At 45.3% G+C, this 72,089-nt stretch overlaps 1 protein-coding gene and 1 long non-coding RNA gene across 3 annotated transcripts; one reads left to right on the forward strand and one right to left on the reverse strand.

Moving 5' to 3' along the window:
• Positions 1 to 3,471: 3,471 nt before the first annotated feature.
• Positions 3,472 to 36,336, reverse strand: TEKT3 (tektin 3). 2 transcript variants are annotated; one of them, XM_027047483.2, is made up of 8 exons: positions 36,215 to 36,336; positions 26,175 to 26,780; positions 22,990 to 23,073; positions 19,533 to 19,603; positions 14,849 to 14,992; positions 13,104 to 13,326; positions 10,413 to 10,567; positions 3,472 to 3,804 (listed from the first exon to the last, which is right to left on the reverse strand). In XM_027047483.2, the coding sequence occupies exons 2-8, from the start codon at positions 26,751 to 26,753 to the stop codon at positions 3,588 to 3,590; spliced, it is 1,473 nt and encodes a 490-aa protein (XP_026903284.1). In that variant the 5' UTR covers positions 26,754 to 26,780; positions 36,215 to 36,336; the 3' UTR covers positions 3,472 to 3,587. The 2 variants fall into 2 exon arrangements, with proteins under 2 accessions (XP_026903284.1, XP_014936647.1); XM_015081161.3 differs by lacking the exon at positions 36,215 to 36,336 and adding an exon at positions 35,634 to 35,844.
• Positions 36,337 to 36,388: 52 nt separating this feature from the next.
• Positions 36,389 to 43,766, forward strand: LOC113595974 (uncharacterized). Its single transcript, XR_003416673.2, has 3 exons — positions 36,389 to 36,503; positions 37,608 to 37,748; positions 43,477 to 43,766. It is a non-coding gene; the product is annotated as an uncharacterized LOC113595974 (long non-coding RNA).
• Positions 43,767 to 72,089: the final 28,323 nt, after the last annotated feature.

A 72,089-nucleotide genomic window follows, 5' to 3' on the forward strand; every position in this document is an offset into this window, starting at 1 on the left:
AGATAAATAAATAAAGCATCAATGCTTCAGTCTCTCATACTGTGGTGTGGGTGGTGCTCTTAATTCTTGGCTGTGGCTCTGGCTTATTTTTTTCCTCTCAGGTTGCCTGGCCTCATCTCTCTCAAAGAGATGTTACCTACATCAAAGGGCCTGGGGTTGAAAGGTGAAACCGACCAGCTTGTTGCAAATAAATGGATACTCCCTCACCCCCTCCCAATATATAAAATGAGTTTCGCTATCAGTAAACACATGGGTGTCCAGAAACAGCAGGATCTCAGGCAAGCAGAGCACCATTGGGTGGGGGGCTGGGGGATAGGAAAAGCGTCCTTATGTCTGAGTGACTGCGAGGCTGACATACCCAAGACTAGAGTCTTGGAACTTCGTCCAAAGATATCAACTCACCTTACAGGGAGGGGACAAAAACATAGTAATGGAGAAATACCCGTAATTTGTGCGGTTTCCAAGGCCCTATCCTTCTGTACACAATGAGGCACCATTTAGAGCCGTAGTCGAAGCCTCCGGGTCCCCAACAAGCTCCCTCTTCCCTGTGCCATGAGGCCACCGGAGTTCATTTTCAATCTCGGCCAGCTCTTTTAGAAGGTCCTTTGGCTAGAGGGAAGAAGTTGGCCACAGAAAGGGTCTCCTATGAGCCCCCAGCAAAATTAGCAAACAGCAGGTTGCAGAGGAAATGAGCCAGAGATCACGAGACGGAACCTTTGTGATGCCGACAGAGAAAGATTTGAGCTGAGAATTCAGATCGTTGAGAGCAGGGCTGACAGTGTTTGTGCAGATAACTCTTGCCGATGACACTGGCCTATGGCACCTCTAGACGCTTACCTGTCCAGGCTCCCACGGGGCCTCAGAAGCCTCCTTAACACTCCATAAGTGCACACTACTCTGATCTAGAGCTGGTCTGCAAGGTGAAACAGATTGTCCATCTCTGGTGAGGAGATTAAGTATTGTCTCTCTTCCCCACGGATGCATGAATATACAGGGTTCCAGAAAGACCATCAGCGCACTCTGCGTAGAAGGCGGGTCTTGGCAATGATGCCAACCGTGAACCCAGTGCTGCTGGGAACAGTGGAGGAGTCAGGGCCAGCAGAGTGGAGACTGAGGGGGAGCCTGGGGACGCAACCTTAAGCGGCCACTCTGCCTCCGTCCGGGTGCCTTGGGTCAGCCCTGCCTAAGAAGGGAAGGGCTCCGTCCTTGCTTTTGGAGCGAAACAAAAATTATAACCCCCAACTAGACCCCACCTCGGCTATTTACAGCCTGAACTCAGGACTCCAAGAAGTGCCAGGTGAGGCGTTTATGACAACACTTCCCCGAGGGCAAGAATGGAAATTGCTAAAATTACAGTGGACTTGGCTATTTAGGGGCAGTTACACGCATTTCTAAATCTGAACGATGCCTGGGGAGGTGGAAGCCTGTGGCATTCCAGAAGCCCTTCTTAAAGCCACATACTATGAAAGACACTTCGGGGCCCAAATATATCAAGCCGCATCACGTGTCGATATTTGCAGGCTGGTGATTCTTCAACAGGATCACACTTGGCGATTCTTGGCTGTTCGTGGATTTCAGCGTTTGAATATTTACCCTCGTGAAGTGGCCGTGACATTTAAGACAAGAAACCGAATGTTTATTTGTAGAATTTAGCCTTGCCCACGGTTTACCAAAATTAACAAGAAAACCAGCCTTTTTCTGTGTCGGAACTACGTCGTCTTCCCATCACATTCTTGCAATTCCGGGAACATTATGTTTAAGTTAGAAAAAAGAAAAAAACTCCGCAAGCATATATTCCTTAAAAAAGGGAGCAATTCATGGAAAATGTCAGCAAGATTTTCCCCGAAGCATGTAACAAATAAAAGACATGCGGAATTTATGGTCACTATCGTCTAAAACTGATGACCATCCACACCTCATCGCTCGAATTGCCTAAGTGTTCGAGTGGCACTTAGACATCTTTGTTTCCATTAGAGGCAAAGGGAGAGGTGCAAAGCCTACAGTCTGATTTCTAAAATGATATACTAAGACCACAAAAAGAACCCTGGTCCGAGCTTATCGTGCTTACGTCAACTCTACTAGCCTTTTGAGACGTTTCGTGAAGTTGACTGATCCAGGTCTGAGAAAGTTTTAGGAAACAGAGAGAGATGGGGTTTGGGGTTAATAGCTGTTGGATGAGAGCAGAGAGAACACACGGAGATGCTAGCTAGCTAATGGGAGACACGGGGCTACCCTAAGCGAGAAGCAGGAGACCCAGAGAGAAAACCGTTCCCTCCGGTAACCCCACCTTCCGTGTCGGGGCTTCTGCATCAAAGGATTCAAACGCTGTCGACATCCTGTGAGGTTGAATTCCAGATGGTTAAATGCAAGTTCAGGAGGCAGTAAGGGGTGCCTGGGTGGCTCAGTCAGTTGAGCGTCCGACTTGGGCTCAGGTCACGGTCTCGTACTCTGTGAGTTCGAGCCCCGTGTCGGGCTCTGTGCTGACAGCTCGGAGCCCAGAGCCTGCTTTGGATTCTGTGTCTCCCTCTCTCTGTGCCCCTCTCCCACTCATGCTCTCTCTCTCTCTCTCTCTCTGTCAAAAATAAATAAACATTAAAAAAAATTAAAAAAAAAAAAAAGCACAGGCAGTAAGATGTTGACAAACCTCCGTGATCACTGCTGGGTGTTATGATAAGGGGTGTGTTTTAGGAGTCTGTGTGTGCCTGTGTTCTCTAGTTTCCAAAACACGGCATGCAAATGTTTTTCATTTACAGTAAAGAAAAAGTTACTTAAGCAAAACAACTCCTGAAATACCACAGGACCTCCTGGAATGCAAGCAATGCCCCATTTTGCAGCTCATCCAGGGTCAACGCCTCTGTCATTCCACACCCCTTGATGCTCAGTTCCCTTGGAAAGAGTTCCCCAAGTCCCGTCGATGGGTTAGAATATGCTTTGCATTTCTCCCGTCTTTGCCTCTACGGCCACCTCTCTGAGTTCATTGCTCAGTCGTGATTTCATCGGGCCATTTCCACCGCTCGGACCTCCCCCAACTCCTTGACCTGCAGTTGAAGGCCTCCCCACCTCACGTGCCCCGCCATCATGAATCACAGCCTGGTCTCCTTAACTATGGCTCCCAACGCACTGTGTATTTTTCCACCCGTGTTTTGGCTCAGACTACCCCCAAGGTACCCTGCGTACCCAAGGGTCTTTCTCCTTTTCTGTTTCCTTCGAGGCAGAGCTGAAAATCCACCCTATCTGTGATTCCGGCCCCCACCACCCTCAGAGGAGATACATTTCTACTTCCCAACCCATTCGTGTTACACAGAGAATAACGAGGATAATACAAATAATCCTTTCTCTCTCTCTCTCTGTTTTTTTTAAATTTCTCCTTTAGATTGGGTGTCTTTATTTCCTTCCCATAGCTCAGAAGCCTAGTAAATAGAAAATTAAGGTTTGGAAGGAAACATAAGACTTTCCAGGACAGGACGCTCGTACCTTTCTATCAACGCAATCCTTTAATAAGTGAATAGAGGAGCAGCTGATTTCAATGCTGCCACCAAAGCCCTGTGGCTTTGGTTCTCTTTGCCCTCCTCCTGGGGAGGGGGTCCCTAACAGAAGCCCACCAACCGGAGGGTGTTGGGGAAAGTCTTCCGCATGCTCATGCACTTTTCCTGGTCGATGTACAGGGAATTGGCTTTGACGGCCAGGTCGTGCTCCAGGGTGGCTTTGGTGTGGACCAGCGACTGCAAGGTGTCCTCTGCCTCCCTCAGACGCTGCTGCAAGGTCTGGATGGTGTCGTCCACCTCATATACTTCATTGACAAGGCTGCGGAGGCAGAGAAGCGCCCGGTTAGGTTGGCGGAAGGCACTCCCCCGAGACCGGCTATGTGCTGAATTAAGGGCCTGCGTGGTTACTGGATTCCCACTGGACGGTGGCTGCTGGGCTGAGGCCCCCAGCAGCCCCAAGGGCACCCCGACGTCAGAAAAAACGGAACCAGTGCTTGGGCTCCCTTCTGGTTCCGGTACCAGGCCGGGGCCACTCCCCTTAACTACACCCAGAATCCAAAAAGCAAGGATTTTAAGGACACCGTCAAATTTTCATACCCACGTATATTAAATTGCTATATTTTAAGGGCGCCTGGGTAGCTCAGTCGGTTAAGCCCCTGACTCTTGATCTCAGTTCAAGGCCTTGATCTCAAGGTTGGGAGTTCAAGCCCCACGCTGGGCTCCGCGCTGGGAGTGGATTCTACTTTTAAAAAAATATTATATTTTATTTTTTGTTCTTAATTTTTTTTTTTACACTTATTTATTTTTGATAGACAGAGAGAGACAGAGCACAAGTGGGGGAGGGTCAGAGAGAGAAGGAGACACAGAATCCGAAGCAGGCTCCAGGCCCGGAGCTGTCGGCACAGAGCCCGAGGCGGGGCCCGAACTCAGGGACCGTGAGGTCATGAACCAGCTGAAGTCAAGACGCTTAACCGACTGAGCCACTCAGGCGCCCCCAAAATGTCATATTTTAAAACAGAGGCAAAACTTGTAAACCTGTGACAGTGTGATATTTTTTTATATAGTAAAAATGGGGGGAAAAAATCAAAGTTCAGCTGGACTTTCTTATATTTATTTCATCATGGAAATTATTTTCATTGTTAGGGACTTTACTCAGTGGCTAAAATGCAGCACAAACCGTCAACATAGCCTGGGTGGGGAGGGAGGGGGACAGTGAGAGGGGTTAGTTAATGGGACATTCCTCAGATCATAATGCCCCTGCCCCCCAGCAGCGTCCCCAGGTAAGGCCTCAAGTTCCCAGGGTCAACGTACTTGTAAAGGCGGAAAACATAATAAACCGGAAACTGATCGTGCTTGAAATCAGCTACATAAAACTGTGGAACAGGCTGTAGTTCCAATTACCTTGTGGCGGTAAAAAGAAACATGACATGTTTTTCATTAAGATAAAAGAGAAAAAAAAAATTCATTCCATGGAAAAACCTATAGCATCTCCTCAAGTTACATGGGTCAATATTGTTTTAATTGTTGTTTCCGTGAGTATCAGTGAAACTTCGCCAAAAGTCTGTTGACCTTGTCAACGGTGAACTGCCTGGTCTGCTCTGAGCCGCTTCTCTTGTTCTCTTTTCTACTGGGGTATTACTTGTATCTTATTCATTTGCAAAGAGCTCTTCCAGTATTAGGCATGCTGATTTTTTTTTTTTTTTTTTTTTTTTTGCTGGTTTTTTTTGTTTGTTTTGTTTTGTTTTTGGTCTGCCTTCCTTCTGGCAAATGTTTTCCCTAAGTTGTTTTTTGCCTTTTTGATTTTGGTTATGATGTTTTTATTATTCGTATGATTTCAATTTTTTACAGTAAGCCAAATCTTTCCCTCTCTCTCTCTCTCTCTCTTTTGGTGATTCCTTCCACCGTGTTTGTATTTAGGAAGTCTTTCTCTTCCTGAGCAGTTAAGCAGGTGCTCCTTTACCCACGGATTTGGCCAATTACACTGAGGAGAGAGGACTACGTGGTCACTTAAGAGAAAGAATAGGAAACAGTTTATAAAAAGACAATAATAGGGGCGCCTGGGTGGCTCAGGCGGTTAAGCATCTGACTCTTGATTTCACTTCAGGTCATGATCTCGCGGTTCATGAGTTCAAGCCCCATATCAGGCTCTGTGCTGGCAGAGCAGAGCCTGCTTGGGATTCTCTCTCTTTTTCCTCCTCTCTCTGCCCGCCCCCCCCCCCCCGGCCCCACTCATGCTGTCTCTGTCTCTCTGAAAATAAATAAATAAACTTAATACAATTTAAAAACCAGGGACGCCTGGGGGCTCAGTGTGTTAAGCATCTGATTTCAGCTCAGGTCATGATCTCACAGTTCATGAGTTCGAGCCCCGCTTTGGGCTCTGTGCTGACAGCTCGGAGCCTGGAGCCAGTTTCGGATTCTGTGTCTCCCTTTCTCTCTGCCCTTTCCCCTACTCATGCTCTGTCTCTCTCTGTCTCTCAAAAATAAATAACTGTTAAAACGATTTTTTTTAATTAAAAAAACAGACAATAATAATGATAGCAACACACTTCTTAACTACTTTATTATATATAAATATAGTATATAACATGTATATGTGTATTATATACATTCTATACATGTAGTATATATATAAATATATATGCATATGTATATACAGTCCTAAGTACTTTCCATGATCAGACAATTTAATCCCCATAACAACACCACAAAGTAGATACTACGATTATCCCCATTTTACAGATGACAAAACCAAGGCATAGGAATTTAGGTAACTTTCCTTATAGTTTTGCATGGAACTAGCCATCAGCTGCTTTTATTTTTTTTTAATTTTTTTAATGTTTTTATTTATTTTTGAGACAGAGAGAGACAGAGCATGAGCGGGGAAGGGGCAGAGAGAGAGGGAGACACAGAATCCGAAGCAGGCTCCAGGCTCTGAGCTGTCGGCACAGAACCCGACGCGGGGCTCGAACTCACAAACTGCGAGATCGTGACCTGAGCCGAAGTCGGATGCTTAACCAACTGAGCCACCCGGGCGCCCCTAAAAACATAAAATAAAATAGACAGTAATAATATAAAGAGAACAGTGACAATGAACAGAATAAAGATACGGTGTCCCTAGAGATAGAAAGGGATTTCTCCATCATAGAAACACACCCAGGCCATGAGAAAATCATTATACCCAGGCAACCGTATAGCTTCACAGAACCCTGCAGCTGGAAAATAAATGTGAGAGGTCATCAAGCCCAGCTTCCTTGTTTTGCAGACAAGGAAATTGAGCTGGGGGACTGATCAACTGCCCTCTCCACAGGCAGGCGGCCCACATGAATTTATAAGCTTCATGCGGTTATCCAGGAAACCAAGAAGGAAATAAGGAGCCTCACTGGCCATAATAAGGAACTGGGTCCTATTTCTTGCCCCTACCCTCTCCGGTCCCTGCAAGCAAAGCACAGAAGCAGAGACCCGGGAAGCTGGCTTCAGGATACAGGACCCCGTTGGGTAAGACCGTCTCATTCCTATTTGTAATCCCCACAATGTAGGGTTGCCAGGTAATATACAGGATGCCCAGTTAAATTTGAATTCCAGATAAATGTGCAATTTTTTCAGGATACTAGCTTTTTAATTGCAACAGACGACACGCAACATAGAATTTACCACCTTAACCATTTTAAAAAAAATTTGCAGTTTGTTTATTTGAGATAGAAAGCATGAGTGAGAGAGGGAGGGGCAGAGAGACAGGGGGAGAGAGAGAATCCCAAGCAGGCTCCACACTGTCAGCACAGAGCCCGACGCGAGGCTCGAACCCACGAACCGTGAGATCATGACCTGAGCCGAAGTCGGACGCTCAACCGACTGAGCCCCCCAGACGCCCCTTCTCACTCATCTTTCAAGGCCACATCTCACCGCTGGCTTCCTTGTTCTCCGCAGATCACAGAGAGCTGTTCTGCTGAAACCACTCATTTTGGGAGGGGAATTACAGAACTGAAAAAACATTTTGCGTTCAAATACAAATAAAGCTACCGTCATTTTTTTTTTTTAACGTACCAAGATTATTTAAGTGGAGCAGAGCCTGGTCTGGCCTCCCACCAAAGATGCCAAAAATGTTTTAGCATTGCTTTTGAAAGAACCCCTTCGGAAAACTTGAAATGAAAACAAAAGTCTGGACACGAAAACTGCAATTTGTCACTCACTCCCCTGAATCCACAGTCTTTCTCATTTCTTCGTCTACACGGCCAAAGGGTTCCTCTCCAAAGGATGAGGGTGAATAAGGAAAATGATCCCCTCCCTCAGTCGTCATCCCAAATTCCACGGCTGTTCCTCTAGGACCGTATCTTTTGGCAACGACACTTTAACGAGAAATCTTGACGGAAACAAAAGTCAGTTTTGTCCTGAGGTCAGGAAAGGGGGCAGGGGCAACAGACATACTGTGGGTTCTACAGGAAGCAAAGGGAGAGTAAATTCTGTGTAGCCCTGAAGGGGGAAGAAAGTAAAAATCACGCAGCCCTGAATGCCTCCTTGTCTGCTTAGACGACTTAGACGGCTGCTCAGAAACCTTTTAAAAAGCAGCCCCTTGTGTGTCGGTCGGATGGCAGTGTGAACAATTTATGGATCCCCGTCTCCCCTTCTGGTGCCGCTGCAGAAACTCTCAGAGAAGGAAACTTCGCTCAGCGTCCCCTGATAATATTTGCGGAGAGCCACAACCTGCAAGCAAATCCTAAAGGGGCCGGATGGGCCTTGCTCTCACTCCCGGCGTCCTGGGAAGCAAACGGGCGCTGCAGACTGGCCGTCGGGGGACCTGCCTGGCCTCCAGGGGCGGAGGTCAGCTCACCCCGAATAATGCCCGGGCTGCATGTGGGGAGGGGCTCCCTGGAACCCACTTGGGGAAGCGTGGTGCCAGCCTGGATGCGCTGCTCTGTGATGGCCCAGAGGGCCGCCCCACCAGGAGAAAGGCAGCCGTTCCCTTGGCCTATCTGCTGAAGCACACTTCTTAGCATCCAACGCACACAATGTCCATACTGCGCGGGGACGGTGCTCTGCAGGAACGATCTCCTCTGTGACCCTCTGTCTCATCCTCTGCGAGGGAGACGGGGGTGCAGTTCCTGCTTTGTCGACTCACTCCACACGGGCGTTGAGGAGGTCGGATGAGATGGGCCCGCCGTAGGGGGATGGTACAATCACCACCCCCGTGAGAGGCGGGGAGAGAGATGGTTGATTGGGTTGAATGGGGCTCTGCGGTGCGGTGGGCAAGGACTCACTCTGCGTCTCTACGCGCCAAGTCGCTCAACCCGCTTGTGCCTCAGTTTCCTTGTTTGTAAAATGCGGGGAGTCAGCGAGGTCCTGGAGGGCTGAGGACGGGCCCCGGCACTGAACGAGAGCCAAGCAGCCACTCTATTCCAGCCATCGCCCTCTTTCTTATCTTCACCATCGTTGGATTGTTGGCCTCACAGCCATCTCCCTTGGCCTCCGAGGAATCCACATTTGTGTCTCCGGCCGGGGCTCAAAGCTGTTTTAGTCCTAGGATAAATCCTTTGTGATGATGAGGGAACCCCATCCGGGAACCAGGCGGGAGACAAGACCAGCGGGCGGCCGTTTCCCCCCCACCACCAACACCGGCACCAGAAAGGAATCTGGAAGTTCAAGCGCAACCCCTTTGCGCCTCCACTTGCTATAAGTTCGATTTGCTTCCGCACGGGGCCTTTCCTGACCTGAGAAGGACAATGATGAAATCCACAAAGAAAAGGCAAACTGGCAGGTGTTGGGAAATTGGACGTGAAGCCAGAATGTGGGGCGGAGCGGAGGGGGTGGGGTGGGATGGGGGGAAGCTTTGGCCAATTCCCCAGGAACCCATCCCAAAAAGGGATGTTTGAAGTTAAAATCATCACCCTAATAAGATGCATCTAGCGTTCAGCGGCCTCCGAATCTTCCTGTTCCTGTGTATGTGCAGGACGTGACGAGGGCCAGCTGCTTTTGATTTCTACTGAGAACAGAATACACTGAAATGAGCCTAACAAAAAGGGTCCTAGGGGACCGCGATGATGGTCTTGATGAGGAGAGGAGATATTAAATGCCAAGAGAGGCCAATGAGAACAAGTGAGTGAGAGCAAATAGACAGGGGTCATTGGAACTGGTACCACACCCCCCTTTTCTGATGAGTCCCAGGCACTGAAATACACACAGGAAACAACACTTACAAGAGAGGTACTTATAAGAGAGGTGTTCTGGAAACCCCAGACCCCAGGAGAGTGCAGAGGAACCCGGACGCCCCACTGGCCCCAATGAATGAGCCTCAATGTTTATTATCATTTTTTTTTTTGCATATAGTATTGGTATCATTTCCTTTTTTGTGTGTGTGGTGGATTGTACACGCAAAAAATTTACCATTTATTTACTATAAAATTTTTTTTAAGTTTATTTTTGACAGAGAGAGAGAGAGAGAGAGAGACATAGCATGAGCAAGGGAGAGGCAGAGACAGAGGGAGACACAGAATCCGAAGCGGGCTCCGGGCTCTGAGACATCAGCACAGAGCCCGATGCAGGGCTCGAACGCACGGACTGGGAGATCATGACCTGAGCCAAAGTCAGATGCTGAACCCACTGAGCCACCCAGGCGCCCCCATCTCAACTGTTTGTAAGCATACAGTTCAGTGGCATTAAATACTTTCAAACCGTGGGGACTCCGTCACCACCACCCACCCCCAGAATTATCATTCATCCTCCTCAATTGCAACGTCGTGCCCATCATGAATAATTACGAACGCTCTTGAAGGAGGCTCCTACAGAATCAGCATCACTGTGCTCCGCGATCTGACCGGTGTGAAAACAGGAAGCGCCTTCATGAAGACCACAGAGCCACCATCGGGCTGGTGGGTTGCCCCCCAGGCGCGTCCCCCCCAGCCTGGCCCTCCTGCCAGGGGCGCTCTCCTGCCTCACCGTAGCTGAGCCATGTCCCGGCAGAGCTCTATGTTGGATCTCCTGGTGCGCTCATCCAGTCTGGTCTGAGCCACCTTCAGGAAGGTGGACTTGTCCTTGATGGCCTTCTTGATGGATTCTATGGTCATCTCAGTCTGGAAGATCTCCTGCAGGGTCTGTAGGGAGAGGAGCAAATGCCTGAGGCTTCTTGCATTTGAGGAGAGGGCCCCTTGCCCTCCCGTGGGGAGGGGGTTTCTCTGAGCTCCTTGATCCCTCCCAGCCCCGTCCCTTGGGAATCTCCGGAGAGCTGACTGTGGGCATCTCTTCCCAGGTCCAGGTGCCACCTGCCAGGTGGGGAGAGTATTTACGCGATAGAGATGAGCAAAGACTGCAAATTGGAGCTTCCTTCCCACCCACAACCGCTAGATCGCCTGTTAAATATTTAGCAGCGTGCGTGTGTGCCTAAGGCGGGAGGTGTGAATGGCCCTTACTTCCCTCCTCAATCAGGACGTCCTGCCTCTTTGTCTTCTTACTAGCCTCATAGAGGCGTTTTCCTGCTGGTGGACGATTTGCCTTGAAGCCAATCAAGTTCAAGTTTCTGGGTGTCTCACTTGCGTGAGAGGAGCACTGGCAGTTTGGGCGTCCTGACTTTCTATTCTCTTTTCGTAAAGAGGGTTCCCCCTGCCCCCAAACTGCATCACCCTGGATCCCTCCCTGGTCTCTTCTCCTAGACCCTGACAATTCCGCCTTCTGCCACGACCTTGACCTCTGCACTCCCGATTCTCCCCATCCGCCCACCACTCTCCCCTTCCTCGGCCACCTTCCTGTGGCCTGGAGACACATCCCAGGGTCACCCAACCTCTGGGTCTCTCTAAGATACAAGATGGCAGGACCAATGTGTTGCCCATGTGTGTTTACCCCCCCAAAGTGCCCAGCATAGTACTTCGAATGCAGCTGGTAGGGCCTGAATGCTACTCTCTTCCCCAGCCCCCCAAAAGTTCCTGTGTCCAAGTCCTAACCCCAGTGTCTCGGAATGTGATTGTATTTGAAGAAAGCGCCTCTCAGAGAGGCAATTATGTTAAAAAGACGTCATTGCGGGGGAGGGGGGTGCCTTGGGGCTCAGTCGGTTACGCATCTGACTTCCGCTCAGGTCACCATCTCACAATTTGTGGGTTCGAGCCTCACGTCGGATCCTCTCTCCACCTCCCCCACCCCTTCCCCGCTCATGTGCCTTTTCTCTTTCTCTCAAAAATAATTTAAAAAAAAATTTTTTTTAATGAGGTCATTAGGGTAGGTCCTAGTCCAGTACGACTGGTGTCCTCATAAGCAGAGGAGATTAGGACACGAGCAGGCACGGAGGGAAGAGCATGGGACACATAGGGAGAAGATGGCCATCTGTAAGCCAAGGAGAGAGACCTCAGAAGAGACCAACCCTACCCTGCTGACTCTTCGATCTTGGGACTTGCAGCTTCCAGAATTGTAAGAAAATCGATTTGTGGTGTGTAAGCCACCCGGTCTGTCATGCTTTGTTACGACAACCTTAGCCAACTGATGCAGAAGTAAATACAGGTTCGTTGAACAAAGGGACTCCGATCACGTGAGCCTTCTAGAGGCCTTTGGAATAGCTTCGGACTGCCCCGTGGACACCTTCCCACTGATGTCTCCTACCCTGTGGCTCCAGCCCGCCTTGGCAAGTTTCTCTTCCCAGGACACACGCCATCCGTTTACAGACCTGACCTCCGCCTCTGACCGGCCACCGCCTGAGGCTGGAGACGTCACTCCGCCTGAATGTTCGCTTCCTTCCCCAGACCCTGGGGTGACACTTTCTGTATTTAGTATCTGGCGACCGCGGTTTACAACTTTCTATCGTTACTAATTGTTCATGAGCTTCCCGTGTGTCGCTGGGAAGCTTCACAAATACAAGCTTCCTGGGGACACAACGGACTATCCTACTTCTCTCTTCTGTAGCGCGCTGCCCGGCTCAACAGATCTCCTGCCCAAAGAAGACACCAGGAGAAGGGGACTTCAACCGCTGCCATCCAGGAGAGCCTGGTGCCCCCAGGGGGATAATATCACCTTCTAGCAACATGGCTGAATGCGTCAGGTTCTTAAAATAAGAAATGAAAACCCATACGCAGCATAATCCACAGAAAACATAACGGCTCCAAGAGAGACGCGAAAGAAAGAGCTCCTTGTTTATCTTGAAACACTCGACTTCTGCTGAAGTCCTTCATTTTATTGTCATCGTAAAACGTTTATGCTTAGAGCACTTTAAGAAGTTCAATATCAGAAACACTTTGAACCACCTAATCGTTTCCTGGTTTGGGTTTCAGAAAAAGAGCCTGAAATAATTGAACAGAAAACATCCCTGCCATATGTTCTAATAATACATTCACTTCCTAGTTACATCCAGCGATCCATTAAACTTTAACCATAATATTTTTGTTTCTATTAACTACTAGGAACCTTTCCATGCACAGTGCATTCTTTGTATTCCAAACACAAGTGGATTCCGATTTCATTTTGACACCTGGCTACCTGGCTAAAATAAATGGCGTGCTTTGTACTGGCTTTAATTTTTCTCAGTCTGGATGGCCAGGAGGTCATGTGTCTTACGGCATCTCGGCGGCAGCGGTGAGAGATTTGTGATCTCAGAGCCCCCTGCCCCATCTATCCGGGTCAGCCAAGGGGTACCACGGGCGCTTGATTTACCTTCGCTAAGTGAATCTGAATCTTATTTTTAGCATCTGCAGTCTCAGCAATACGATTGGTGAAAGACAAGTTCACTTTGTTGAACTGATTCCACATCTCATTGGCAGTCACAACCAACAGGTTGTGAATGTCGTCCCTTAGCTTGGAAGAGGCCGCTCGCGTACTTTGGGAATGGAGAACATTGTCATCCGTAAATTTGGCCCAGGACTCGGGCACTGAGACCCTGGAGGGGAAAAAAAGGAGAATCATACGTGGGTGACAAGGACGAATCAGCCTAGATGGTCTGCAGGAAATCATTCATTTTGTGAAAGACAGAACCCCAGAGCAATGAATCCTGGTTTTATTGCCTAAAATATAAACATCAGAGCAAAGCTTGTCGAAAACTTTTCTTAATTGTTCCTTATTTTCCTGCTAATGTTTCTGTAAATCCAAAGCATACACTAAGTCCAGTCGGGAGGCCTGGGGGGATTGATGAAGGGTATCAGCGTGTTGAGTCATAAGAAATGTGTCTCGCTGGCCCAATAAACATATGAAGAAACATCCAACCTCAGGAGTAATCAAGGAAGTACTAACGAAAACAGTAATATAGTAATAACCCTTTACTGGAATAGCAAAGAGTGAAGAGAATGATAATGTTCTGGTGAACATGTTTTAAACGTGTTTTAATGTTTATTTATTCATGGGGGGAGGGGCAGAGAGAGAGGGACAGACAGAGAATCCCCAGCAAGATTCCCTGATGCGGACTCAAGCTCACGAACTGTGAGATCATGACCTGAATTGAAATCAAGAGTCAGATGCTTACCCAATTGAGCCCGCCAGGTGCCCCAAGGCAAGGAAAATATGCTTCATTTCAACTGTGGTCATGGTGATACAGGCATAGAAATTTGTCAAAACCCACCCAAATGTACACCAAATGTATTTCAGTGTAGGTGAATTTCACCTCAATCAAGTTGGGTTTTTTTTTTTTTAAAGGGAAGGATTGGAAAAAGACCATGAACCCAAGACTGCATCCAGGGGCCTGGCATGGAAACCACTGATGGAACAAGTTTAATGTTCAACATTTAAAGCAACAAGCAGTGATGGGGCGCCTGGGTGGCTCAGTTGGGTAAGCGTCCGACTTCGGCTCCAGTCGTGACCTCACAGTTTGTGGGTTCAAGCCCCAAGTTGGGCTCTGGGCTGACAGCTCGGAGCCTGGAGCCTGTTTCAGATTCTGTGTCTCCCTTTCTCTCTACCCTTCCCCCACTTGCACTCTGTCTCTGTCTCTCAAAATAAATAAACGTTAAAAAACAATTTTTTTTAAGCAACAAGCAGTGATAATAAAACAGGAAGCTGTTTTTTTTTTTTTTATTCCACAGTTTCTGCTTCAAGTAGCTGTTATTTTCACAGGTAGAACTATAAACAAATATTCTTTTTTTGAGCTTTTAAAAATATGTATTCTTGAAGTACAGTGGATTACAACGTCCTAATAGTTTCAGGTGTACAACACAGTGATTTGATGATTCTATACATTACTCAGTGCTCACCACCACAATAAGTGTAAACAACAAATATTCTTTTACAAAATAATACAGGATGCTAGAGTCAAGGCCTGACGGAGGAATATGCACGCTTACTGAAGATCCGTCCAAAGCAGGGAGGATCTCTTCTCTTCCCATGTTTTCCACTTCTAACCTGCATCATTTTGAAGGGAGAGAGAACGAATTAAATGACGTCAAAATCCTAGAAGTGCTTCGTGCCCAACTTACGTCGCATCGACCCTCTCCACTCCGCGAAAGTAGCTGACACCATCCGACGTGTTGCGCAGATGGTGGCATTTATCGTCGATTCGGTAAGCTGCCTGTTTGTCACTCAGGTCCTTCTCCAGCTCGTGCTGGGAAGCTCTGTTAGCTCTGTAACGCCGAGTGGGGGAAACGGAACTTCAGGTTTAGGCAACAATTTGATGTGAGGAAGGGTAAATGCCTTTCTGTGCAGGGACCCACCCACCACTGCGATCTGGGTCTCTCCTCTTGCACACAATGTCCAGCTTCCCAATTAACAGGCGCCCTCGCTGAAGGTGTCCATACATGCGAGTAATTAGAACCCTGCCCACACTGCCCCTTCCATGGTGTGTGGTGGGGCTTGGGAGAGAAGAGGTGTAGACAAACAGAAGGTTTGAAGCCCTGAGGCTGGGGCCCATCTTCCTAACACAAGCCCTGTTCCAGGAAGGATACTGGTTTAAAGTAATCTGTCCACACCTGTGCCTCTCTTTCCTTCTTCTTTTCCCTCTTCTATATCCTAATCCCTCCATTCTTTGAGTCCCACTCTGTGAGAAGTTTTGAGACATTTAAAGCCAGCTTCCCTCCATCTAAAAGTGACTTCAGTTTGTGCTCACGGGAGGCTGAAGAAGCTTGCCAGGAGATAGAAACCAAGCGTCAAAATTAAGCTCTGGGGCAGGGGAGAGAGTGCTTGAAAGCAGATCAGGAATTGGTGGCCCCCAGGCTCATATGCTCCAGCAGCCACCCTTCTGGGAAGGAAGAGACTCTCAGATGCATGGTGCTTCCTGCTCTGCCAGAGAAGAGACCCAGCAGTTCACCACAAGAGAGATAGGCCCATGGGGTGGGCATGGCTGATGGGTGAGCCACATCTTTACTCAGGCAATAGTCGATTCAACAAATTCCTGAGTGTTCAATACATGTCAGGCACTGTTCTCCAAGCCCAAATGCATCCATGGACAAAGCAAACATCTCTTCTCTAAAGAAGCTGACATTCTAGCAGAAGGAGACAGGCAATACCCCTAAGGAATAAGGAAATTGTGTGGTTCATTAGCAGAACAAGGCAGAAAACAAAGCAGGGAAAAGGAAACAAGAGTGTGAGTGATTATTTAAACAAGACGGTCAGAGTAAGACTCCTTAAGGAGGCAGTGTTTGAGCAAAGACTTGCAGGAGGAAGAAATAGATCAGGCAGGACCTTGCTGGATGTTGGAAAGAGTCAAGTTTTGTTCCGAGTGAAGGAAGAGACCGCTGACTTATAATTTTAAAGGATCATTTGGTGCTGGGTTGAGAACAGACAGCAGGGGACAGGTAGACCCATTAGCAGATGGATACAGTTAAGTTACACAGGAGAAGGATAGTAGTGGCTTTGACCAACAGGGTAGTGGTGAAGGAGGTGACAGGCGTTCAGATTCTGAGTGTTTTTAAAGAGAGAGCCAATCTCTCCTAGAAGCTTAAACATCAATGGAGAATAAAGAGGTGACATTGAGCAATTGGAATAGCAGAATTCCATCAACAGAGATGGGTGAGGCTGTGGGTGAGTAGGCTGGGGAGAAAACGGAAGTTCAGCCAATACATTGAGCTCAAGCGTCCATTAAACATCCAAGTGGAGCTACCAAGGAGCTTGTTGGAACTTGGGAGAGAGGTCTGGGATGGAAATAAAAATCGGGGGATCATTAGCATCTAGATAGTATTTGAAAACACAGGACAACTGGATGGTCTTCATCATTTCGGTATTCCTGGCACACAGAACGGTCTTGGCATACAGAAGCCATTTGGTAGAGCCTGTGTTGAACTGACTAGACTAATCCCAGCTGCCTGTACCTTTAGGTAAGTCAACTGACCTATCAGAGCAGATTCTTTTTCCGTAAAATGGAAATGAGGGTAGCAACATGCCAGTAGTCTGCATTTTGTGAATCCTAAAACAATTTGGGGAACTCTAAAACACATGCAAAAGTTGAAAGATGGGAGAGTTACCTCCCCTTGCTATTTCTGCGTTCAGTCTCCTGCTTCAGGTTCTTCTGTTGAAACTCTAAGATTAAGGCCTTTCTGACTTGTTGTCTGGGAGCAAGATGCCCCATAGCCTTCCTCTCTTGGTCTGACATGCCCTGAACTTCCTCTGACCTGACCTCAGAAACTCCCTTAGGAAGGTGTTAGAGGCAGCATCTCATCAACCTATCTTATAACCCAAGATGGGAAAAATCCTGGCTGCCATATTGCTGCCTAATGACATTCCATTTTCAACTGAGATCCAAATTGAGGCTTTCGTAGTGTGTTCCAAAGCAAATAAAGTTACGAAACTCTCCTCCCATCACCTTTCCTGGACCAAGCCCAAAGACCATGTAGGCAACCCCACAAATCCTGGAGAAACCAACCCAGCAAATGAGGTAGACATTCTGCCCACTGCGTATGAAATGAAAGCCACGGTCTTTAAAGCATCGCTAACAAAGATTCCAAACAAGTGCACGTGTGGAGACACAACTTTCTGCAAAGGCCTGAACAGGGCCAGGAATGGCTGGGAATGAGACAATTTATAAACGAGACTGATAGGAAGATGTGGCTGTTCCACAGTAGAACAATCTGGGCAAGAAGCTCGAAGAACATGGAAGATGAGCTGCAAGGTTTTAGGTTATAAAGAAAACAGGATTGGGAACTGGACCTGGAGAAGAGAGAACAGACACGATTCTGTGAACCATGCTAAACTGTGGTTCTGTGATTCCCAGGGAACAGAAGCCAAGAAGTAATATCAAAATTGCACTGCCTTGTGGTTACAGCTCAGGAAAACTGCATATGGTCAACCAAACCATGTACAGTCAGTCATCCTTAACTAATCTTCTACCTCTCCTCAGTATTTCTGTACTAAAGAGCCTTTCCAATCAGAGAGAGAGAGAGAGAGATCTCAGCCATCTAAATCTCGCCAAACTTCAGAGCATCAATCCTGATGGGCACAGTGAGCAAACAATACAGACAGTACGGATACCTCTATGACACTTAGGTATACCCTGTAGGCTATCCCACATTATCCTTGATAACATTAATATAAGCAGAAGCAGCCTCTCCTTTGGATGACATATTCGATGCTGCTTTCCATGACCCATAACCAGATGAACATTAATTTTCCTAGTCATGTTAGGGAAGAGGCTCAACCAATGTGTTTTCTATGCTGACAGCTGTTTATCATTGCTTAAGACCTTCCTTTGATTATTATTCTCCCTTGCCCCAATCCCCACCATAAGTAGTAAATACCTCCTATCTGCTATTGCCAAGAAAAGAGGAATTTGTATTCTGGTAGAGAGTAGGATGGGCGAACAATTGTAATGCAATGGGAAGCAGTCAGTGCTGTAATAACACAACCAGAGCACTGGGGAGCATGTGCCAGGGACCGTGCGAGATCAGGGAAGTGTGAGTCTTTAAGGAGTTATGGAAATCACCATTAAAGTGAGCCACAATTCATTACTTCTCCAACTGTTGGGCTGAATATATACCAGTCGCTCTCTCATCAGAGAATGAAAGCCGGAGTTGAAAGAAATCTTAGCCATGTCTCCAAATTAGGGCAGAAATCCTTTCTTTAGCATCTTAAAATGATTTCTTTAACTATGAACTTAAAGCAAGCACTCCAGGGCACGTGGGTGGCTCAGTCAGTTCCGGCCCAGGTCATGATCTCACAGTTTGAGTTCAAGCCCTGACTAGGGCTCTGCACTGACAACTCCAAGTCTGAAGCCCTTCCCCCACTGGTGTGCACATTCTCTCTCTCTCTCTCTCTCTCTCTCTGTTTCTCTCAGAAATAAATAGAAATTTTAAAAAAACCTCACTTCAACCTCCAAATAAAAATGTATATGGGAATGTAAGCTGGTGCAGCCACTCTGGAAAACAGTATAAAGTTTCCTCAAAAAACTAAAACTAGAACTACCCTACAACCCAGCAATTGCACTGCTAGGTATTTATCCAAGGGATACAGATGTGCTGTTTCGAAGGGACACATGCACCCCCGTGTTTATAGCAGCACTATGAACAATAGCCAAAGTATGGAAAGAGCCCAGATGTCCATCGATGGATGAATGCGTAAAGAATGTGGTTGGTATATATATACAATGGAGTATTACTCGGCAATCAAAAAGAATGAAATCTTGCCATTTGCAACTACATGGATGGAACTGAAGGGTATTACGCTAAGTGAAATTAGTCAGTCAGAGAAAGACAAAACTCACATGACTTCACTCATATGAGGACTTTAAGAGACAAAACAGATGAACATAAGGAAAGGGAAACAAAAAGAATATAAAAACAAGGAGGGGAACAAAACAGAAGAGACTCATAAATATGGAGAACAAACAGAGGGTTACGGGAGGGGGTGTGGGAGGGAGGATGGGCTCAATGGGTAAGAGGCACTAAGGAATCTATTCCTGAAATCATTGTTGCACTAGATGCTAACTAACTTGAATGGAAATTTAAAAAAAATAAATTAAAAAAATTTTCTAAAAATGTAAAAAAAAATAAAAAACTTTAAAAAATAAAATAAAATAAAAATAAAATAAAAATGTATAGGTGCGCATGCACGTGTGTGTATGTGTATCCATCTACAACAAATCCTTACATAAGACGCTAAGAGAAATTTAAACAGGAGGCACAATAGCACAGTTTGGAGACGTGATTTTACGTTGTATATAGAGTTACAACTTACGCAAGTTGAGCGATGGCCTTATCCAAATGAAGCTTCATCCTTTCTTCGCAGCACAGAATAGTGTCAACCTCCTATGTGATTAAAAAACAAAACACATTAACGTTTTTCATCATCAGGTACAACATCCAACAATGTGAGAACACATCAATAAAGGGCAACTTGGTTCCTGGGGAAAAAAAAAAGAAAGCGTCAAATAAAAACAAGAGAACAGTTTTTACATCCACTTAATTACCGACATCCCCTCATGATGCTGCAATCTAAACATGAGAATGAGAGTTTCCCTTTTCTGGGGCTACCGGAAAATTACATGAAGGAACTAGTCGGGACGGGGATAAAACTGTCGCATTTTTCTTTATTTTTATCTCTGGTCCTTAATCAAAACAATCAAACGGTACGTAAATACAGACATTCTGGTGAATTTAACGCAGGCTTCTTTTATAATAACTATTCTTCAGAGACGATAAACTGGGGAGACAGAGGAACAGCCAATAAGGGACTTCCCTCTGGCAGGGCATGTAACCTCCAACAGGCCCAGCTCTTTGGTCCAAATGGAAACTTGACCTCCACACCGGGAGGCCAGCCCTCCCTCGGCCCTGCCTGTGCCCTGCAGTTCAGCTCTCACACTCCTATAAACACCTTTGTAGCTTCTCTCCTTGTCCACGCGCATGGCATTCAGATGCCGCCAGGATACATGCACTATTACATAGCATGTGTTGTATCACACATGTTTTAAATAAACATGTCTCACTTCCCTCTGAAGATCGTGTTCACATAAGAAAACCCAGAAACCCAAGACAGCAGCAAGAAGACATTTCAGGGGCGCCTGGGTGGCTCAGTCTGTTAAGCACCCGACTTCGGCTCAGGTCATGGTATCACGGTTTGTGACTTCAAGCCCCGCGTCGGGCTCTGTGCTGATGGCTCAGAGCCCGGAGCCTGCTTCGGATTCTGAGTCTCTCTCTCTCTTTCTCTCTCTGCCCCTCCCCCACTCAGGCTCTGTCTCTCTCTGTCTCAGAAATAAATTAAAAAAAAACACTAAAAAAAAAAAGAAGAGAGAGAGAAGACATTTCAAAAGCGCCCATGGTCATTGTTGCCACTACTTCAAGCACAGAGTGATCACACTACGCGCACTTGTTTGTGGCCTGCCTTTTCATTTGAACCTTGAACGTTTCCCCATGACATTAAACAATACCGTGATGAACACCCTCAGTCAATATTTGGACACCACCAAAGGGTATGCCTTTTGTCGAGGTTTTGACAAATACAGCCCAACTGCCCTTCACAGAAGCCGTGCCCCTGTATAACCACAAATGAGGGTACACCTCATTACCTCACCTGTTACGCGGTCACCACCAGATCTTCTCCATTGTTCCCGGGGCGACAGGACCCCTCCCCCAAAAAGCAAACGTGATGAAATTAATAGTTTGACTCATGTTTGCTCATCGTTCGGCTTTCTTCTTTTGTGAACCACCTGTGTCTCCACTTTTTCTGGGGCTTTTTTTCTTATTAATTTATATATTTAAAATGCAATCCTTTCCCATCACAGAAGTCATAACTGTATACATAAATACATATAGTATTAAAATATATGTATATTTTTAACCAGTTTGTCCCTTGCCTTTGTATTTTTGCGTAGTGGTTTCGATACATAGACAGTCGTGATTTCTATAATGTCAAATCTATTAAATATCCCCTTTTGGTCTCTGCCTTCATTAATTTGACTATAAAGGCCTTCTTCACTCCAATATCAGTTACTACTCAACCATATAGTCTTCATGGGGCGCCTGGGTGGTGCAGTCGGTTAAGCGTCCGACTTCAGCCAGGTCACGATCTCGCGGTCCGTGAGTTCGAGCCCCACGTCAGGCTCTGGGCTGATGGCTCAGAGCCTGGAGCCTGTTTCCGATTCTGTGTCTCCCTCTCTCTCTGCCCCTCCCCCGTTCATGCTCTGTCTCTCTCTGTCCCAAAAATAAATAAAAACGTTGGAAAAAAAAAAATTTAAAGGAATAGCAGAGATCTTCTGGGGGTAAGTCTGGGAAGTGAAGGCCGAAGAACTCAGAACTAAATCACATTTAATTAGTGGACGGTTTGGAATATATATATATTATATATATATTGAAATATATATATAAGGTTTGGAATATATATATTATATGTATATATGAATACATATATTGAAATATATATATAAGGTTTGGAATATATATATATTATATATATGAATATATATATTGAAATATATATATAAGGTTTGGAATATATATATATCTCTCAGCTTCTAGATGGCAATTTGGCTATATATCAAAACTTCCCAAATGCATATGCCTTTTAACATATCGATTACGTCTCTTGAAATGTGTTCTAAGGAAATAATCAGAAAAAATACAGTTATCAATAATAGTATTTTTGTACACTGCAGTGTTATTAAAATAGCAAAAAAATGGGGGGGAGTGAGAAAGGGTGACAACTTCACTATTCAAAAAGAGAGGATTGATTTTTTTTCTTTTAATGATAGCACCTTGACATTGTGGAACCCAATGCAACCCTTAAAATCACACCTTCATGTATATCTAATGCTATGGGAAAATGACCCCAATAGAATTCTTAATTAAATAAAGCACTTTGGGAAGGGAAGGATAACTAGGCAGAGCACACAGGAGTCTTAGGGAAGTGAAAATACCATATACATCAATGATGGATATGTTATGATACCTTTGTCCAAACCCACGGAATCTACACCACCAAGAGTGAACCCTAAGGGTAAAACTGGACTTTGGATGTTAATGATGGACCAGTGTAGGTTTGTCAATTGTAACAAAGGTACCACTCTGGTGGGGCGGTGTTAGTAATGGGCGGAGGCTGTGCCCGGATGGGGACAGGAGCTAATTGAGATATCTCTATGCCTTGCCCTCAATTTTGCTGTGAACCTCAAACTGCTCTTAAAAAATTAAGTCTTTAAAAAGAACGGTGGTGTCTTCCCTACAACCATATCTAAGAATAAACATCATTGAGCATTTATCCAGAAAAACAACCCACCACAATTCAAATTGTGTACACAGTATCATTCGAATCTTGAAGACCTGTTTGTGTGTCTTTAAGTTGGGTGCTAAGTATGACTAACAAAAAGAAATTCTCTGAAATTCTCTGGATGAACTGAAATTCTCCAAAATTAAAGGTGATTTCTGTCCGGCTGAACTTCAGATGATTTTTTTGTCTTTCTTTATCCTATACTGTATCTTTCAAACTCTCTTACATCTATTGAACATCTAATGAACATCTAATGAACATCTATTACATGTATAACCAAAGAAAAAAAGGTGTCTCTTGTAAATGCTATAAACATTTGGATACTATAACTTCTTATAAATGGCTTCATGTAATATCATTTTTTGTTTGTTTCTATACATTGAGGACATGTTTACAACTACATTTCTCCTCACTGGTGCATTTCCCCCATATTTACCGTCAGTAGTTGGGTTTCCACATCGTCATGAACCAGATCAATTCCCATTCTCTTCTCTCGATGAAATAGACATTCTCGGGCTACCTACAGATACACGAAGAACAGAAAGCACTAATCCAAACTGACTAAAATCAGTGACCAGCAGCTCTAAGGACCTATTTCTAAAACAAGTCAGTGGATACTCCCAATACCAATTTTTCAAGCCATTTTCTTGGAAATCTAGTATGAGACCCACCATGACAACTAAGAAACCCCCTACTGCTAGTTAAGAGATAGAGTTAGCTCTTCACATCAGTGTGAAAAAAACTCTAATTTGGAAAGTTGACAAAATAAAGCACATGACATTTACGTGATTCCCACAAAGTAGCATCTGAGAAAACTACTTAGCATTAAGTCTTCTACAGAAATAGTTTGACAACCTGAAACATAGTTTTCAAGATATTATTTCCACATATTTTTGACTGAGGGTGAGGAAGAAACAAATTATTACCTTTAAAGATGCCAAAATATTTGTGTAGCCAAAAATCTTAATGATTATTTTTCAAGTTCCATTTATTGTTTCCTAATTACGAAAATAACATGCCTTGTCCATTAAAGAGAAAAAATATAGAAAAGTAGAAAATGATCTAGCTATATTCCTATCACTGTTTTGTTTGTTGTTTTTAATTTAAAAAAAGAAAGGCCATGGGGCACCTGGGTGGCTTCGTCAGTTAAGCGTCCGACTTCGGCTCAGGTCACAATCTCATCACTTGTGAGTTCAAGCCCCGCATCGGGCTCTGAGCTGACAGCTCGGAGCCTGGAGCTTGCTTCGGATTCTGTCTCCCTCTCTTTCTGCCCCTCCCCCGTACACAGTCTGTCTCTCTCTGTCTCTGAAAACTGAATAAAAGTTTAAAAACAATTTTTTAAAAAAGGTTACAATGTCCTTACAATTTTAGAGTATGCTTTTTAGGATTGACATTAAATGGTAGGCTCCGGTCATAAAATATTCTTCGAGACAAAGTAGGTTAATGACTCCAGTGGAAAACAGCTTGGATTGCTAACAATAAATTATGTATGAAAGAACATTATGTAAATGTTAAAATACTCTTTTCCAAAGACTATTTCTTGACATGGAACAACTGGATAATCTTAATCTTTTAAGCATAAAATATAATAGCATGTATACTGTAATCTGGACATAGTGTCACTGAACAAAATCTTTCAGTGAATGTATATTTTTTAATAGGAAAAGTCACATTTACTAGAAGATGGATTAAGGGGTTGAGAGGAACGCTGATGACTCTAATGTGTATCACTAACCTGCTTTTCGTAAGTTTCTACTAACCCACAGTCTATTAGGGAGCTGTCAGCACAGAGCCTGACGCGGGGCTCGAACTCACGGACTGTGAGATCATGACCTGAGCCGAAGTCGGACACCCAACCGACTGAGCCACCCAGGCGCCCCAACTTTTTTGCTCATATTAGTTGATCATCTGTGTTTTCCCTTCTGAGATGTACCTGTTCATGTGACTAACTCTAATCTTAAATTTTTCTTAATGTTTTTTATTTTTGAGAGAGGGACCGAGAGCATGAGCAGGGGAGGGGCAGAGAGAGAGGGAGACCCAGAATCTGAGGCAGGCTCCAGGCTCTGAGCTGTCAACACAGAGCCCGACATGGGGCTCGAACCCACGAACTGTGAGATCATGACGTGAGCCCAAGTCGGACACCCAGCAAACACTAATCTTAATCAAGACCTTCTCACACTGTGCTGATAGTAAACGTTCTAGCACACAGGAACATCCGGACAAAAATTGTATTAAAAAAAATATTCAAATTAGGCCCATCTCACTGAAAGGATTACTACTGAAAGGAAGAAACTGAATGTGCTCTGGAAATTCAGAGCATAAGTGGCTGTCACTTCAAGGATACTCTGAAGGTCAGGTGGGATGCAGAACAGACCAGGAATCCTCACAATGAGCCAGAGCATGAAGAAAGTATGGAAGGGCTTCCGATCTTCAAAAAACATTTCATGACAAGTGAATTTAAAAGGACACCGTTCGTGCACCGTCACTCTTTCTTGGGATTTCTGGTGGTGGTGCGTGTTTGTGCGTACTTGTATTTGGTGGGGGTACCGGGGAGGGGGGGGCAAGATAAGAAGTAACTATGTGAAGAGGTCTCCAACAAATTCTTCAACCCACTAGACTTCTGGCTCCTTAATTCTCTAAACCCTTCTGCCACAGATGTCATAACAAAGACCTCCTGCAAATGCTCATCACGTGGGAAATGAGTCATACAAGCATGAAGAAAAATGGTGTTAGCTTCATCAGTATATATACACCTCCAGAAATAATTTCTGTAACTTACGCATCTTCAAATACAGAATGTCTTCTTTCAATGGTTGGGGGGGGGCATAGAATGAGCTTGGAAGGGGCCCCCCCATCACACATTCGGGGGTGAGAGGTAACCAGAGGCCAGCAACAAATTAAAATGCTGCCCCCACGATCACCAGAACTGGCTTGACCTCAGGCCCATTTCTCTATTCAGTCAAACTCATTCTATCTCCTAAGATGGTCTCCTTGAACATTTTCCACTGTACCCTCAAAAGGAATCAGCATACGCACGGGAGGCCTTTCACGAGACAGATTGAAAGAACGGTACTTTTTTCCTCAAATAATGGGACAGCAATGACCAAGCAGCCTATTTAATAGATGGGAAGATGGCATTCTCACCATAAAACGTTGTGTGTCTTAAGAATGTCCCTCAGGGCGCCTGGGTGGCTCAGTCGGTTACGCGCCGACTCTTGATTTCGGCTCAGGTCATGATCTCATGGTTCGTGAGTTTGAGTCTTGAGTAGGGCTCTGCACTGATGGTGTAGAGCCTGCTTGGGATTCTCTGTCTCCCTCTGTCTGCCCCTCCCCTGCTCACGTTCACTCTCTCTCCCTCAAAAATTAAAAAAAAAAAAAAAAGAATATGTCTCTAGTTAGCCTCCTTTGCTTTGCATTCAGAATTCTTTCTATTTAAATGGCTGTTCTGTATGAAACTCATAACGGTTTTACCAATGGTGAAATTAATTACAGATGCATTGATAGGAGGTTGGCTTCTACAGGTGAAGGAAAACATAATAGGTAATAACCTCAGTAATTCAACCAGTGGGTTACAATCATATAAATACATAGTGTTTTTTCATCAAAAGGTCTTATATTTACCTGAAGAGGGGCTTCTGTCTCCATCAAGGCCCTCTCCAATTTTTTCTTAACATCAGTGAGTGCATTTGTCTCTCCAATCATTGCGTCCAACTCATGAGTGATCTCAGATATCCAAAATCCTATGTCATTGACTCGTTCTCCCAAATTTTGCGTGGAGTCTGCCTGAGTTTTTCTTGTGTGTTGATACTTGTCTTGAATCAGGCGAGACGTATCTACCCTTAGCCTCTCGGAATTATGTCGGGAAGTGTCAGATTCGAGATAGTTGGTTAGATTGGACCTATACCAGTCATCAGGAGTATACCTTGTGAAGAGAGTGGTTCGGTTGGAAACAAAGGGAAGCATGGTATTGTCGCACACCTTCTGAGATCTGGTGCAGTACGGGCCCAAGGTTGGTGAGTTGGAGGCTACTTTGTAGTACGTGCTTGGTCTCCAAGGAAGGCTCAAGGGATGGGTCACATTGTTGTGGGGGAAGCGGTCCCTGTAGCTGGATGCCAGAGTACCGACGGCTGGTAGAAAATTGGTTGGTGTTGGTTTAGGGTGGGCGTAAGTTGCTGTTAATGTAGAACCTGGAGGCTCCATGATGCTCAGACAGTTTGTAAGTCTCTCCTGTTTAAAGCGGGGGGGGGGGGGGGGGGGGGGTAACATAAAAATAGACAGTCCCATAAATTCACCTTTGGTGAAAATTTAAAAATTAAAAGCCACATTTGACTTAGTTTTAGTAGCAGTGTTCCCTAACGTATTAGGTGTCTGTTCTAATTCGACAGCCACCTTTCCTGGCGATCATATGCTCCAAAAGGATTTTTTTCCCATCTCTGTTTCTAGACTACACTAAAATCACAGTTTTTAGGTGAGCCACCTGAGCTGCTGAATTTTTGTTTTAATTATGATTTAAATTTGTTATTATCTCGTAACAAATCTACATGAAGAGCCTGAAATACGCATTTTAACAGACAGGGATTCAAATCTTGGCTCTGCTATTTGCTAGCTGTGAGGCACTGGGCAAGTTACTTAAACTCTCTGTGCCTCAATTTCCTCATCTCTAAATTGGGAATAATAATAGCGCTTAATTCTCTGGACTGTTAAGAGAGATGTTAATAAAAAGGGGTTGCCTGGCAGAATCCCCCACACCAAGCGATCCTTGGTTGTTTGGGTAACAACCGTGTGCTTGCTTTGCAAACACAGCTCAAGGCAGGTGCCTAGCTCCCTTTTCCTGGCAACATGCCACCTCAAGGCACCTCCAGTATAGACATTCTAGGGCAATTGTGAAGACCAAGCAAGACAATGGTAAGTATTTGGATTGCTTAGCACAGTTCTGGGCACAAATACAATGTTCGATAAACGTTACCTTTTTCAACTACCAATACAAAAGAGTATATAAAGTAAAAGATAAATATCCATCCATCCCCCCAAGTGGACATTGAATGGTTCATTAATAGTTGTTTCTTTCCAGATTTTTCCTATTCATATGCCAACATATGTATCATTTTTTTTAATGTTTATTTTTGAGAGAGAGAGAGCGCGCGTGAGCAGGGGAGGGGCAGAGAGAGAGAAGGAAACAGCGACTCAGAAGCAGGCTCCAGGCTCTGAGCTGTCAGCACAGAGCCCGACGCGGGGCTCGAACTCACAGACGGCGAGATCATGACCTGAGCCGACGTCGGATGCTTAACTGACCGAGCCACCCAGGCGCCCCACCATCTGCATCGTTTTTAAAGCTACTTTAAACCTGCATCTACTTATATCCCATTTGTACATACGAACAGAGCTTTTTAAATTTTTTTTTAACGTTTATTTATTTTTGAGACAGAGAGAGACAGAGCATGAACGGGGGAGGGGCAGAAAGAGAGGGAGACAAAGAATCGGAAGCAGGTTCCAGGCTCTGAGCCATCAGCCCAGAGCCCGATGCTGAACACAGCTTTTTAAATACAAATATTGAATTACCTTAATCATTTTATGTATCATTTAGAGCACACATGTTTAAAAATATATGTTTCTGACTTCTCTCCCTCTTAGAACATAGAGATCCACTTCCTCCTGCTTACCCCTTGAAAAGTATTCTATTGTTTGGAACTTTTGATCGTTATTAGTCCAGAAAGGCAAGATGCCATAGTCTGTGACATACTTTCCAGCATCTAAATGTCATTCTACTTGGGGGTCAGTGTCTATGGACCCATTTACTAAAAAGGAAAAATAAATCAGATCCAATTCCATACCTGTCTTGGGAAAAAAAAAAATATTTGATGATTATTTCAATAGCTATGTCTTGAGGCCTTTGGCCCCCAAACCACAAAATTATCTATTTGTAGAATTGTGGTCAAATCAAAATGTACTCGTTCCACATGTGGTGAAACAGCTGCCCACTGCCAGTGGTGGTGGCCCACACAACCCTACCTTCCTGACTTTTTCCCAATTCTTCCCTCCCTCAGTGCCCAAACACCTTGTACTGGCCAAACCTAGAAGCATGATGGTGAAAAAGAAACCTTAATAATCAGTCACATCTCTTCACCTCCGTTTGAAAGCTAAACGCTGTTTTTCGGAAGAGCAAATTCAGAGCAACTCGAGCCCTTCGGGTCCCCATGGCTACTTTCAGTTCTAAACTCTTCTCCAGTCAAATCTAGAAATAATCTTGTCATCTTTCCTTCAGCAAGAAGCTTCAAGCAGGCACTGGACCCCTCTTACTTGGATTTTCTTAATTCTTGACAAGAAAAGCTAGCGACTCCCTTGGTCCTTCAACCGAGGAATTCCAAGAGTAGAATTACCACATATGTTTGCCCAGCACCTATTACGTTGAGGTCCTGAGGCATCTAAACCCATGTTTGTCAAACCATGAGTCATCCACTCTGAGTGGTGATTTTTGAAATGCTGCGGTTCATAACCCAGAGGAGACGTACGGATGAAGAAATTCAATAGAGTTTACAAAAGTTTCCAGTGCTATATTTTTAAATTAGGGATGGGACGTAATTTAAAAATCTGGAATCTGATGCATAAAGCTCAGTTGTTTAATGTTCACAGATGTAGAGCTCCTCGTGGGTGGCAGTAAGTTTCACACAGAGACACAATATTCTACATGATACACAATGTTCTATACAGTCACACAACAGAAGTTCTAGCTCCAGTCAGCCATCTCAAAAGTCATTCAGGAGGACCAACCAAAAGACAACAGCATGGCAACATCTTCTATTTCGAGTCATTATTGCTCAAAGAAACTGAGAGTGTCATGGCCTAAGCAATATTTAAAAATTCAAAATAGACTTTCACCTCCAACCATGATAGAGTAATGAAGACTAGACTTAGGCTCTTACATCTAAAAAACTAGAGCAAATATATGAAACACCTGTTTTCAGATACTGGACAATAAGCAGCACGAGACTCTGATTCCTGAGAGAAGAGAAACAAATAAGGCAAGCCTTCTGATTGTCCTGGCATTCTGCCTGGAGGCAGCTTCCAGATTATGGGAAAAACAGATGAAAACGGATCAGAGCCTGTCAACATGTGTGAGTCGAGGAGGAGATCAGAACTTTGAGAAGCTGACACAGCTGGAAGTTGTGAAGCAGGATTCCAGAATAAGTCAAGCTCCCTAAGTCTATGTAGGCATCCGCTTGAGTTTTTGCTGAGCAACAGGCTGTACATACATCAAGGGACGCTCCACAAACTTTGGCAAAGAAGGATGCCAGGGTTGTTACTGAACAATTTCTAGAGATCACAGAGGGTGGAGAGACATTTTGAACTCAGACCAATCAGAGTGGAGAGTTGTTGATGATAATCTGGAGCATTCCATGGAGACCCCGAGGAGTCACACGTTAGAGATGAGGCTGACCCATCTCTGGAATGAAAGTACTGACGAGTCATTCTAGCAAAGCTTAAAAAGAGGCCTCAAAGGGATCGAATTAATCTGCAAGTAATTTGATTGCCTGATGACATCAAGACATTTATGTATGTAACATAACAATGTCCAGCATTGAATCAAAATTACCAAACATGGCAAGTAGCAGAAAAATGTGACATATGATTAGGAAAAAAAAATCAGTCAACAGGAAAGATGTGGTAGAACAAGCAAACAACATGGAAGTAGTTAAAGGAAAACAAGAACATAATGAAGAGAGACTTGGAGGATTTTTAAAAGAACCAAATGTAACTTTAGGAATAAAACATAAAATACGTTCTTATACAGTATATACTTGAAAAATTCCACTAGATGGGATTAACAGCAAATTAGACATAGTCTAGTTAGTGAGTTCAAATCTAATCAAACCAAAGTACAGGCTTTTTTAACTTAAAAGAGAGAGAGAGAGAGAGAATCTTTGGGAACATAGGCATATCATCAAGTGTTAGACTAAATCATGTACTTGGGAATGTCATATAGAAAGGGGAGACAGAAAAAATATTTGAAGAAATAATGGCTGTATATTTTCCAAATTTGATGAAAACTATAAATTCCCAGGTCCAAGAAGCTCTAAACACTCCAAGAGGGTAAACACACCCTATACATATGCACACAGATGCACACACAACACTACCATCATAATCACCATACCCACCATCACCTCAAAGATCATCATAATCAAATTGCTGAAAATCAGCAATAAAGAGAAAAACTCGAATCAGAGCAAAAAGACACACTACAAAGACATGAACAAAGGTAAGCAGTAGTGCAAAATTCTTGTCAAAAACTATGCAAGCCAGAAGACAATCGAACAACATCTTTAAGTGGCTGGGAGAAAGTGTAGGCCTACAACTGTATATCCAGTGAAAGCATCCTTCAAAGATGAAGGTGGAATAAAATTTTTCCATGAAAACAAAAGCCAAGGGCATTGATCATCAGCAGAACTGCACCAAAAGAACTGTTAAAAGAAATTCCTCAGGCAAAAGGAAATGATACCAGATAGAGACTTGGATCTACACAAAGAAATAAAGTATCGGAAATGGTAAGTATGTGTGCTAATATAAAAGATATCCTTTTGTAACTTTTAAATTTCTTTAAAAGATGGTTGTGTAAAGTGAAATAACAAAAAATTACTGTGGGGTTTATAACAAAAATAGAAGTAAATTATATGGTCATAATAGCACAAATGATGGAGAGCTGAAATGGAAATGTCTTATTGCAAGGGTCATAACTAAAATGGAATAATGTTCTTTAAACATGTACTTCAATAAGTTTAAGCTACAGATTGTAAAATTTAGAGCATCAGTTCCCAAGATATGACCCAAGAACCCACAGACTTGCTTGAAACTTTCTCAGGGATGACAAGGTCAAAATTGTTTTCATAGTAAATACTCAGGTGTTATTTTCTTTTTTCACTCTCATTCTCTCACAAGATTTACAATGGAGTTTTCCAGAAGTGATGTGATATGTGATATCACAACAGACTGAATACAGTGAACAGGAGAACACAGCTTCTAAGACAGAGATCAAAGAACTTTGCCAAAAATGTAAAACAATGTTACTCTTCTCACCAGATGATCTTTGTTCCAGAAACATAGCTTTTTAATAAAACATATTATTTACGTTACTCTATAATGAGTTGTATACTTATTTTTTAAAAAATAATATTTTTAACTTTTCAATTTAATTTCTAATATAGTAAATATAAATAGGTGCGATACACATAAACTAAAGCTCTTTGAGGTCCTCACCATGAGGTTATTTGAGTATAAAGGGGTCCTGACCTGGAACACTCTCTAAGAAAGAAATAGAACAGAGTTAAAACTAATCAGCTAATAGGATGGGGGAAATGGAAGACTTAAAAAGATGCATAATTAATCCAAGAGAAAAGAGACAAAAATAAGACAAAGAGAAAACAAATAGCAAGATGGTAAGCAAAAAACCCCACCACACTGATAATTATATTCACAATAAATAGTTTAAACAATCAAATTAAAAGGCACAGATTCTTAAGCTGGTTTTTATCAAGCAATATTGAACTATATGCTTTCTCAAAAAAAAACCACTTTAAATATAAAACACAGATAAGTTAAAAATAAAAGTATAGAAAAAGATGCAATGTAAACACAAATCAAAAGAATTCTGAAGTGGCTATATTAATAACAAACCAAGCAGACTTCAGAACAGTAGATATTATCACAAATAAAGAGAGAAATAAGGAGAAAAGGATTAATCAAAGAGATGTAACGATCTTCAATGTCTATGCAACCATCAATAAAATTGTAAACACATAAAGCAAAAACTGGCAGAACTAAAATGAGAAATAGATCCACAGCTATGGTCAGATATTTCAACACTCAACTGTTAGTAATTGTTAGAAAAAATAGAAAATTGGTTGATAAATAAGTTATTTGGACCGTATAACTAACTGGACATAATTTGCCTCTATAGAACACACCATTCAAAGCAGCAGATTCTTTGTATCTATATGAGATGATAGATATTAACCAAATATTGTGGTAATCATTTCACAACACATGTAAGTTAAGACATTATGCTGTATACCTTAAACTTATATAGTGCTATATTTATTTCAATTTGGCTCAGTAAAACTGAAAGAAAAAATATCTTTAAACAGATTACATACTATATCCAACTGCACAGAATATTCGCCAAGGTAGACCATATACTGACCATTGAACAAGTTCTCAATAAACATAAAATACTGAAATGATACAGAATATGTTCTCTGACCATATCAAACTAAATTAGAAATCCAGAATAGAAAGATATTTGGAAATTTCTCAAATCGTAGGAAATTAACACACTTCTACTTATCCTCTAGGTCAGTGAAGAAATCACATGGGGAACTAGAAAATATTTTGAACTGAATGAGAATAAAAACAGAGCACGTCAAAATTGTGAGATTCAGCTTAAACAGTGTTTGGTGATTTTTCAGTGATTATTCTAGAAAATAAGAATTAGCTAAAATCAGTGCTCTCCACTTTATTCTTAATAGTGGGGTGGGGAGGATGGAAGCAAAGTAAAGCCAAAGTAGAAGGAAAGAAATAATAAGAAGAGAACAATCAATGAACTAGAAAACAGACAAACAGAAAAACAAAAGCAGTGAAATTCTAACAATAAAATGGATAAACCTCTCACCAGACTGATCAGGATAAAAAGAGATGAAAAATTACCAATATCAAGAATGAAAAAGAGGTATTGCCATACACCCTGCCCACATTAGACCATTAATAAAGCAATGTTACTAACAACTTTATGCCAAGGAATTTAGCAACACAGATGAAATGGACAAAATTCTTTAAACATACAAACAACCAAAACTGACTAAAGAGAAAACTGATCACCTGAATAGCCCTCTGGTAGTTAAAGGAACTCCATCTATAGTTTAAAATCTTTCCTCAAAGAAAACCTCATACCTAGATGGATTTGTTGATGGATTCTACCAAACTTTTAAGGAGGGAATAATACCTCAGTTTTTAAAAAGCCTATAGCTTACTTTGATGATGTGCCTTTGACAACATTTAAATCTCTAAATTCTAACTCAGGCACATCTTAACAGGGCTCATGCAGCACATACTAAGATAATCAGCTGATGCTATAAATGTCTCCTATTTGCAAGTAAACCAAGCAAATTCTTTGGAAAAATGACCGAAAATAGCTGTGGAAAAATTCAGACCCTAAATTATGCGATTGTTTTTTTTTTATTATTATACTTTTAGGCATGACCGAAAAACATTTTAAGAAATCAAGTCAAATACAGTGTTTGACTATATTTATTTAATGTGGAGGCAATAGTTATTTACCTACTGGGGAAAAAAATGCTATAATTGTCTTCTATAAATATTAACATGCCAAAAATACAATCAATCACACAAAGATTGTTAAGTACTGGGAGGCTCCGCTGACAATCCAAAAGATGACCTTCGGTTGGATAAACATATTTTATTAGCATATTTAGGGAAGACTTTAAACTCATAAATATTTTAAGGTATAAAAACCTGTAGATCATCTTCTGCAGAAGATATGACAAGTAGAGTGGGTGTACATGACTTGCTTCACACTCTGCCTCAGATCAGTGACCAAGATAGGCTTGAAATAATCACATACAGTCCCCCTTAGCCCCCTTGGTCATAGCCATCTCATGACTGCCAGTTTCAAACTGGAACACAAAGAAAACTCTGCCCCCAATACATTAATGAGCAGCAGAATTTTTAAAAATTGCATCAGATTTCAGCATTAAAGCAGTTTCTTTTTAAGCAGATGTTAAACAAGAAGGCAGGAAAAGCGAAATAATCTCTTTCTTCCAAAAATTAAAAAAAAAAAATGTTGAATAAGGCACTCCCGTCACCGAGAGTGGAAATATACGTGAGCATACACTGGAGAGCTATGGGGCAGTCTCTAGTAAAGTTGAAAAAGCGCTTTCCCCTGGGGCCTGGGTGGCTCAGCCAGTTAAAGGGTCCAACTTTTGATTTCGGCTCAGGTCATGATCTCACAGTTGGTGAGTTCAAGCCCCACATCAGGCTCTGCACTGTCAGCCTGGAGCCTGCTTGGGATTCTGTCTCCCTCTCTCTCTCTGCCCTTCCCCCACTCACTCCCTGTCTCTCTCTCTCTCTCTCTCAACATAAATAAAAACATACTTTAACAAAAAGAAAAAAGAAAAGAAAAGGCACCTTCCCTATTCAGCAATTCAACTTTTTGATATATACCTAGAGAAAGTTGAGTGTGTACGCAATTAGAATGTACCAGAATATGTTTCTAACAATTTTTAAAAGCAAACGGTCGAAAAGTCTATCAACAGGAGTATGCACACATCATCAGTAGGAAGTTCATAAAGCATTATCACAGGGCAGTTAAAATGCATGACCTAGAGCATGTAAAGCATGACACCATTATATAAACTCGAAAAACAACATTATACGTTCATTTTTGGACAAATACATAAGTAGTAAAGGTATAAAAATACACAGAGTAGAAGTAAACACTAAATTCTGGTAGGTAGTCTGCTGGGACGACCCCTCCAGGGTCCCCTTCCCCAGTGAGGCCCCAACCTCTGACCTCAGCATTTGGGAGCCGTGGAAACCAGACAGGAAAGGAAAAGAAGGGACACGATTCCCAAGGGGGTACATAGGAGGGAGGCCTCATGACGGATGCATGGATGCTTGAATGCTCTACTGCGGAAAGTATTTCATTTTAAAAAGAAAAGAGTTGGGGCGCCTGAGTGGTTGGGTCGGTTAAGAGGCCGACTCTTGCTTTCGGCTCAGGTCATGATTTCACTGTTCTTGGGATCGAGTCCCACATCAGGCTCTGCAGTGACAGCACGGAGCCTGCTTGGGATTCTCTCTCTCTCTCCCTCTCTCTCTCTCTCTGCCCCTCCCCTGCTCATGCTCGCTCTCTCTCAAAATAAACATTTAAACATAAATAAATAAAAAGAAAAAAGAAACAGCAGAATATTTTATCAGAAACCCCAAAACACTTTGCCTAGTAGTGAAACAATTTGCTTGCCTTTTTTCACAGTGACCAGACAACTAATTTTAACCCATTTCTAAAATGCTTACCTGCATCATTATAAGCATCCAGGGGGGAAACATAAAGGGACTTGGTCTAAACGGTCAAAATACAAGAGCTTCATGGTCAGAGCAGGAACACAAATGGCCACAGGCCGCGGGAGAACACCTGCCTTGATGGGAACCTCAGGAACCCTCTCTGAGCGGCCAAGTGTTTGTAGGGCCCTCCCCTTGGTGGCACTTAGAAACCCGGCTAATGAAGCAGGACACAGCGCGACAGTGGAACAGCACAGCACTGAGAAATCACACGAGGGAGCACAGGGGCGGGGGGTGGGGGGGGGGGTCGGACGCCCCCTCTGCTGGTTCCGTATTTAGAAATAACTCCTCAATCCTTGCAGAGCATGGGAAATGTAAGTTGCAAAGGCACCGGGTAGGGGTTGGGTAGTGGGTACCAGTGGGTTTGGACGGTTTCTATTTTGAGGGGTGGGAGCAGGGAGGTGCAGGTGGGGGAGAGGAATTCCAGGGTTTCCACTTCACCCCCAATTCTGAGGTCAGACGTTGGGGCCTCACTGGGGAAGGGGACCCTGGAGGGGTCGTCCCAGCGGCACGCAGGAGCCGGTGAGACCACTCACCTGTCGGCGCGCAGTCCCGCCCTTGAGGGCTGGGACCCCTACCGGTCCGGCCCTGGCCCCGCCTTTCCCACCTGTGACGTCAGCGCCCGCGGACCACTCAACGGCCGCCCCTGCCAGCTCTTCGGGAGATGATTGGCCCGTAGGAGGAGGGGCGGGCGGCGGGCGCGGGAGGAACGCTGTGGCTGGCGGTTGCCATGGACGCTCTCGCGCCTAGTAACCACGGCTCCCTGGGAGACCTGCTGGGTCCCGGGGGTGACCGGGTGAAGCGCCACTCAACGGAGAGGCCAAGGTGATTCCCCCGCCTTTCCTGCGGCACCTGAATCGGAACTCTTCAGCTGCAGGGGACTTGGTGGCCCGTTCTACCTGCAGGATACGGGCAGGACTCCACATTCGCACCTGTCCTCTGTCTAGCAGAGCCTTCTCCCTTGGTGGCGTTATCTAGTGATCCTCCCCTCCTCCCTCACTCTAAGGAAAAGATTTGGGCGCGCGCTCTCTCTCTCTCTCTCTCTCTCTCTCTCTCGCAAATATTTCCGTAAACAGTAGCCTGCCCTATTTCACCCAGGCACTGGGTCACCTGTCTTCCATATATCACTATTCACCCGTGCAACTTCCTTACAACCATGCGGTAGGAATTTACGTTTTACACACACACAAAAACTTCAGGCCTGGAGAAGTTATCTGACATAGGCAAGGCCCCCCAAACAGTAAGTGGCAGAAGTCCCACTAAAACTCAGATCTGTCAGACTTCAAGGAGCTCTTTTCTACAAGGCAACCGTCTTAATGGGTGAACAGTGAGGCCAGAGAGTTACTGTTAGCGCTACAGGAAAAAAAAAAAAAAAAAAGCCCCGGTTAAACATTCTTGGTTGGTCTGGGAATCCCCGAGTGACATCCCACCAAAGGGTGACACCAGGGGACTTGCTGCCAGGGTAAGGCATCATCAGGCTGGCCCTTGGCAGACCTTAGTGAGGTGACTAAAGGTTAGGGACCTCAGCTCTGCCCCTTCAGAGACGTGAGTCTGTCTGTTTTCCAGGTTGATTAGAGGCCAACTCACGTGAACTGAACTAGAAAATCTGTTCCTCTGCCAGTGTCTCCACTAAGGCAACACAGCAGGTCTGACCATGGATACAAACCCAGAATATTATCCCCGAGTAGGAAAACCACAGACGGCATCCAATGATCCAAAGCTGCTCATCAGCCCAGCCACAGAACTAAACAGGACGAGTCTGGGCCCCCAGACCCCACCAGGGCACCAGGGCTCCCCCAACCCTCTCCTGTCCTCCTATGTTCCTTACCAGCAACTCTATTTCTTGCCTAACACACATTTTACCCCGAGCTACCTTTTTTTGAAATTACCTTGTCTCACGAATAGTGTGCATTTTGTATTAATTCTCAGAATTCTGGCCTGCAGGCCGTAGAATCGGTAGATGCTACATTGACCTTCAACTCATCAACACACCCCTGTGAGTAAGGTACTGCAGCCCAGCACACATCCATACCTGCTGAAGACCTGGGGAGTCGCTTTCTGTAACAACAGGTAAGGCAGGCACGGGGTCCCCTGTTTGGAGGCTTTAAAGCCATCTTTTATAGGATAACACCTTTAATAAGACAGTCTAAATAATTTTGACACCATCTAGAAGGGAGGGCGAGTGGCCCACAGATCAGGATTCAATGGCTGGTCCAAGAGAGCTTAAACACAACCTCCTCAAGGTTCTGGGATCAGAGTCTTTGTGGAAGATGCTTGCTTGTCAGCACAAAGGCCAACGGAACCACAAGAGAACAGGCTTAGAAAGCTAGTGCCGGGCCACGGCTGCTTTATGAGACCCTTTCAAAGTCGAAGATCACGAGGGGGCCGTGGACAAGCTTCTGTTCATCCTGGAGGGCAGAGCAGGAGTCGGGGTGGGAAGCTTGTCAAATATGAGCGGGAGTGAGAAAGTAAGCAGGGACCCCCATCACAGACCGCCGCTTCCGTCCCCAGAGGGGCAGCCCTTGGAGGCTGGGATGGAATCTGAGGGCTCCTTTCCTCAGCCCTTTAGCACAGAAAAAAGAAAAGTCTTACTGCATGAGATGGGTGTTTCCCAAAGTGTGTTCCCCGGACCATTAAAGAGGCGATTGGTCAACTCAGAACGCTTGTTATCATCTCCAAGAACACTAACTGTTCCACGGAACACAGTTTGGGCAACACTGGCTTAACATTAAATGTGTCCCCAAAATACCCTTCAGTGAGAGAAAGAAAAATCCATGCGCATGTCTAGCTAATTGCAGACCTTCTCCAAAGCAGTTGAAAAATACCTGGTTTATCTGTGTATTCAGTGAAAGGTTCTAAGTCAGTTGAGGCTTGAAGGCAGTTCCCCATCTGAGTATACTGTCTAGGAGTGCAGGGGTGGGGGGGTGGGGGTGGGGAGGAGAAGCCAAAGGGTGGCACATGGAAAAAAAGATGGAAGAAGGACCCACAGAGAGGGAGAGAGAGAGTAAGGAAGTGAAAGAGGTGTATGGGGGTGTGAGTGTGTGGGAGTGAGAATATTTAGGAAAATTAAATAGATAAGTATATGATTCCACTCATTTGTGGAATTTAAGAAACAAAACAGATGAACGCAGGGGAAGGGAAGGAAAAATCAAAACACAGGAGGAGGCAAACCGGAAGAGACTCTTAAGTACAGAGAACAAACTGAGGGCCGCTGGAGGGGTGTTGGGTGGGGGAGGGGCTAAATGGGGGATGGGCATTAGGCGGGCACCTGTTGGGATGAGTACTGGGTGTTACATGTGAGTGATGAATCCCTGGTTCTACTCCTGAAACCCATCCTACACGGTATGTTAACTAACCTGAATTTAAACGTTAAAAACGTAAAAACAACATTTGCACTCAGGAAAATAAAAGAGAATATATATTACCTTTATATCCGGCTGTCTCTTTAACCCGCCCGCTCTTTCTAAATTCTTTTCATTCCATTAGTCCATCTAATGGCTATTTATGTGGGGAAATCGGAAGTATCGCGTTGTAAAAAACGTGAGAGCCGAAGTCCTAGGATAAGGTAAGTCCTGAAGTGCAGTCTAAAATTACAGAGCAGTGTAAATCTTGACCTGCGTCCCCCGCCGTTCGTTCTCAGGAAGGACGGAGACACAGATTTGCAACATTTTTTTCAAACTCGCACCGCCCCTGTCAACGGCTTGCCTTTATTTTCCTTGAGCGCTGGGCTGACTATGGGTACTTGTGGAAGGTGCACCGTCAACCTGTGAACTGGATAGGAGATCCACGTTGACTCGAGGCGCAGAACATAGCACTCACACTTACAGAAAAGGGCTTCACAAGGCACTGGTTGGGCCACGTGAGGGTGGGACGCATTCCTTGAGAATTTCATCCTTTACAACCGCAGGAAGGCGATATCAGCGGCCGCTGTTGTGTTTTGCTTACGTTACTAAGCTATTTGTAGGTAGGGGTGTGTATCACCCTAAGCTTTTTCAACCGAATAGACGTTGTCATAGCGTGAAATTTGCAGGGCGCGCCCTGCGGGGAGTGGAGTACCTGGGGAGTGCCGAAGACACATAGACCCTGCCAAGTTGAAACACCATCTTCTAGTCCCTTGTGTAGCAGGTGACGAGCTGTGATTCTAGAAGCTACGTGCCGCACCGAGTGTCCCATTTTGGGGTGGCCTCCTGATCCAGTGGGACAGGCTCCCACAGGGCTCCCACAGGGCTCTCTTTCCTTGTGTTTCCATCAGAGTCATTGTCGCCTTGTCACATGCTTTTACATATCGTCTCTCCCGTGAGACTGTGAGCCCTTTGGGGACGGGGCTGATGTTCTTCCAGCCGTGGTCCCCAGAACCATTTTTGACGTCACTCTTGTCGTTGAGTGAAGTTCCAACACACATCCCCGTGTTTGTCTTACCTGTTCACATAAATGAAGATGCCGACCAACATTCAGGTTGGAGCTTCCTCGTTCATCAACCGCAGCTGTAGGCTGCCCAGAGACAGAAGAGTTTAGCGAAAAATCAGTGGAAAGCACTCTGTGAAAATCAGTTGGTGCTATGGAACTTACAACACAGAGTATCGTATATCACTATCATTTGTAAATTGTGAGCTATACATCCTTTATATCATTCAAGGATACAATAAAGTTGTGTGTATGTGTGTATAAGAATACACTTTACCCTGAGAGCCAACAGTTGAATATTTGTATCCCCGTGAGTGGGTCCCTGTTCGTATCTCTAAAGAGATTACCATCCGATGGGACACGGGAAAGCCCGGATGGTGCGGGCTCCAGTGTGGGGATAGTCCCCAAAAGAGGGACCGCACAGTCAGCCAGGGAATCCCGAAAGCTTAGCTTCTAGGTGATACAGAATACTGCCGCTCCTCAAACTGAGGAGAGTTTGCGGAAATAAAAATGGAGCCGGCTCTATAGACAGACGTGCTGTGTTTGTATCAGGTATTTGAAGTGGTATTTCTCGGTGATTAATAAGGAAGTTAATTTCTCTTTGTTGACTTGGTTGAAAAGAGTTCCTCCCTTCTTCCTACACTGAAAAGAGCCAGAGTCTGGTGAACGTGACCTTGTCTGCTGTGTGTCGGCCTTTGATGTATGTTGGCCTCGGTTGGCCATTTCTGCAGGTGCCATACTGTAGACACAGGCCCTAGACACACGACTGCACGTTTTACGACCCGAACCTAAGCTCCCGGCTCGTTGGGTCGTCGTCACAGTCAGGCAATGTGGGGAAGACTTTAGTCAGCTTATGGCGTCAGCGACGACCACAGCGCTCTGGTGAAGAGAGCCTCTCTAGCACATTCTTCAGCTGGCTGTAGCAGATGATGTCAGTGCTACAGTCCACAGTCCGTCAGATGCTTTGACCGTTTCGTGAGCACAGCCTGTCAGAGTGCTGTCACTCGCAACACTGGGCTTTACATCTCCCTGAAGAAGGACTGCCTTCTGGCTGCCAGCAGCTACCTTGCCTGCAGAAGAAACGCTAGAAATGTCTAGGAGTTTGTGCCTCAGGCCAACCATTACCCAAGACTAATGAGTTCACGGGGATGAATGTCCCAGTTGCCTTGCCCTGACTGGGACGACTCTGAGGTGGGACCTACCCTATCTCCAGAGCTCCCCCTGAGGCACTGAACCAAACCCCCCTTCCTGGGGACTTGGCTAGATATTGTACCCCTCCTCTCCTGACTTCCCGTCTAGATGTCTAGATCTCACTTCCTCATTTCTCTACTACTTTTTCCAGGGGAACACTTTCTGAATAAGTCACTTACTTTCACACTAATCCTCAGGGTCGGCTTCTACGGAACCCAACCTATGACAGTGGCCATGGTTCCTATGATGGGCTCTCTACTCCCATCCAGCACTCTCCCTGGCCACAGCTGATTAGACCACAAGTGGGCCCCTAGCTCAAAGGTAGCCCATCTGTAGTCTGGCCAGAAGACTGAGGTAGCCTAGCACCAAACCCAATCAAGGCAGAGCCTCTCTCTTGGAAAGTTTGGTTTTGAGTCACGCAGAGAGTATTTGAGTCGGCATGTTTGATGTTGCGAAATTCTGGCTGAGGTTCATACATTTGGACTGCCAGGGAGGAACAACACAGTCCTGTCATTGAGGCCCTACCGTATCCTCAGCGACTCTCCAGTTTGCAAACATTTTCCCATTTCCGTGAGATTTCTTATTTCTACCTGCCTCTCCTTCCTGCCGCCCTCATTATTCAAGGTAGTTAGATATCTCTGTTTCCCAAAGAGCCTACAACCCAAGCTGGGAACCACCTCATCGGTGGCCCCGATGTTCTGGCCACTCATTGCCAAATCCTTCAGGGAGAGTTTCCTGAGAATTATCCAGAAGGCCATGATGATTTTAAATAGGAGCGACTGGAAGACAAATCAGTGTCCAAATAAGTTGAATAATGGAGATGGGAGGCAATCTGTTTGAGATATTGAAAAGCTGAAAAGACTCCGACTAGTGTCCGTGCTTGGGTAGAAAAAGCATCGGAATCGTCTTCCGACTTCCGTAGCCCCTCTGTCACTTGCAGCAACCAAGATGAGACTCCCAAACTAAGGAGGAGACAGAGAGTGGAAAGTCTACCAACCAGGAGGGTGGAGGGAACTATATATAAACCATAAATGTGGAGCCCTTTTGGCTTAGAGGTGACTCTGGGGGCTTTGGATGCCTTTGGATGCCTTCGGTGATGACAGGACCAGACTAGAATGGAAACTGAGGCACGTCGTCTGGGACTTGCTCCATGTTTGCTCTATAACTAGATTAAAAAGGGCCTTCTGGGGGCGCCTGGGTGGCTCAGTCGGTTGAGCGTCTGACTTCAGCTCAAGTCACAATCTCACGGTCCGTGAGTTCGAGCCCCGCGTCGGGCTCTGGGCTGATGGCCCAGAGCCTGGAGCCTGCTTCCGATTCCATGTCTCCCTCTCTGCTCCTCCCCCATTCATGCTCTGTCTCTCTCTGTCTCAAAAATAAATAAATGTTAAAAAAAAATTTTTTTAAATAAATAAATAAAATAAAAAGGGCCTTCTGACCTAGCCTGGCTCACCAGGGCCCCAAAAAAGAGACAGGAGCACAGAGCAGACATCTTTGTTCACAAGTGGACGTTGAGTGATCTTTGAGGGATCAGGCCAGGTAGGGTGTGGAGATGTTGGAATGGAAAGCCAGAATGTTACAGACACGAGCAAATGCAAACAGAATTCAAGCTTGCCAGGAATCAACATCGTCCCCCTCCCCACCCCACACTTCTCTAGAATGCTCATAAAAATACCAAGTGCTCTTCATAGGCCAATAATTAGCTCATCTGAGTCACAATGCACAGCCATCTTTGCTCTGCTAGAACATTCCCAAGTACAGAGCATGACACATCAGAATTGCCCAGAGAGCTTTTAAAATGCAGCCTTCAGGCTCTCATCCCAAGGGGATCGGATTCAGTAAGTCTAGGGTGGGGCCTGGGAATCCCTACAAACTTTATTGCAAAGGAGTCTACTTGGATCTGAGCAGTAATACCTTACTTTAATCTTAGGGATTTTTTTTTTATTGACGTATAATGAACATACAGGGTTATGTTAGTTTCAGGTGTAAAATACAATCGGGGCGTCTACAGGCAAAGGAGATACTCTGCCTCCTGATTTCTTTTGCTTGCGATGGGTATTTCTAAACTGACATAATCGACATTATAAACAAGGTGTCCTTTCTCTTGCCTGTGAGTGAGATTTTTAAAATAGTTACTTATATTTCGAATTTAAATTAACTTGCTGTTGTTGTTGTTGTTTATCGTCGTCGTTGTCGTTGTTTTTAGGACCAGGAGGAATTTTTGTATCTCTCTTGTATCTCCCTCCCCGGGCCTGGGAGACACATTGCCAGCATCCTTCCATGACTCCCCCACACCCCGGAGGCCTGTGAGCATTCACCTCGGAGTTTCATTTCTGCTTCCACACACAGTACTTCTGGGTGAGCCCACCACAGCTCCAAGTTTCCCTGCGGAAGAGTCTTCGAGATTAAAAACAAAAACACAAAAGCAGAGGCGCCTGGCTGGTTCAGTCGGTTAAGCGTCTGACTTCGGCTCGGGTCATGATCTCGCGGGTCCGTGGGCTCCAGCCCCGCGTCGGGCTCGGTGCAGACAGCTCGGAGCCTGGAGCCTGCTTCGGTTCTGTGTCTCCCTCTCTCTCTGCCCCTCCCCCACGTACATGCTGTCTCTCTCTCTCTCTCTTTCTTTCTCAAAAATAAACATTAAAAAAAAAAAAGCAAATTTCACCATGCCCCAAGATATTCTAATGTCTTCTCATTTACATAAATCCCTGGAGCCTGCTTATACGTATCTGCTGGGAATATATGCCTATATGTTCTCCCTTGTCTCTCTATCTCTCTCTGTCTCTGTCTCTGTGTGCATAAGTACACATACGTATGTGTGTATATATATGTACGTATATATACATATACACCTATATGTATATACCTGTATGTATGTATATGTATATGTATACACCTATATACATATATACATATATATACACATACATACACACCTGTATATACGTATATACAGGTGTGTATGTATGTGTATATATATGTATATATATAGGTGTATATATATACACATAAACCTATATAGTCTCTCCTTCCTTAGAAATCATTTGAGTCCAAAGTGAAAACCATAAACTCCACACTGTATTACTTCCTACTTCATTCAGAACAACCTGTGGCTTGTCAATTAAAAGACAAAGAGAAAAGACAATGACCTGTGTTATCACCTGCAGGCAACCTCAGGCCACCTCCCCACCCCCAGGGACAAGAGGTCCGACTCATAGCTGCCCACGAAACAGCGTCCTCTCCCCCTCGTCCCCCCTACCTTTCAAAGTCCCCAGTGTTCCGAGGACACTCCGTCTGTCATCGCTGCAATCCTGCAGACGCCCCACCGCCGCAGTGGCTGTTCCTCCAGGAACAGTGTGATGGGCGCTGTGGGTCCCACCGCCCACTCCCCACGCTCTACCGGGGGCGCAAGCGCGCTGCTGAACTTCAGCGGCTGGGACGGCTTTGGGCCTTTCGCGTCCGGCCTTGGGGAGCGCCGCTCTAGGCTCACATCTGCGAGGCGTTTCTGAAGACTACAGTCATCTGCCAACACAGCTTCCCACACCCCCACCCGGGGTACCCGCCGCAGCTTAGGAGGTGTTTTCTGTCTAAGGTGGCCCCGGGCGCGTGGGTGAGGACACACAGCCTCAGTAACAAGACAGATCGAGCTGGTAGTCTTGGGTTTGCCCTCCACCGGTGCAAGACAATGACCGAGTCATAACCTCTCTGAGACTCGATGTCCTTATCCATGAAGGGGGGATGATGCTACTGCCTTTACAGGTTGTTAGGCAAATTGAGTAGGAGCACAGGGGAAGGGACAGCCCCCGCCTTGCCCCGCAGGAGAGCGCAAGGCCCTTCTTCCAGAACAAGACAGGGGTGACGGTGGAAGGTTTGTGAGCCACACACGGCGGTATTTTCTCCCGGCGTCCTCCTCCCACGGCAGCGTAGCAGGAAGGGAAGCCTCGCATCATCTTGCAGCAGAAACACGGCAAGACAGAACTTAATTATACGTGGCTGCGAGTTAGCCACAACATTGGATGAGGTCATCAGTGCTTACAGAAAACGGCCGAGGCTTCTGGAAAGGTGACAACTATTTTTAAATAACTAGACTTAAGGGGGAAAAATTAGATTCGTTGGTTTCTGAGACACACATCCTGGAGGTTTAAATAATTTATTGGGTGCTGCACTGGTTTTTTTGGGGGGGTGGGGGAGGTGGGGAAGGGGGTGTCTAAGAGAGCCAGCAGGTGATGGCAGGGGACAAGGGCGCTGTGAGTCTACCATGGCTCTGAGAGTGGTTCTCAGGAAACACCGAAGTGTCTGCTGGGTACAGCACAGAAACTCTGTGCAACCCAGTGGAGACTTCTGGACTGTTAGGCAAGCCTACTGGAGGCACTGGAACATTTTCCAAGGGGCGTGTCGGCCTCAGATGGTTTCACAGCATCAGTCTCCTGTCTTTGCTTCAGTACATATTCATTCCTACAAGGGATCTGCCTTGAGGGGAGCAAGTTCAAGGGGTCCTCCTGATCCCCTCACCCTTCCACCAAGACCCTTCCTATTCTCAACAGTGTGTTGGCCTCAAGTGTGAAACATTCTGGGGAGCCAAACAGAGGGACAGCCCAAACACTTGGCGATGGTCCAGAAAGTGAATCACTCCAATAATTAGGCAACGAGTTATTGGGCCAACCTCGCGGTTTTGAGTTCGTTTCCTCCAAAATTAAAGGAAGACCTACACAGGTGTCCATTCATCAAACAGGTTTTGATGATAGATGATCTTGGGTTTGGGGGGGCATATCACTCAGAAGGAGTTACATTTTAAATTGAGTAACACTGAGGGGGGCCTGGGTGGTTCAGTGGGTTAAGCGTCGGACTCCTGATTTCAGCTCAGGTCATGTTCTCATGATTTGGGGGTTTGAGATCGGGCTCTACGCTGACAGCATGAAACCTGCTTGGAATTCTCTCTCCCTTCCTCCCTCTCTGCCCCTCCCCTGCTCTCTCTCAAAATAAATAAACATCAAAAAAAATTAAAAAAAAAAAAAAGAAAAAGAAAAAAGGGGCACCTGGGTGGCTCAGTCGGTTAAGCAGCCGACTTCGGTTCAGGTCACGATCTCGCGGGTCCGTGAGTTCGAGCCCCGCGTCGGGCTCTGTGCGGACCGCTCAGAGCCTGGAGCCTGTTTCGGATTCTGTGTCTCCCTCTCTCTGCCCCTCCCCTGTTCATGCTCTGTCTCTCCTTGTCTCAAAAATAAATTTAAAAAAACGTTAAAAAAATTTTTTTAAAAAAAATAAATAAACATCAAAAAAATTAAAAAATATGGGCGCCTGTGTGGCTCAGTCGATTAAGTGACCAACTCTTGGTTTCTGCTCAAGTCATGATCTCGTGGGTCGTGAGTTCAAGCCCAGCATCAGGCTCCGCGCTGCCAGAGCCTCTCTCTCTCTCTCTCTCTGCCCCTCCCCTGCTCACTCTCTGTCGCTCTTGAAATAAGTAAATAAAACTTTAAAAACTTAAAAAATAAAATAAAATAAGTTGAGTAGCATTGATATAAAGAGTCTCCTTCCAGTCCTATCTAATTTGTGTGAACAAAGTTTCTCAACACGAGCATCAATAAAAAGGAGACATTGGCACAGAAATAACACTGAAACTCAGCTCAGTTTAACAGTGATCTGTGTACTAATAGTAGAATAAGTAAATCATCCCCCATCCATCTCACCAAGAGGTGCATTGCCAATAAAGTGTTGCTTTGGGAGTTTAATACTAAAATAAAATAAAATAAAATAAAATAAAATAAAATAAAATAAAGTAAATTTATGTTTGACATTTTTATGCTCGGAGTCTTACGCGATGGAGTTACAAAGAATTTACAAATTGTTAAATTTCATTTATATACACATTTTTATTTTGCTTATATTTTATTTTTGTTTGATTTCTATACAAATTTTGGCAGAGAAGTACAAGAGGGTCATCAGTGGGAGATTTTCAAGCCTAACTGCACATCACATTAAAATGCATTTCCAGGGGTGCCTGGGTGGCTCAGTAAGTTGAGTGTCTGACTCTTGATCTCGGCTCAGGTCATGGTCTCATGGTTCGTGGGACTGAGCCCCACATCATGCTCTGTACTGATGGCACGGAGCTTGCTTGGGATTCTCTCTCTCTCTCTGTCTCTGTCAGAATAGGTAAATAAACTTGTAAAAAATAAACAAATAAAAGGCATTTCTCTAGGGAGGGAATTGGAATGGGAATGAGCTCAAAGAACTGAGGTATAATTTCTGACCATTAAGATAAGCTTGTTCATTTATTTTTAAATGGGTAATGGTGCAGGGTGCCTGGGTGGCTCAATCAGTTAAGCATCTGACTTCAGCTCAGGTCATGATCTCACAAGTTTGTGAGTTCAAGCCCTGCCCGCATCGGGCTCTGTGCTGATGGCTCAGAGCCTGGAGCCTACTTCAGATTCTGTGTCTCCCTCTCTCTGCCCCTCCCCCCTTGCACTCTGTCTCTGTCTCTCTCGAAAATAAAGAAACATTAAAAAAAAGTTTTTCATGGGTGATGTGGGTATTATTCATTACGGCATGTAACTGGATATGTTACAAAGAATGATATGACAAGTTTACTTTTAAGTATCAATATTGACAGTACATAAAAATTAGTCCTTCAAAACTTCTTAAACATATACTTCTTTTTAAGACATCAACTTTAAGAAGGGTGTGAGAGTACAAAATTTTTCAAAAACAAATTTTAAATTTACCTAAGCCCCATATTGTGAATGTTTTTAGTGTTTCCTTTTGAAAATAAACGTTAAATATCGTTTCATCGTATCTTTCCACAAAAGGTACAAATCATATGAAAGTTTATGGTACTCTTTTCAGGGCATAAAAGAAGTGACAAAAGTGTTATCCAGAGCTAGCTACAGTACGTGCAGTTCCTGGGACACACGAACTACATCTGGGATGGGAGAAAAGATGACCTCGGGAGAGGGGAACAGCAAGGCAGCTCCCACTCGTGATTTGGCAGGAACCAGAGGGGAAAGACCAGAGAAAGGATGTGGGGGGGACATGCCAGGACAGATGCTAACCACAAGGCCAATCAACGTATTCCTCCCCCACACGTGCTCAGGGTCCCCAGCCCCTGCAGACGAACCTGCCCTTTAGCAGCACTGCCATGAGTCAAGCCTGTTATCTCCCACCAAAAAGTGGGTATTGGAGTGAATGCAACTGACCGGTAACAGATTCAATCCCAATGTTGAGCAATGAGCAGGAAGTAGCCGCAGGAGACGCTGAGCCCCATGACGTCGGGGAGGGGCCTTAATTTTCCAAAATAGGCCACCAAAAGCAGAAGCTGGACACGCTGTAGGAAAAGCTCATCAGTTGCACGGTGTTGCCAGGGCCTGGCTCTGTTTGCTTCCAACGGGGTAGAAGAAACAAGTCGAATTGTACACACAGATGGCTTAGATCCCGTGCATGTCACAAGTTGACCATGTTAACAAAGTCTTGGCTCTTCCTGCACGGGCATACACACACATTCGTGTTCCTTGAGCACCTCCGGAAGCATTCTTGTTTGAACGTGGCTGCCTTCACGATCGGAGAGTTTTGTTTCCAAAGTATTGAGTAGTCAAAGCAAGAATGGGCCCAGCCCCACCTAACCCACAGCCGCGAACTTGCTGTGCCAAGTGTGGTCCGTAGACCAGCAGCAACAGTGTCCCCGGGGAGCTTATAAGGAATGCAGAACCTGAGATCCTGCCTTTAGAACAGAACTGCAGAATCCGACGTTTTACGGCACGTCAAGGGGTGTGTACACAGAAGTGTGCAAAGCACTTGACAACATGGCACATAGTTCGTTCAGTAGATGAGGGTTGGCCACTTGGTGTAAGTTGCAGAGACTTGTATCTTTCTCAAGAACCTCCGCCGAGAAACAACAATGCTAAGGAAAACTACATCTTCTTGGTTGTTATCCTTCCTGGCGTATTGCATAATAATAAACTTATTTGGGCAAACACGTTGTCTTGGGTGTTTGGAGCAGCTTGGATTTTTGGTGAATCACAAATGTGTGTGTGCATGTGCACAAACCCGCATAGCATAAAATGGACGTGTACAGCACAAGGAAAGAAAACTACAGACCAACAGCCCTTAGAAATACAGATGCAAAACTCAACGCAATGCTAGCAAACCAAATCCAGCAGTATATTCCAAGGATTGTACAGCACGGTCAAGAGCGATTCATTCCTGAAATTCAAGGGTGATTCAACACGTAAGAAGCAGTCGAGGTAATACGCTGCATTCAGGGAACAAAGGGGAAGAAACACATGATCCTCTCGGTTGGCGCATAAAAGTATTTAACAAAATCTAACACCCTGTACTGATAAAAAAAAAAAAAAAAAACACTGAGAAAACTGGTACTGGAAGGTAACTTTCTCAATGCGATAAAGGGCATTTATGTAAAACCCATAGCTAGTATCACACTCAGTGGTGACAGAACACACATTTTCTTCCTATTATCAAGAACAAGACAGGATGCCCATTTTCACTCCTGCTACTCAGCATTGTACTAGAAGCTCTAACCAGAGCAAGTGGGCGATACAACACATCCGGATGGGGAAGGAAGAAGTAAAACTGTCTCTGTTCACAAATGACATGACGTTATATAGAGAAAATCCCAAAGACTCCAAAGGAAACCTTCTAGAGCAACAAATGAAGTCAGCAGAGTTGTAGGATACAAGATCAATGCACAAAAGGCAGTCGTGATTTTATACAGCAGCAATGAGCAATCTGAAAAGCTAATTAGGGGCACCTGGGTGGCGCAGTCGGCTAAGCGTCCGACTTCAGCCAGGTTACGATCTCGCGGTCCGTGAGTTCCAGCCCCGCGTCAGGCTCTGGGCTGATGGCTCGGAGCCTGGAGCCTGTTTCCGATTCTGTGACTCCCTCTCTCTCTGCCCCTCCCCCGTTCATGCTCTGTCTCTCTCTGTCCCAAAAATAAATTTAAAAACATTGAAAATAAATAAATAAATAAATAAATAAATAAAATAAAAACATTTAAAAAATAAATAAATAAAAAATAAAAAAAAATTTAAAAAAAAAGCTAATTAGGAAAACAATTCCATTGATAATATCATCCCCAAACATAAAACACATGGGAATAAACTGAACCAAGGAGGTGAAATACTTGCGAGTTGAAAACGGCAACACATTGCTGAAAGAAATTAAACAAGACCTAAATAAAGAGAAAGCAACCATGTTCATGGATTGGTCATTGTTAAGATGGCAGCACTACCCAAAGTGATCCACAGAGCCCATGCAATCCCCTTCAAAATCCCAATGTCCTTTTTTGCAGAAATGGAAAAGCTGGTCCTCAAATTCATATGGAATTCTAAGGAGCCCTGAACACCCAAAACAAATGGAAAATGCAGTTGAAAGCTGCAAGACTCACACTTCTCGATTTCAAAACTTACTGCACAGCAACAGCGATCAAGACAGCGTGCTATTGGCATAAGAGTAGGCACACTCAATGAAATAGAACTGAGAGTCTGGAAATAATCCCAGAGATCTATGGTCAATTGATTTTCAACAAGGGTGCCAAGACCATCCGCTGGGAAAAGAACAGTCTCTTCCACAAACTGTCCTGGGGCAACTGGGTATCTACCGGCAAAAGAATGAGGTTGGACACCTCCCTCATGCCATATGACAAAAATTAACCAAAAGGGTCCAACGACCTAAAAGAGCTGAAACCATAGCCTCTTAGAAGAAAGCGCAGTAGAAAATCTTCACGGCCTTGGATTTGGCAATGGATGAAGGAACTACGTTGTTTGCACAGTGATTGCCAAGATTTCCACGTCTATACAATTTTACTGAGTACCTTAAGAAACTTGAATTTGCTTACGACAAGTGCTACAAAATAGCAAGTGTATGTTGAGCTCTCCGTGTGTCCCAGATAGGACAGTGTGCTTCGCGTGTATTATGTCACTGAAATTCAAAACCCCTGTACAAAGGGGTAGTGTTATTAACCCCATTTTACAGAGGAGAAAAAAACAAGATTTTAGAGAACTAAATTAGTCCACTGTGTCACAGTGCTAGAATTTAAATCTACATCTCTGACACTTATCATTGTTTGCTTCCTCAGAAGAAACTTGATTTTATGGGGGTTTTTTTTGGGGGGGTGGTGTTTGTTTGTTTATTTTGAGAGAGTGCATGGAAGGGGCAGAGAGAGAGAATCACAAGCAGGCTCCGCACGGTCAACGTGGAGCCTGATGTGGGGCTCGAACTCACGAACCATGAGATTGGACCAGAGTCGAAATCGAGAGTCAGCCACTCAACTGACTGAGCCACTCTGACGCCCCAGAAAAAAAAACTTGATTTTTCCTCAGTGTCTGGGGATGCTTGGCTCTTAAATCTTGGTGGATTCCATCAGTCATGCCATCGGGCATGGCAGGAGAAAGCACGCCATCATCCCCTTGTCTGGAACCCAGAGAAGACGGCGTTGATTATTCTGTGACTCCTTCTTACATGGGATTTCAAGTGGTGACACCAGTCAACAGGGACTAGGGTGTGTTATAAAATATCACACGACCCAGAGCTTGAGGATGTTGGGTCAACGTGGTGGGGGGGGGGAGGGGTTACCTGTGTTTCTGCTCAGATGTTTGTTTGGTTAAAAATAACCGTAAGATTTAAGAACACATTCTTGGATCTAAACATGGGCTAATATTTAACAAGTAGTGTGTGTGTTTGGTAGAGATGCCTCAGCCTCGACTAGGTCCATCAGAAGGGGCTCGGGCCAACACAAGACCTCAAGAAAGATGACACTGAGTGCATTTTTACTTGGCTTAGTTCAGTTTCACGATAGCTGCACGCACACAGACCACCCCAAATTGAACTCTGATGGTCACGCAAACGAAGGAATAGTCGGCTTTTAGACCTGGAAAGAACGTCAAGCGGCTTTGTTTTTCTTTCTATCTTTTTCTGGTACCAACACTTCGTTCCACAGGAAGTGAACAGTGAATATACCTGCACTCTCCTTCTGGAAAAAGTTAATCACTGACCTCTTCCTCTTGCTCTGCAAAGAATGTTAGAAATCTAAGGACCCTAAAAATTTATACAGTTTCGTCTCATTTCTTTGCAAACAAAGAAACCCAGGTGAAGCCCGGGGAGTTTCAGTGAGTGGCCCAAAGTCACACTGTTGCCAGAATCTGGACCAAAAACTAAGGCACCCTGACCCCAGGGAACATTTCCCTACTCAGTGGAATGTTCTTCTCAGATCACATGTGAGTTTCACTTCACAGAGCTGACATCTTGAGACTTCCAGGTGCCTTCTTTTCTTTTCCCCCTCTCCCTCTCTCTATTAAATATTCTCTTTCCTGGCTCCTTGGCTTTTTTTTTTTTTTTCATTTCTAGTTTTCTCTTTCACTTCAGTGGAATAAATCTTTATCTCTTCCTATGCGGAAGTTCACGGTCAGTAAAATGTGCAGTTCCTTGTCTATCTGAAAATGGCATCATCCTCCCCCTCTCTTCATTCACAGGTTGGCTCAGTAATAAAGTTCAGGTTGAAAAAAAATTTTCCTTCAGGATTTTGTCATCTGCCTTCCCGGTTTGCGTGATACCACTGTGATTCTTCATCCTTTCGTTTTCCCTCTTCTTCCCTCTTCTTCATCCCTACCGTTCTGGAATTTTATGAAGATAGATTTCTTAGGCAGTCGGCGTTCGCTTGTCTGATCGGTCGTAATGCTGGGCACGTGGCTGGCCCTCACGATGTAGGCTGTCATGTCCATCAGTTCCAGAAAATCTTCCTACACTATTTCTTGGACAATTTTCTCCTTTCTGTTTCCTCCGGAACCGGTATAAGGTGGATTTTGCTTCCCCTGAACAGAGCCTCTAACGTTCTTATCGTTTCTCTCCTGCTTGCCATGACTTTGCCGTTCAGTTTCTCCGCTGTCGGAAGACCTCCTCGACCCTATCCCCAGGTTCCCTGCCACATTTATTTTAGTGATACTTTTCATCTCTAAGAGCTTTTCGTTGCGATCCAGTTTTTCTTTTCTTTTCTTTTTTTATGAGAAAGGTGTTCTTGTGTGGATGCAGTGGTCATCTTCCCACCTCTTTGGAAACATTAACTGTGCAGTATTTTGAGTTGCTTTCTCTTCCCAGCATAATATCCTTCCTCTTTTTCTTTTTTCAAAGGTTATTTTTATTATTTACTTTGAGGGGGAAGGGACAGAGTGGGGGGAGAGAGAGAGAGAGAGAGAGACAGAATCCCAAGCGGGCTTCATGCTGTCAGTGCTGAGCCCGACCCGGGGCTCGATCTCACAAACTGCGAGATCACGACCCGAGCCAAAATCAAGAGTCGGATGCCCAACTGACCGAGCCACCCAGGCGCCCCTCTTTCCTCTTTTCTTATGTTGTCTTTGAGCACTTGTGTCACTGGTGATCCTTGACTGTCCATTTATGTTTCAGAGCAAGGTGCCAAGATGGCGACCGGGAGCTCTATGTGAACAAGTCCCATGAGCCGGTGGCCTCCGTACCTGGACATCTCCAGATTTCACCGGGTGCACCTGTTTTCTCTGGGGAAGAGTCCCCAAACCCCGACCCTTGTGCAGCAGCTGACACTGTGTGAGCAGAGCATCATGCCTTAAATGTCCAAGACCAGGGCTCCTTCTGTCTTATCTTTCCAGAATATAAACCCTCAGCTTTTTGTGTGGAGCAAGGGAGGCGACGTAGGCCAGCTGCTCTGAAGGAGGGTGATGGCCCTCTTGCCTATTTGCAGCCCCCAGCTTGCCTCCAACTTTCCAAGGTACCTAATGCCTTTGAGTCTAGGGTCTTCAGGGGACTTTACGGAATTAAATAGTTTTCTTTTTCCTTCAGTATTCCCTGCTTATATCACCCGAAAAGTTTCTTCTTTCCTAAGTCAGCTCCTCCCTCCCATCTGTTTTCCATCTGCCAGAACTGTGTTTAACTCTCTTGTCCGTGGGTGGCTTCTGTCTTCCCTCTTTAGCCTTATGAACATGTACATTTTTTTCCCTCCTATAATGTTATTTCAGAGTGGTCTTGGATGGAAAGATGGGAGAGAGAAAAGACATACACGTATATTTAGCCTGCCACCTTTCACCAGCTCTTTTTTTTTTTCCTTCTGTTCTTTTCCAGTTTCAACGTTCAGATCATCGCACGCATTGGGAAGGTCTATGTATTTTTCTGTGTTCTGGGAGCGTTACTATATTTCTCGGGAGAATTTGTCCAGAAAAGTACCTGGGCCTTGTATCCTTTTAAAGGCTAGATTTTTCATAGCCTTTTCGATCTTTCTATGCTTATTGGTTTCTTTGGGTTTTCTACTTCTCAAACCTTCTCAGAATTTGGTGTTTGGAGCTTTGGATCTCCAGATCTCTTACCTTTTGTCTTATTCTTTCTTCTGATTGTTTGTATAAAAATCCAGAACATGGCATGTTATTCACAATAGACAAAAAGTGGACACAACCCAAGGGTTCATCGGTGGAAGGGTGTATGTGCTATATACATACAATGGAATAGTATTCAGCCTTTCCTGAGAAGGAAACTTTGACACGGGCTACAACATGGATGAACCATGGAGACACTATCTAAGGGGAAAAAAAAGCCAGTCACAAAAGGACAAATACTGTATGAGTCCACTTGTAAGAAGTCCCCAAAGGAGTCAACTTCATACAGATGGAAAATAGAATAGTGGCTTCTAGGGGCTGGAGGGAAGGGGAAAGGGGAAGTTGATGTTGAACAAGGACAGAGTTTCAGTTTTAAATTTTTTTAAAATCTTTATTTTTGAGAGAGAGACAGAGCGTGAACAGGAGAGGGGCAGAGAGAGAGGGAGACACAGAATCAGAAGCAGGCTCCAGGCTCCGAGCTGTCAGCACAGAGCCCGACACGGGGCTCGAACTCACAGATCGTGAGATCGTGACCTGAGGCGAAGTCAGACGCTCAACCGACTGGGCCACCCAGGCACCCCAGCTTATAGGATTTCTACTTGGTTCTTTTTTTCACATCAGCTATTCTTAACTCATGGTGATTATCCAATTAACCCATTATAAGATATTAACTACCTTTATTTTACAGTATTTTTCTGTTTTTATTATTTCCTTGGAGGATGATTTCCCCCCACAAACACACCCTGTTATGCACGGTGGTTCTCTTTCTGGTGTCTGTTCTTCTGGAATGGTCACTCTTACGCTTCCTTTTGTAGTGAGAATTCCCTCCCTGTCTGGCTGTGGATGGGGTGTGCTTTCACTGCACTTCGCTCTTAGTGATTGCAAGGTGGGGTTTTCTGGCTGTGGACGGGTCTCCATCCTTCTTGGGGTTCAGTAGCCTCTGGGAGCGCTTCCTTCCCTCTTAGTGCCAAGAGCTCACTTTCGCTACCTGAACCAGCAGGCAAAAACCATTGCTTCTGGAAGTAGGAGCTGGGGGAAGCAGTTGCCTGGCCTTCCGAATGCAGCCCTCGTTACTGCCCCCAAAGAAAGCCCTGGAGTCCTAGCTGCGCCTGTGTTTTTAGCTGAAGACCGGGCATGGGTCTCCCTCCCGTCACTGTATCTGCATCTCAGCCTCTCACCACAACGTCCTCTGGGCGGCTTGCCTGCTGTTCTGCGTTGCCCTCCGTAGTCAAGAACCACCCTCGCCCTTATTGTCTACAGGAAAGCAATCTTATCTTTTCGAGCTCTTAATGGATTTCTGACTTCAAGAAACTTTCCCATAGGAGTTCTGTCCACCCCCTTCGTCGTGCCCTCCATTTTGTTCTTGTTTTAATTTTTTCTTTTATTTTCTTTCTTATTGGAGAGAGAGAGAGAGGGAGAGCACGCGAGTGGGGGAGAGGGGCAGAGGGAAGGAGAGAGAGCATCTTACGCAGACTCCACGCTCAACGGGGAGCCCGACGCGGGGCTCGATCCCACGACCCTGGGATCGCGAGCGGAGCCGAAATCGAGAGTCGGACACTCAACCGACTGAGCCACCCAGGTTCCCCTGTGTTTTTAAAAAACCATTCTGGGTAGGACCACGTTTCTTCTGAGGCCCACACCCAGCTGGTGGATTTCATATGTTTGAATGGTTCTAATAGATTGGAATAGACTCTTGCGACCAGCCGAAGGTGTTTTCCTCCACAGGCTGCTACGTAAAGGGAGCCTGTCGTTTCTTGCATACCACAGCCTCGCACGCACTTCCCTAGGAGACCAAGGTGCTGTGTTCGGCCGCTGCAAAATGACCACAGAGTAGAAACACTGGCTGTTTTGCTGCCAACACCATAAAGAATCAACGCACAGCCATGGAGTAGCGAGGGACATAGGCGTCCTTTTGTTCAGCAGCAATTAGGACATTCCAGGAGAGCCAGTCCTGGGCAGGGGGCAGAGGGAGTAGCCACAAAATGGCCTTTGTCCGAACTCCCAGAAAAAATTCCAGCCAGTGGGAGTGAACACAGGCACAGTCCAGAGAGTGGATCGTAGATGTCCCGGATCTTGGCTTTTACGGCGAAACTATTCCAGGAATTCGCGGACCGTGGTCTATCAAAGGAAAGCAAACAGCCTCTCAAGAAAGGGTGGCACTTTCAGAAGAGTTGACTCCAGGATGGAGGACTTCGTAAGCACCCGATCTCTAGAAAGCTGGGTGGGTTATTTTGTGAAGCGCGTGTAGACCCAGCCATCCAAAGACGGCTCTCCCCCACCCCCCCGCGCATCGCTCAACCCCGCGCCCGCCCCCAGTTCCCTCATCCACACGTAGAAATGAGTGGCCATTTTGGTTTCCCTCTAGGTAAGCCTTCTAATTAGAGACATTCATGGTACAGTTTTGCTCACTAGGTAGGTATTATTATTGCCGAGTTAGAAGCGGGGAAACCAAAGATCCAGGAGGTTAAGAATCTGGATGAAGGTTACTTGGAGGGGCTGAAATTTTAATCCACATCTGTTAGCCTGCATTCCCTGGGTAGATTCCCACATCTACCACACAGAAGACCGTGCCGCTGGAGGGAAATATTGGCACACCAGTAGGTAACCTGTCTCCAATTCTTCCGTCTTTATTCACCCATAGAGCACAGCTCTGTGCTTCGCTCTCCTCAACTTTACATCGGGCACGCTGACCGTGCCTCCATCATAGGCCTTCAGTAGCACTGAATGATGGGAAATGTGGCGTACTTAGGAGAGTACCCGGCACTTAGTGATCAGTAAATGGACCTACCGTAATCATGTCAAGGGCCGTAGCGTAAGTACCTATCCAGGATCAGTGAGATATGCTTTGAAAGATCCTTCCGGCTTGGCAGGACTTGCGCTGATGCACACATTTTTAGCCTCATTTGGGACTAATCGTGTGCATTGAGAAGGTGGCTGGCCGGATGAATGGTGCACTTTTTGACCACTCAGGCATTAACTGAGCTCAGGTGTCTTAAACGCTGACCACCACTGGGCAGAGTGGAGAGATGGTTGGAAGACAGCTTAATGCTTTAGTGTCCGCCCTAGCTAGGACCCCCTAGCTTTCCTTTTTGCCAAGAACATGGGACTTGTTCCGTCCGCTCTAGGGACAAAGTGTGCTGACAAGAATTCTGAATGGAAGTCATGGGGTCTAGACCTGAGGCTGTCTCTTTCACCAGCTGGTGGGGCCGGGTGGGAGACAGGACCTGAATTTCTTCATCTGCATAAATATGGACAGGAAGCTCATTCACGTCTGAGTTTTTCTCCTCACCCTCAAAAGACACAGTTCTGCAGCTTTATTTCTTTGTGAAAATTAACCCCGGTTTGTCCCAAGGTCAGTCGCCAGCCGGCCACCACAAAAACCAGCAAATCCCAATCTTTGAATGATAGGCGGCAATTTCAACTGAAGCGAACCAACTCTGAGCGGTCAACCCTAAAGCAGTAGGAGAAAGTCTTTTGCAAAATAATCATCATAAGACACACTTGGGCCCTACGTAGGTGGCAGATTCACCTTCGTGCCTGGTGCAGGACATGTTTTCAGTGTTTCTCCTCCAGTGAGTCATTGCCGCTGGACTTTGGCATATAATTTAATTTTTATGAAGTTTGGACTTGTTATTAGTGGAAGGGTGGGAGCAGGGTGTGGGTTTCATGCCTACACTGGGAGCCACTTTGCTGGTCTGTCCCAACCTACCTGAAGTGATTCAGAACGCTCTCCTTCACTGGTCACTGTGTCCCAAGGGCTTACGGTAGCCTCACACGGCACGCAACTCTTCAAGGGAACGGGACGGTTCCAGTGGAGCAATCATTTTCGCACATTGCTGGAGAGGCTTCGCTCTAATGACACATTTTAACACTATGGAAGCTTAGTTGTTTTGATAGGTGTAGAAATCACCGATGTAAATACAGTTGGTTCTCATTTTTCCTAGCAGTCGTAGTCCGTAAAGTCACCAAGGAGGCTGAATCAGTAAATACTGAACCGTGGCTCGTACGGGAACTACGAGGCCAGGTTCCCGTGAGTCTTTGACCACAATATTTTCATCAACCAATCAATAGATAGCCCCGTCTTATGCGTGCTTCTGTTTAAAGCCCATCTATTTGATATCTATTGTTGATTCACTAACGCTGAATTCACAGCCAACAGCGCCGTAACTCGTGCTCCGCAGGGCCTCCCTGCTCACATATTTTTCTCCATAAGGCACATCACACACAGCCTTCTCGCACTTGGGAACACCAAACAGCATTTCAGCACTCCTTCTGGAAGCCACTTCCAGCAACAAAATCACCAATAAAAAAATTTTTTTTAATTAAAAAACGCAAACACGTGAAAAATATGGCACTAAATATGCCAGGGAAAGGACGCTTGCTTGCCTCATGGCGATCCAGAGCAGGAAGGCGGAGGTGACCCTGTGCTCGCTTCGGACACCTCACGTGTTTTTGCCACCTTGTGGGGTTTTCTTTTTTTTTTCTTTTCTTTTTTTTTAACATTTATTTATTTTGAGACAGAGCACGAGCGGGGGAGGGGCAGAGAGAGAGAGGGAGACACAGAACGTGAAGCAGGCTCCAGGCTCTGAGCTGTCAGCACGGAGCCCGACGCGGGGTTCGAACCCACAAACCGTGAGATCATGACCTGAGCCAAAGCTGGACACCCGACTGAACCACCCAGGCACCCCTGTTGCGCATGCACGTGTCTGAGAAGGACCAGGACAGCGATGAGTACTGGCGAGTAGATGAATTCACCGACAGGGAATCCACAAGTCATGACGGGCAGATTATAGCTTAAAATGGCAGGGGTGCAACTGAAGGGGCAGAACAAATCATACAGGTTGAGAGCCAGGTTTTAAAGTCAGATCACATATGTTTAAATTCTGGCCCCGCCACAGACTCTCGTGTGTGCAAACTCTCCTTCATACCTTACCCTTGCCATCTGTGACATCAGACTACTAAAAGCATGTACCACAAACGAGTTAAAACGTATTAAAGTTCTCAGACTCAGAACAGTGTCTAACATGTGATAAGTGCTCGGTTAACGTTAGCTGGTCTTTCTTACCCTTTGCCCCCCTGACCCACCTTCTTCTTTGGGGAGAAGTGGAAAAACTAGATTCCCCCCCCCCCCAACAGGGAGGACCCCCATCCTGGGCTCCCATCCTCAAAGAAGTAGAAACAATGCCACCAAGGTTTCCATCCGACGAGGAAAAAACATGGAATGAAACCCTGAAAACACTGGGAGTATTCACATTAGGAGAATTAATCCACACACTTGTGAGTCCTGGATGTTTCTGTGACTACTGCCCTTTCACTTTGGCCATAACTTATTTCCACTGGCTTTTAACATATAATTTTCTTGTTACGAAGCTTAATATTTCTTCCCACTGGCAGACTAGGAAACTGGACGGAGGCTAATGTTTACACAGCATGTGGCAACGCCCGTGGGACCCAGAGCCAGAAGGTATGATTCACTGTGTCGAACACGGCTGCGTAATCTCTAGATACCTCCTAAATAACACACCTGCCTTACGGACGGGATCGTGTAGCTGGAGTACTGCCGTCCGGTGAGGGCTCATCCCCATCACAATTCCGTTTTCTGGGAGAGCAAGACACTTCCTTTTGCAGGTTGAATTTGCCAATGAAAATGTCTGGGGGAGGAAAAAAATCGGTCACTGCGTGCGGTGCCAGGGGACTAGAGTTAATAATACCGTCACGCATCCCTGGGGCAGGGGGGAACAAATTGTAACTCTGAAATGTACGGGCAGACGGCAGCTGAGAATGAGGAATGTGAAAGGACCACAAGCAACCAGAGTTTGCGTTTTCGTTGTTTGATCTCATCAGAACATCTAGGAAGTGATAGCACAAAGAGCACAAGGAAGGACCCTGGTTTCTTGGGGTGCTCCCTTGGATCCCTGCTGGGAGGGGTTCTGCCGGTAGAGCTCGGTGGGTAAGGGTGCCGGAACAAATCGTCTGCAGATACTACTCCATCCGGGTACCAGGATAAGTGCCTTTTGTACACGAGTTCATGGGTTCCTCACAACGAGCCCCGTTAATATCGCCATTTTGTTGGTGAAGAAGCTTGCACAAGATATCGTTGACTAATGAGGGTCCTTGGGTGTCGTCAAGGTGTCTCGTTGGTCAGAATTCTCTAGCTGGGAGGCAATACATTTGAATATCGCAGTTCCTGGTCATAGCACTTAGAAAGGTGAAATGCCATGAAAGCGTGGGCATTTTTTTTAAACCTATGTTGAAAATACTATGCTAAACATATTTTAACTTATGTTAAGATCATCCGTGGTTCCAAGGGCACCGGGGTGGCTCAGTTGGTTGAGCATCCGACTCTTGATTTCCGCTCGGGTCATGATCCCAGGGTCGTGGGATCAAGGCCCACGCCAGGCTCCACACTAAGTGAGATTCTCTCTTGAGATTCTCTCTCTCTCTCGCTCTCTCTCCCTCTGCCCCTCTCCTCCACTCACACTCTCTCCCTCCCTCTCTAAAATAAAAATAAACTAAAAGATAATCCATAGTTCCACTGCCTAGCCCATATAATACAGGTAAAAAGAGCTCCATATTACAGGGTTGTTATGGCTGGACGGCCCATGGGAAGTGCTTAGCATACGCCTGCAGACAGTAAGTGCTCAATAAATGTTAGTTATTGTTATTGCCATTATAGACCTCCCAAGGAACACTACAGGTGGAGACCCCGATGCTACATTCTTAACTACACCCAATGAGTTAGTATGCAAAGTCCCTTGATGGGACTATAATGTAAGGTCATCCAAAATGGATGGAGCAGACTCTTATCTGATAAACCTTGATCAGACTAAATAAAGCTGCCCATCAGGTCATCTCTTTTTTTTAAAGCATCAAATTGTACCAAACAGTACAAAACTTCTTTCCCAGATACTCTAGAAATTACGTAATATGTATATGTATATACACATACATATACACATTCGAATGTGTCTTTTGCAGAAATGATCGTATTACACAGCAGAAAATAGAACAAAGCACATGAACGAAAAGAAACCTAAAACCCGTCCACGGCACCCCCTCTGAAACACCACAATCAACGGGTTTGCCTGTGTCTTTCCAGACTTTTTCTATGCCACTCCACCTAGAGATGCATTTACTGCTCACAAAAATGTGATCCTACGGGTTTTTAGCTTACATTATTTCACCTGCTGTCTTCCAACTTTTCATGTGAATTGCTCATTCTTGCCATTTCGGGGGCCCCGGCGGCCCACCAGCCGCTGTCCTAAGCATTTGTCAAGTTTGTTTCTGACCCGATGGGATTGGCATCATTATAACAACTTTACACATGGAAAAATTAATGTTTTACGAACTTCAACTAAACTTGCCAAAGTCCACAGAACTAGCAAGCATCTGGCCAGCCTTCATCACAGGCACGGGGGCCTGTTTTCAAAACCAAATGTTCTTCTGGCACACCATTTGCATGGCTACGTGTATCCACTGGGAGTGAACCCAGTCCCCCATTATTGTGCATCTAGAGTATTGTCGGGTTTTTTCACTGTTATAAACACTGTGGCACCAAATATCCCTACATAGTCTTCGCTTGGATAATTTTCTTACAAAAAAAAAAAAAATCCTACAACTAGAATTGCCAGATTAAAAGACTTGCAATTTTTTTTTTTTAAAGAGAGAGTGAGTGGGGGAGAGAGAGAGAATCTTAAGCGGCGTGGAGCCCAACACGGGGCTCGATCCCACGACCCTGGGATCGTGACCTCAGCCGAAATCAAGAGTCGGACGCTCAACCAACTGAGCCACCCAGGTGTCCCAAAGGACTTGCCAATTTTAAAGCTCTTGATAAATAGTGCGAGGTTGGCCTCTAAAAACAAGATACTATTTGAAACAATAAACCCCACGAACGATAAACGGGAGTGTTCATTTCTTCTCCCACATTGTATATCCCTTTAATCAACAAGTGCTTGGTGGCTCAGTCGGCTAAGCGTCTGGGTCTTGATTTCAGCTCAACTCATAATCTCACAGTTTGTGCGTTCAAGCCCTACATAGGGCTCTTACTCTGACAGTGCAGCGCCTGCCTGGGATAGTCTCTCTCTCTCTCCTTCTCTGTCTCCGCCTCTCCTCTGCTCATGCGCTTGCTCTCTCTCTCAAAATAAATCAACCTAAAACTAAAATGTAAAAACAAAAGCATCTATGAATGCATAGCGTGCTCATCGTCACTGAGTTTTCATTATTATAACAGGTGGAAGAGTGTATGTTTGGTATCGATCGTCACAATAATCCAGGAGAAAGGCAGACAACGGAATTCTGCAGAAAAGGAAACAGACACCCAGCGAGCTTCAGAAGCCCATGCAAAGCCCTGCAGCTGGTGAGGGACGGAGCTAGGATCAGAGCCAAGCCCATCGGGCTCCAAGAGCCAAGCTCTGGCTTTTCTGCCTTTCTGCCAACCCCAGACACCCAGGATCATCTGAGGGTTTTGTGCAATTTCCTGTCCCTTCCCCGCAAGCTGTGTATTTTGAGCCAAGGCCATTAAACGGAACCGACAGGACCACTGGCCAGAAAGAAAGCTGCAAATGGAGTGATAGATCCCCAGCTTCTGGGCTGACCCGCCTGGGGTGGGTGTTTGGTTCTGTCTGAAGAAACCCAGCAGCAGATTCGTGTCAATGAGATGGTGACACAGGCCAATTGCAAATAGTATTGAAACGGGAAGAGACACTAGAAACCATCTGGACCAAATCCTTTCTTTTAGCGCTGTCACAGTGGAGGCCCCTTATCCAATGTCAGGTTGCTGGGTGTTAGCAGCATGGGGATTAGAACCCAGGGCTCTGTAACCAGCAGGTCCGCTTTCTTGCCATAAATCTGTTCTGAACAAGCCCAGATGGCACCTGATCCTTCTCCCTACAAAACAGAGCCTCTTCTCATCCCAGTGAGCCACCAGTACCAAAGAAAAGGAGCGATTCCTGTCAAGTCTCTGGAGCTTTACCTCCATTTCTCGCCGTTTACAACCCTGCTTATGAAATGTCTAACTCTTGGGGCACCTGGGTGGCTCAGTCGGTTGAGCGTCCGACTTCAGCTCAGGTCACGATCTCTCGGTCTGTGAGTTCGAGCCTCACGTTGGGCTCTGTGCGGAGAGCTCAGAGCCTGGAGCCTGCTTCCGTTTCTGTGTCTCCCTCTCTCTCGGCATCTCCCCTGCCCACGCTCTGTCTCTCTCTCTCTCTCACAAAAATAAAATAAACATTTAAAAAATATTTAATTAAATTTCTTTTAACATTTATTTATTTTTGAGACAGAGCATGAACGGGGGAGGGGAAGAGAGAGAGGGAGACACAGAAATGGAAGCGGGCTCCAGGCTCTGAGCCATCAGCCCAGAGCCTGACACGGGGCTCGAACTCACGGACTGCCAGATGGTGACCTGAGCTGAAGTTGGACACTCAACCGACTGAGCCACCCAGGCGCCCCTAAAAAATATTTTAAAAAATAAAATAAAATGTTTACCTCCTATGTGAAAAAAAACCACCCACAAAACATCAAACTGGCCCGAAAAAACATTTGCAAGTCATATGCAAACATATATACAAATATGAATTAACAAACAGGTCAGACGCACCAACTTCAACAACAGCAAAACACAAACCATCCCACGGAAAAATATGAATGGAGATGAATAGGCATTTCTGAGAAAAAAACCACAGATGGTCCATCCACTAAAAATATGTGAGATCTCACTCATCAATAAAGCCAAATCCAAATAACAGCAGCTATTCAGTGATAATACAGCCAAAAGCATGAAAAATAACTGATTGGTGAAATACTAAATAACTAATTAACTAAAATCAGGGAATATTTCAGAAACATTCACCCATCTTTGGCTTGTCCTTGCTTCCTTTCTTTGATAGTCCAGTAACATGGAAAGAAATTTCTTCCACCATTTGCCACACTAATCATTTTAACCTCCCAAGTCTTACTTCCAGCCAGATGAAAAAAATATTTGCTTTTTGTCCTGAGGAAGAAAGATGAAATCTAGTTCTTCTATAGAAAAGATGTTTCTCCAGACACAGCCCTCCTAGCCACAGAGGAGGAGAAAATATTTGTGAAACGCATCCAGTCAATGATTTATACCAAGCTATCTAAAGGACTCTCACAACAAACAACCCAACAGGAGACAAACAACCCAATAAAAATGGGCAAAATACTTAGGCAAACAGTTGACCAAAGAAGATGCACAGATAGAGAAAGAACCCATGAAAAGGCGTTCGACGTCACTAGCCATGAGAGAAAAGCAAATTAAAACAGTGCTTGCTGATATGTCGCACTACGTGTTCAACACAATATCTGCAATGAAAGAGATTGACTATCCCAGACACTGGTGAAGATATAGGGTAACTGGAACTCTAGTATTCTGTTGGTAGGAATGCTAAATGGTCCCGCCATTTTGGAAACTGGTTTGGCTCTTACTTACGAAGTTAAATATACATTAAGAAGATGAAAAACTAAGCTAGAGACTGGGAGAAAATATTTGCAAATCCCAAAGGATTTGACAAAGGACTGCTATCTAGAATACATAATTTTAAAGAACATCTTGGGATGCCTGGGTGGCTCAGTCGGTTAAGCATCTGACTTCGGCTGAGGTCAAGATCTCACAGTGTGTGAGTTTGAGCCCCGCGTCAGGCTCAGCGCTGACAGCTCGGAGCCTGGAGCCTGCTTCGGATTCTGGGTCTCCCTCTCCCTCTGCCCCGCTCCCGCTCTCTCTCACTCTCTCTCAAAAATAAATAAACATTACAAAATGTTTAAAATCTTTTAAAGCTCAAGATTAAGAAAGCAATCTAATAAGAAAATGGCAAAAGACACGAACAGACATTTTTTTCGCTGGAGAGGATACAGAAATAGCAAATCCACAACGGTAAGAGGTTCAAAGGCATCAGCCATCAGAGAAACGCAATTTAAAACCACAGTGAGAAATCCCCACACACCTCTCAGAAGAGCAAAAAGAAAAAAAATAACATCAATCCCGAAAAGCTGACTGGAATACGGAGAACGTGGGTGACTTACACGTTGCTGGGGGGGGGGGGGTGATGGAAAAAGGTACAGCCATTCTGGGAAACAGCGTGGCAGTTTCTAGGCATACAGCTACCAAACAACCCAGTCATTGCACCCCTGGGCACTAATCCGTGAAAACTGAGAACTCGGATGTGTACCAGAGCCTATACCAAAATTTTCATAACAGCTGAATTCATAATAGACAAAACCGGAAAGGTCCAAAATGTCCCTCAGCAGGTGAATGGTTCAACAAACAGCAGTACTCCCATACCGTGGAGTACGAGGCAGCAATAAAAAGAAACGCACGACTTAGATGAATCTCAAGGAAATTCTGCTGAGTGAGAAAAGTCGTCAATCCCCAAAGTGACATATCATATCATTCCAGTGGGAAAATTTGAACAAAATCAGTGCATTATAGCACTGTGAATATCCTGGTTGTGATACTGTACTATTGTTTTGCAAAATGTCACCGCTGGAGGAAATTGAGTAAAGATGTTACTTCTTACAACTGCACGGGAATCTACAATTTTCTCCAAATTAAAAGTTTAACTTCTTTTAAAAACGTAACTATATCCTTACCCTAAGACCCAACCCTTCCATTTCTAGGTATTTGGTCCCGGACCAATCCAAGCCTTGTCCACATAAAACCTTGTACCCAAATTTCTGTAATATCTTTATTTCTAAAAGCCCCAAGTTGAAAATAACCCACATGTTCATCAACAAGTGAATGGATAAACAAATTCTAGTATCGATACAATGGAATACTATTCAGAAATAAAAGGGAACCAACTATGGGGCGCCTGGGTGGCTCAGTCGGTTAAGCGTCCGGCTTCGGCTCAGGTCATGATCCCACAGACCATGAGTTCGAGCCCCGCTTCGAGCTCTGTGCTGACAGGTCAGAGCCTGGAGCCGGCTTCAGATTCTGTCTCCCTCTCTCTGCCCCTCCCCCACTCAAGCTCTGTCTCTCTTTCAAAAATAAATAAACATCAAAATTTTTTTTTCAAAAAAGGGGACAAACTGTTGTCATCTGCAACAGCATGGATGAACCTGAAAATAATTATGCCAGACACACACGAAAAGACTACAGACTGTACTGTATGGTTCCCTTTGTAGAAAATTCTAGATAATGCAAACAAATCTATAGTGACCAAAGGCGGGGGATGGCGGGGGGGGGGGGGGGACCGGGAACTGGGGACAGGATAAGGGCAGGGAGGAGTAAGAAGGAAGGAGACGAAAAAGGGACAAGGAAATTTTGGTAGATGACAAATACATTCACATTCATTATCTTGATTTTATTAATTATTTCATGGATATATATGTATATATGTTTGCTTATATAAAAGGTGTCCATTTTACGTCAGTTATACCTCTATAAAGCTGGTAAACGATCACAATATAACTTCTCTTTAAGTGTGTCTGATGTACCAGTGCACCTCACATTTCCCTATTCTTTCTATCTCCTGCCTTAATTCTTGGGGATTCTATATTTTTACAGCTGTTTGTACTTCTTTATTTGTGAAATATTCACCGCGTGAATTTTCTTTGTATTCCTGTATCTTCCCGTCAGATTCTCTTTCTTAGAAATGTGAACCCCCAAAACCCATGATAAATAATGGTAAGATCATCCCAGCAAACTCAAGGTAGGGAGAGTAGAAGGCTACTATCATCTGGGAAGGAGGAAACTCAAGTTCAGGGCAATCTCCTGCCATCCACCCTCTTACTCAGATGTTAGGAACAGGGGACAATATTTTCCCTTTGTCCCCATACTTCAGTGTCAGCCTGAGGTTAAGGAGTGACTGAAACCTCCAGCCTAGGACTAGATCATTCCCAAGGGGGTAAACGTTGACCATCTGATCAGTGACAGTCTGAGACAGTCACTGGGTCATGATCAGACAAGAGAGGAGGATCACTTCATAAAAGGTGGGGAAGGTTGATGCCCAGACTCTCACAATCCCCAATTCTCTGCATCCCGGGCCGGATGAGTCAGGCCAGCCTTATCTGCTCTGCAATCACCACCCTAGATTCCAGAGGGCAGGAGTCAATGAGGACTCCTGGCCAAGGCTACATGCACCCGTTCAGTTTTGGGGAGCTCTCCTTTGGGAGTGGGGATGTCTGGCATGTTCTCGTGTGTTTCCTTCCATCTCAGAGGGGAAAGGGATATGCATCAGAACTCAAGCACCAAAACCAGTTTGCGAATCCCTAACCGCACATCGCCATCACTCTCCCACAGCCCTCATCCTTCTAGATCTCAAGTCTCGACACTGTCCAGCTCATGCACTCCTCCCCTCACAGGAGAGGTATGTAGAATTTTAAGTAATTAGTCTACTTTATAATACATAGAGACTCCCCAGGATGCCTCAAATGGGGTTACTACATCAAAAACTACTGGCTGATTGCATTAATATCCATTTTCCCTTCCCTCCATTGTGATAGAATCCCAACTTTTAGTTGGGAGTGTTGCTGACTGTTCCCCCCCAAAAAAGACTATTTCCAGCCACCTTTACAGCCAAGTATGGCCAAGAGACTAAGTTCATTTTTTAGGTGCCAGAGCAATAAACTTCTACCTTATGTAAGCCACTCTTACTCTGAGCATTTCTGTCGTATACATCTGTTCCTGACCTTAACTAACGCAGTTGGTCTCTCTTTGTTCCCAATGCATTTGGGAGCCCATTGCATTTTGTTGGAACTGTCTTTCTATATCCACATTCCTCCACGAGACGGAATTGTAGCAGTCTCCAGATGCCCTCCCCTCCTGCCCGGCACACAGCAAGTACCTGTTGAGTATTTTTAAATCTTTGAAAACACGAGTTTCCGAGGTAAAATTCAAAAAGTGTCTGCAGTTAGTTGGACTGCCCTGTAATATTTGCCCCTGGGGTAACTCTTTCTCCTCGACAGATGACTCACGATGTCTGGCCCCAGGGTTTCCAGTGCTGGCAAACCAGATTAGCCGGGGGCCAGAAATATGGGTGTAAAAAAAGCCATTGTTGGCCCTCCTCCCCCTCACCCGGGATCTTCCCCCTCACTGGCAGATGACAAACTGAGGCTTTGTTTAGGAAAAGTGCAGTGTTACATTTCTGACCTCTCAGACCCCAAAACTCCAGGAATGGAGGAAAAAAAAAAGCCCTCAATTTACCACTACTCCCTGCACATCCAAGCCAACATTTATTTAAAACACCCAAACACTACTGTTTTAGTATATTTCTCTCTCTCTCTCAGCTTTCTAGCCGGTCATGGAACCTTCCATCTACCCTTCTACCCGCGGCACGGCCAACCTCTCCACCTCTTGATTTACTACTCTCCTGTTTGTCTCTACGAACTAACTTTAAAAAAAGATTTGTCGGGCACCCGCTAAATGCTAAAGCACTATGCAAGGCGCTGGGATGGTGATGATATGACTTTGATCACAGGTTGGGTTTCTCCACTGGGCGTCAACAGATGATACAGTTTGGCAGTTGTTCTGGGGAAGATACCTGCCAGGCACGGCGGTAGCCTTGAGGAAGGACCACCTAAGTTTCTCCAAGATAGTTGGGAGAGGCTTCGGGAGACAACAGGGATGTGGCAGACCCTGAAGGAAGGGCAGTGCTTGCGCAGGAGAATAGGGGAGAGGGCGAGTATTTTGTGCAAATATGAGTCAAGTGAGAAATATCCTAGAAAGCCTGGGACCCGTGACGAATGAAGCAGATGGTGCCATGGCAGGTGGCTGGACATGAGGCTGAACTGATGGTCAAGGGCCAGGCCAAGCAGGACCCAGAAAGCATTGTCTTCCCATTGGACCACCGCATGGAGGCAGTGGAGAGAAATGGAAGGGATTTGTGCAGTGGAGTCATCCTTCCAACAGTCCTACTTTCAACGATCTGTCTGGCAGGGATGTGGCCAGAGTGGACCGCCATTGCAACACTTCGAGTGAGAGGGGCGAGTGGGCGGGGATTAGAGAAAAGCATATTTGAAAGAGGTTAAGGTCTTAGAGACGATACGACTTGGTGCCCACTAAACGTGGGGTGATCCTTCTGACTTTGTGACAGGCTGCACGGCTGGTAAATTCGAGATGGAAAACAGTCCATTATTTCTCCTTCTCTTTGATATTAACTCATCTAGGAGAAGAGATTATGGGTAGAGGGAGGGTTCTCACCGGGCAGAGGCACCACTCAGCTGAGGCCGAGATTTTACCCTCGCTCATATTGATCTCTACCTGCCTTGACCTTCTGTTTTTGTTGCCCCTGTCATCCTAATCCCTCATTTCCAGTAGCTCTCATTTTCGGGGGAGAACACACAGTAGATGATGGTCTGGGTTCACCATGTGAGCACCTCTGAAGCGGAGGAACTGGGCCTTCTTTATTGTCTGAGGGCCCGACATATGATGGCCAGCACTCCTTGAATACCAGAAGAGGCCATATCTGGCTTGAACACCAGCCCAGGAGAAGAAGGCGTGAGAAATGTATCACACCAGTGAGCTGGAGGAGACCAGCCACTAGCTAGCCTACCGCCGTTGGCCAGAGACAAGCTGAGGGTGGGAGAACATGTGCCATGTGGGAAACCATGGGTCTTGGGAATTGTGGCTTGGGGGATGGGCAACAAAGAGAGTTAGCTGAGCCAGGCACGTGCTTCCACCAGACCATTCTCTTCACAGACTCCTCTCACACGCCCCAGTGGTGGTAGGAGATAGTCATTCTGCCTAGGGAAGAAAAGATAATGTGGAGACAAGTGGAGTCCCTCTTAGGTGCCCAGGCAGCAAAAATGGAAAGGATACATTTGCATACTAATGCAACTTGGACATTCATATCTTGCTTCATGAAGATATGGCGAGGTGTCCAGGCATACGACGTTTTAGGCTTCTTTCAGCCTCTTCTATCAACGCATTTCTGGAAAGTTCCGGCCAAAGCATGGTAACCGTGAAGGAACCTGATCAGGAATCAGTGGAGCCCTCCAAATTCACCAGACCGGTCTGATTACCCAGAGTCAAGGCGAATTAGAGTGTATGGGGCCGCTGTGGGTAAAACACTGTCATGACTCCAAGAAAACTGTCAAAGCAACTGTTGCCAAGGATGTCTCTCGGCTGCTGTGTCCTTGAGCTCCAGCTAGGAGTGGCTTAACTCTGTGACTCCGGTTCCTGAATCAGTCTTTTGATTTCCCTTGGGCACTGCCTTGGATTGAGGACTGGGCATCATGCTCTTTACTCTGATGCCCCCAACATCGTGTTCACAGCAACCCGGAGCCTTGGGGCTGGAATTGCCCTCATCATGACCTGGTCAGGCCCTTTATTTTATAGAGGAGGAATGTGTAGCCCAGAGAAATGATGTGACTCATGCTGGGAGCTAACAACTACGTCCTGGCCAAGTAACACTGCCATCAAAGATGGGAGGTCCAAACAATCTAGAGAAAGATATGCTTATATGTGTATATGCTTCTCCATCCCTATACTGTGCAAGAGGCACGAAGGGGGTGCACCTTATAAATGCAAGTGCCCCAAGCCCTACACCAGCGTAGCCCGTGGAACAACGTAGCCCACAGCCTAGGCCAGGCAATCTCTAAGACAAATCCCCATCGCCCTGAGTTCACGTTCACAAACCACTCTTTTCTGATAGATCCCAAGCTACCTTGACATTGGAGCAGAAGTTCCTTGGGAGAAAATATGAACTCCCAGATGTAGGTCTCCCATTATAAATCTTATCTGTCGGCACATCAGACTCCTGTGAGTTGGATAAACTTCACTTGCCCCAGGGCGGGATGACCCCTGTTCTCATCTTTCTGCAAGGGTGACGCCACAGGCTCTGCCGGGAGGAGCCAATCGCATCTTCTCACTCTGCTACTTTCTCGACAAGCAGCAGATAACTTCCTTCCCCTACTGAAGTGTCAGGGATTATGGTTAGTGCTGTCTCAAATTTTTTGAAGTAGCAAATAAGTATCCATGCCTCATGGGCGCCCAATACAAAGGTTGATCATACATAAGACATCTGGTAGTAGCGTCCTATTTTGGTCCTCGGTTGCCCCCAACGCTCCATTCTGTGCCCCACCTTCTACCATGTGACATCCCCTTCACCTCTTCTTCCTGTGCTCAAGCTTCCATCTGCTTTCTTAGTCTCCCTTCCCAAATAAAACTCCTCTCAGAAAGAATTTCCTGGAGAACATTCGGTGGGGGGACAATATCTGAGGATCTTGGCTCTCCTCTCCATTCCTTCTGCCCTTGCCATGATTGAGCCCACCCTTTCTCCTGCCCAGATATCACAAGAGCCCTGAAGTTGGTTTCGCTGCCTTCACTCTGATTCATTTTCTTAAAGCTCTGTTCCTATCTGGACACTTCCTCACCCAAAAATATTCAATGGCACCCCATTGCACACAGAATAAAGTTCAGACTCCCCATGCCTTGTTCGAAGTCTTGCATTACCTGGACCCCTTGATTATTTTTTCTGATCATACCTCTTCCTCTTCCCCTTCACTGGCCTTAACTGCCCAGCAGACCCTC

Source organism: Acinonyx jubatus, chromosome E1, assembly GCF_027475565.1.
Source record: "Acinonyx jubatus isolate Ajub_Pintada_27869175 chromosome E1, VMU_Ajub_asm_v1.0, whole genome shotgun sequence".
NCBI lineage: Eukaryota > Metazoa > Chordata > Mammalia > Carnivora > Felidae > Acinonyx > Acinonyx jubatus.

Bases quoted from the DNA above. Each gene is read 5' to 3' on its own strand.
- TEKT3 (XM_015081161.3), bottom strand. From the start codon at position 35,666: ATGTTTCCCCCCTGGATGCTTATAATGATGCAG. The intron at 26,781-35,633 runs GTAAGCATTTTA...CGCTTTAAACAG, and splicing joins GGATGCTTATAATGATGCAG to GAGAGACTTACAAACTGTCT. The intron at 13,327-14,848 runs GTAAGTTGGGCA...TTTCCCCTCCAG, and splicing joins GTGGAGAGGGTCGATGCGAC to GGTCTCAGTGCCCGAGTCCT.